Source organism: Punica granatum, chromosome 6, assembly GCF_007655135.1.
Source record: "Punica granatum isolate Tunisia-2019 chromosome 6, ASM765513v2, whole genome shotgun sequence".
In the NCBI taxonomy this organism is placed as follows: domain Eukaryota; kingdom Viridiplantae; phylum Streptophyta; class Magnoliopsida; order Myrtales; family Lythraceae; genus Punica; species Punica granatum.
In genome coordinates, this window is record NC_045132.1 from 7728537 (window position 1) to 7799390 (window position 70854).

The following is a 70854-nucleotide window of genomic DNA, read 5'->3' on the forward strand; positions in this document are numbered from 1 at the left end:
CCGGGTCTAGGGGTACGGGGTACACCTAAAATGCTAAGGCAATGGTCTGTACGGAACCGAAATTTCGAATTCGGGGGTTCTATTACATGTGGGCCTATATCCCACACGCCCTTTCGGTACTCTAGCTTGTCTAGGCTTGCCATTTTAATTTAATTACCGCTTAATTAAGTTCCGCTCATCTTATGCGTTTTGACACCGTAAATTCAAAGAAACATTCTGACCGTTCACTCTCCGACTGGGATTTTACATGAATATATGTATAATATAAAACCTTATCTCAAATAAAAGACAAATTACAATGACTGAATCCCGGTCGGTTCGCGTTCGGCCATTATTTCACTCATGCTCACCGTATGGTTTTGAAAAAGACCAAAAATTAAATTAAATGCGCACTCGGTATATGGGGGCATTGGACCCCGTGATCGACGGTTAGGGGCGTTGGACCCTGTGTGAATCGTGTCCTAAATGATCGGGCTTGATCCGCATAACAAATAATTATAAAAATGTAACAAGCAAGCTCAAATAAACAAACAACGGGGTTTTGTTATCACCGAATTTACGTGAATTAACTGATTATTAACCGAGATATCTTGGCATACAAATCCTACCTTAAAACAAACAAAAGGAGTGATAGACAGGGCATATAGCATTCGACATCATTTTAACGGACCCGAGAGACGTGATGTCCATAATCAAGTCTCGAATGTGTGGGTTGTTTTTAGATTATTCTGTATCGTGACAATATAACTTTTACAGATTAAGAGTATTTTCACCTAAAACCCAAAACCAAACCCTCTATTTGACTATTGCCCATGTTTGATTTAAGCCGAGTTTGAGATTTCGAGCTGTCGAGATAGCCATTAATTGACCGCCCGATGAACTCTAATTTCCGACATGGTCACATTGTATATAATTGCAAAAATAAAATATTCAAATGGGGCACATACATTGTAGGTGGGTGATCCAAGTAGAAAAGGGTCGGATATTTTTAGAAATAAAGTCCAGGGGACTGAATTGAACAATTTTAAAAGAGCAGGGACTGATTTGAAAATTCGGATGAAGTTTCGAGGACCGTTTTGGAAATTCTGAAAAAAATTAGGGACTCTGTAAAAATTACTGAAAATGTCTCAGGACTTGTTTGAAACGAATTTGAAAATCTGGACTGATCTGAAAACAAAAAAATGGCCCCCAGGACTAAACTGAAACAACTGGAAAAGTTCCTTGGGATTCTTGAAAAATTCTGGGAATTCCAGGACTGATTGGAAAATAGTAAAGTGACTGGGACTTGATTGAAAAGAATTTTTTGAAATTCGGGGCAGATCTGAAAAGGGTGAAAAATGGTCCCGGGACTAAACTGAAACAATTTGAAAAGTTCTTTGGAATGTTTAGAAAAATTCTGAAAAATCCAAGGACTAATTGGAAAATAGTAAAATGATCGGGACTTGATTGAAAATAATTTTGAAATTCGGGGTAGATCTTAACAAAATAAAATGCGTCCTCTGGATTGAAATGTAACAAAACAGAAAGTTCGTAAAATCGAGTTCGGGATAAATCCGATCACTCACGTGACCCCAAAACACTCATTTCACATTATATCCATCAAGAAAGCAATAATATTTAGGAAAGGAGCTCTATTCATGCCACTAAGTCGAGAATTTACCTAACTCGAAAAGTTGAGGGGTGATTCTGTAAATATTTAAAAAAAAAGCCGGACAATCGGGTCGGATTGGATCGGGCAAGCCTGCCCGAAGGAGAAATCGCCCGGAAGAGCGCTGGGCCGGACTGGGCGCGTTGGGCCGAATGGACTTGGGCTAGGCCTGAGAAGAAAGAGAAATGGGCGGAGGCCCGTTAGTCGGCGGGCAGTCGGGATCGCCGGGAACAGCGGCGACGACGCTGCGGGCGGCGGTTCTCGCCCCTGGACGCCGCGGTGAGGGCCGGAATGGACGCCGATGACGGTTCTGGACACCGCCGACTCTTCGCCGTGGTCGATCTCGGCCTCACCGGAGTTAAAACCGTTGGGATCGAGGGGAAAACTTGCGGTTTTCCGGCGAAAGTTCTGAGTTCTCCAATTTCAAAATTCCCCGAAACGAGAGCAAATTTTCCGTTTTTTCTTGCTGGGTTCTCTTCCTCCCCCTCCGAATTGCTTTTCTGTCCATTTAATTGCAATCTCTTCCTCGTTTCCGTTAGGATTTCGGCCGATTTTGGAGAAAATCGCGGAAATCTACGATTTGGGGGTTCTGGGCCGGCGGGGCTCGCAGGCAGTTGGTAAGCGCTGCCCGGCCTGCCCGAACGCTTTTTTTTTTCTCTGGGCCGACGGTTCACGGGCAGCCGATCAACGCTGCCCGGCCCTACCCAGTTCGCCTGAATAAATATTTTTTTTTTAAGAAAAGGCGATAAATTGGGAAATGACAATTTTGCCCCCCCCCCTGCGGAGCCGATAGACCGAAATTGGGTGCTGATAGCTTGCCCCACTTTGGTTGCGTGCTCAGATAGAGGATGCAGTCAAACACTATGAGAAGCACCTCATTTGGTCCTGGCGATCGTTTGACCATTCTCCTCGTTTTTGCTAATATGTGGGCCTGTTGCAAAATAGTAAAACCATAAATTAGTAAATGTGGACGCATACTTGAAAAACATTAAATGTGGACAAGAAGTCCAGAAAGCGATATGGACACGAAGTCCGAAAAGCAGTAAAAGTGGACACGAAGTCCGAAATGCAGTAAATGCGGGTACGAAATCTGAAATGTAGTAAATGAGGATATGAAGCCTGAAATGGAGTAGATGTGGACATGAAGTCCTAAAAGCAGTAAAAGAGGACACGAAGTCCGAAACGGAGTAGATGCGGACACGAAGTCCGGAAAGCAGTAAACGATGACACAAAGTCCGAAAGTGGTAGATGAGGACACAAAGTCCAAAATGTAGTGGACACGGACACAAAGTCCGGAATGTAATAAGTGATGACACGAAGTCCAAAAATAGTAAATGCGGACACGAAGTCCGGAAAGCAGTAGATGTGTACACGAGGTCCGGAATGCAATAAATGAGGATACGAAGTCCGAAATGCAGTAGATACGGACACGAAGTCCGGGAAGAAGCAAATGAGGACACGAAGTTCGAAAAATTGTAAATGCGGACATGAAGTCCGGGAAGCAGTATATGCGGACACGAAGTCCGGAAAGCCGTAAATGTGGACACGAGGTCCGAAATGCAAATGCGAACACGAAGTTCGGAAAGTAGTAAATGATGACACGAAGTCCGAAATGCAGTAGATACGGACACGAAGTCCGGGAAGAAGCAAATGAGGACACGAAGTCCGAAAAGTAGTAAATGCGGATACGAAGTTCGGAAAGCAGTATATGCGGACACGAAGTCCGGAAAGCCGTAAATGTGGACACGAGGTCCGAAATGCAGATGCGGACACGAAGTCCGAAAAACAGTAAGTGAGGACACGAAGTCCGAAAAGTAGTAAATGCGGACACGAAGTCTGGAAAACAGTAAAATGCAAGAGTAAGAATCACTTTTATGGGACAGTGTAGGGCGATATGTTTGGTGTTAAGCCGGTATTGTACTGAAATGATGCAGTGATAACCGCGCCCTATTGCTGGTCGTGCGCCTATGGGTTTGTTTAGCGAAGTTTATGTGTGCTCCTTTTCGGGCCCTTCATCTGGATAGGGACTGCGACTTGTCGAACGAGACGGACATAGGCTCGCTCGGGGGGACGCCTCCCAGGACCTGTACACTCAGACTTGTATGCAGGAAAACGATAACCAACGGTCGTTGTCAGTCATGCAGAACTTGCTGAAATTACGATATGTAAAGAAATCTATGTAATGATATTTCGGGAATTTAAATTTAGTGGCCGTTTGAGGGGTGGTCGCATTCCCGAGTATGACATGTATTTGACTTAAAGGAATGGCCTTTGCAAGGCGGGCATGACCCGCAGAGTTTTTATATGAAGGTAAAAGGAAGAATCTTTGGGGATCTTCTAAATCAAGGATACGACGATTCGAACTCATTTCGAGGCATGTCTTGAACCCGAAGAGTCGAAGAGAGCTTGCTTGCGTCGAAAACCGCTAAACCACTACTTGTCATGGCTCCACACGAGGTGTCGCAGCTCTTTCGTGGTCGAACCAACAATTTCCCCTAATTTTTGCCTAGGCCGCAAGACTCGTGACGACCTAGCGGGGTATTTTATTTTCATTTTTCCCTCATAAATGCTCACCTTTTGCTGCGACCGCCCAGGATAGGGTTCGATCGCACCTCTCAGTTCCTTTAACTTTTGCCTAGACCGCCCTTTATGGGTTTTCAGCCTAGCAAGGATATAATTCATGCTCTCCTTTTGCCGCGGCTCCCCTTTGCGGGATTTTAAGCCATGCCCCTTGTTCCCTAACTTTTGCCTAGGTCGCCTCGAGGAGGTTTTCGACCTAGCGGGAAAATTATTCTTTTTCTCTCAGAGGTGCCCTTTATATTGAAGGATTGGATGGAGATGGCATAAATGCTGATAACAAAAAATGCGCTGAAGTGAAACGGGAGCGGAGCTTGAAGAATACAGAAGATGACAAGTGTTGGAAGTGTGAGTTGTAGCTTGCAGGGACATGCAGAGGCTGTAGAATGACGAAACATCCAATCAGGGATAGTACTTCTTAAGGGCATCGACGTTGACTGGGAGCGTATTTTCGGTCCCGTCCGTGTCGCTTAAGATAATTGCCCCTCCGGAGAAGACTTCCTTGACGACAAAGGGCCCGTTGTACTTGTATGCAAACTTGCCCCGAGAATCAGGTGTAATATGTAGGACTTTCCGCAGGACGAGGTCACCGGGTTTGAACTCGCGGTGGCGGACTCTGGCATTGAACGCTCGGGCCATTATCTGTTGGTAGCATTGGCCGTGACAGAGTGCTGTTAGTTGTTTCTCGTCGATGAGATTAAGCTGTTCACAACGTTGCTTCGCCCATTCTGCTTCTTCAAGTTCAGTCTCGGCGAGGACCCTCATGGAAGGAATCTCCACTTCGATTGGGAGGACGGCCTCCATGCCGTAGACCAAAGAAAACGGAGTTGCCTCGGTTGAAGAGCGGATAGATGTTCGGTATGCTAAGAGCGCGAAAGGGAGCATCTCGTGCCAATCTTTGTAAGTCACCGTCATTTTCTCGATGATCTTCTTGATATTTTTGTTTGCAGCCTCCATTGCACCGTTCATTTGGGGACGGTATGGCGTGGAGTTGCGATGGTGCACTTTGAATCGCTCACAGAGCTCGTCAATGACCTTGTTATTCAAATTCTTGGCATTATCGGTGATGATCGTCTCGGGGACTCCGTATCGGGTGATGATGTCACGCTTGAGAAAACGTGCCACGGCATTTGCAGTGACTGAAGCAAGCGTTACAGCCTCGATCCACTTGGTGAAGTAGTCTATCGCCACCAAAATGAATTGGTGTCCGTTGGATGCTTTGGGGTTGATAGGACCGATCACGTCGATACCCCACATTGAAAAGGGCCATGGGGCCGCCATCGGGCGCAACTCGTTAGGCGGTGCTTTGATCTGGTCGGCGTATACCTTGCACAAGTGGCAATGCTTAACGTGTTTGACACAATCGGCTTTCATGGTGGACCAAAAGTAACCCAAACGCATGAGTTTCTTGGCCAGCATAAGCCCGCTCATGTGGGGTCCGCAGCTCCCCTTGTGTATCTCTCCCATGAGACGTTGTGTCTCGACTTCGTCAACACACCGGAATAGTGTGGCGTCGAAAGAACGGCGATAGAGAGTTTCTCCACTCAAGAAATAATGTGTTGCGAGTCGCCGAAGTGTTTTTCGATCACGACGGTTAGCGAATGTAAGGTATTGACCGGTTTGCAAGAAATACTTAATGTCTTCGTACCATGGCTGCTCATCAGTCGCCTCGATTGCGTCGCAGTGAGCAGGGCCTTTGGCGATCTCGATCTCGATCTCGAGTGGTTCAATGAGGTTTTCTTTCGTGATGCTCGCCATGGATGTGAGCGTCGCGAGTGCATCTGCAAATTGGTTCTTGATGCGAGGTGTGTATGTGAATGAGATTTTCTCGAAGTTCTTCGCTAACTCCTCAAGATACTCGTGATATGGCACTAGCTTTTCGTCCTTCGTCTTCCATTGCCCCAAAGTTTGGAAGATTGTAAGCATAGAATTTCCGAACACTTCCAGTTCCTTCACCTTGAAGTCGATCGCCGCTTGCAGGCCAAGGATGCATGCCTCATATTCGACCACGTTATTAGTGCAAGGGAAATCAACCTTTGCTGCAATCGGATAGTAGCATCCGTCGGGGGATATCAGCACTGCACCAATGCCGGACCCAGTGGAATTTACTGTGCCGTCGAAATACATCTTCCATGCGAATTTGTTCTCCTCACTATCCACTTGGAGGATCCCTTCGTCCGGAAAGTCAGAGTTGATCGGTGTATCGTCTTCGATTGGGAACTCCGCTAAGTGATCCGCAATTGCCTACCCCTTAACTGATGTGCGGGGCACATATTCAATGTCGTACTCCGTCAGCTGACATCGCCACTTTGAAATGTTTTTCATGGAAGATGGACTATCGAGCAAGTACTTCAGGGGATCCGCTTTTGGCAATAAGCGGATAGTGTGGTAGAGCGTGTATTGTCGAAGTCTCTGCATAACCCACACTAACGCGCAACATATCTTCTCAATCTCCGGGTAGTTAGACTCCCCTTCGATAAACTTATTGCTCAAATAATAAATGGCGTGTTCTGCGCGCGTGGACTCGTCTTCCTGCCCTAACATGCATCCCAGGGATTGCTGGCGCACTGTCAAGTAAAGGATCAGTGGACGATCTGGTGTCGGCGGAACTAGCAGTGGTGGCTAAGCCAAATATGCCTTGATAGTATCGAAGGCCTTCTGACATTCCTCGTCCCACTCAATTGTCGCATTTTTGCGAAGCAGACGAAAGAGTGGTTGACATTTGTCTGTCAGGTTTGCGATAAATCTTGCAATATAGTTCAGCCGTCCCAAGAAATCTCGTACTTCGCGGGCCGTCGATGGCGGACGTAGCTCCCTGATTGCCTTCACTTTGTCCGAATAAACCTTAATGCCTCGCTCACTGACCACAAATCCTAACAGTTTCCCTGACTTAACACCGAATGTGCACTTCGTCGGGTTGAGTCTGAGCTTGTACTTCTTGAGGCGGTCAAAAAGGCGCTTTAAATTAACCAGGTGGATTTGGCAATCATGTCGTCAACGTAGACATCGATCTCTTTGTGCATCATGTCGTGGAATAGCGTGACCATCGCCCTCTGATATGTTGTCCAGGCATTTTTGAGGACGAAGGGCATGACTCGGTAACAGAAAGTGCCCCACATTGTGATGAACGTCGTCTTGATCTTGTCCTTTTCGGCCATCCGAATCTGGTTGTACCCGGAGAAGCCATCCATGAAGGAGAACAACGTGTGGCGTGTTGTGTTGTCAACTAAGACGTCAATGTGAGGCAGGGGGAAGTTATCTTTGGGGCTAGCTTTGTTGAGGTCTCGGTAGTCGACGCAGACTCTAACTCTTCCATCTTTCTTCTCTACTGACACAATATTCGCTACACACTCAGAATAATTGCAAACCTCCAGGAACCCTGCGTTGATCTGTTTAATAATCTCCTCTCTGATGCGGAGGAGAAGGCCGGCACGTTGCCACCGTAAGTGCTGTCACTTGGGAGGAAACCTCTATGTATCAAGCGATAAGAAGTGCTTGACTATCGATGAATCTAAGCCCGGCATGTCAGTGTAGGACCAAGCAAAGACCTCTTGGTAGTTGGTTAGAAATTCGATTATCCTGGCTCGTTGTGTAGGGTTGAGATCCGTCCCGATCTTTAGGATGTGAGGTTCTTTTTCGGTACCCACATTGATCTCCTCTGTCGGCTCCACGGAAGTGACTTGGCGGTTCTTAAGGCGGCGCAAACTCTCTTCTATCTCGGGCACTCGACCATCCTCGTCGAGTCCTTCCCCGAAGTATATGGGTCGGGACTCTTCAAGGAGTTCCTAGGATGGGCTCGAATCGACGTGTCGAAGACTCAGATTCGAGTGGACCCTGGCGATTTAAATAAATTGTCTTAGAAATTTTAAAGTGCTGCGAAAAAGTGAGAGAAAAAGAAAGTAGACGCGAGAATTCTGAAAAATGCATGTAGGGATTTTATTAATGATGAGGGCGCAATGCCATAACAAGAATCCCTCTTCCGTCGTGTGGCTTATGGCTATGCCGACACGCGGGGAATATCAAAACATAGATGGCCTTACACATCGGCGATTACAGCCGAGTAACGCGGGACTGAGGTCCAGTTGTTGAGTTCCTCATTTTCCTGCGCGAGGCGGATGTAAGCTCCTGGAATAGTCTCCTCGGTGACGGCGCATATGTTTGGCAGGTCAACAGGCTCGCTGTCTGAATCCGAGGAGGAACCATCAAGAGTACCTCCGACGATGTGAGGAGGCCCAGGAAAAAAGTAGGAGAGCGGATGAATTGGGATGCCCCTGTTGATCTTCCCATAGCGTGCGACGAGACAATGAAGGTGCTTGCCCCTGCGAGCCTCAATAATCTCGTGACAGGAAGGGCGAAAACCGAGTCCCCTCCTGTTCTTATATTCTTCAATCTCGATGGAGCGACTGATCCCTTGACCATGTGCTCAGAGTCCGGTGCCGGGGATGTAATTGTGGCGCAGCAAAACCTTTCCAATCATATGGTCAGCGCGGGTCGGACCAATCTCCCCGTAGTCCCGAATGACGGAGATGGTTTCAAATGAATGGAAGGGGAGGTTCTCATCGTCCCCAATGCTGACATAGGGGACAGCCGTCTCCTTGTAAATGGCGTAGTCCTCCTCACCCTTGACCGTGATGAGTTGATCTTCTGCGATGAATTTGATCCTTTGGTGTAGGGACGAAGGAACAACGCTAGCCGCATGGATTCACGGTCTCCCAAGCAACAAGCTGAAAGCATTCAGAATGTCTAGGACTTGGAACGTAACAGCGAATGAGCAGGGACCCACTTCGATTACCAGGTCGATCTCTCCATTTACTTCCCTCCGCGAGCCGTCGAAGGCTCGAACCGTAGTCTTGCTCGGACGGATGCAGTTAAAGTCCACGTTCATCTGCTTCAGCGTGGAAACCGGACAAACATTGAGTGCCGAGCCATTGTCGATCATGACCCGACCGATGATAAAGTTGTTGCACTTGCAAACAATGTGTAGTGTCCGCGAGTGTGCCCACCTTTCTGAGGGAAGTTCATCATCTGAGAATGAAATGTTGTTGGAGAAGATCGAACTGATAGTCTCCTCAATCTGCTCCGGAGCCGTCTCTTTGGGGATATGTGCTGCCATCAAGACCCTTAAAAGGGCTTCTCGGTGGGCCTCCGAGTTTAGGAGGAGAGCGAGTAGCGAAATATGGGTCGGAGACTTGGCCATTTGCTCTACCACCTTATACTCGCTCGCCTTAATTATTTTCATGAAGGTCTCAGCTTCTTCTTCAGTCACCTTCTTCTAGGGAATCGGCATAGCTTCTAGGGCGATTCCCAACGCCACAGCAGGGGCCTTCCCTTTGTTTGCGGCCTCCGGATTTTCGTAGACTCGACCCGAGCGCGTCACGCCCATGACGCTAAATTGACGCTCGAGGTTCCCGACACTCCCTTCGTAGGTCCACGGGACCTTGCTATCTTGATATGGCTCTCGTGCGGGGACTTCTATCATGAATGGGGTGGGCGTGGCATCGAACCCTGCATACCCTACACCGGTTTCTGCATGAACATATTCGATTACGAACGGGGCCGGTGCCTCCTATCCGATCTCGTACTCCCCTATAGCGCAAACACCGATCATGTTAATACTAGGTCCTGAGCTTGACCCGTGATCGGGAAGAGGATTTGATTGCACGTTCGGGGGTTTGACAGCGTTGAACGTGAGTTACTTGTCATCAATCATCTGTTGGATCTTCTCCCGTAGCTTCCAACAATTGTCGGTGGTGTGACCGGGTGCGCCCTGATGGTACTCGCAGCGCCGACTCTGATCCTGGATGGTTGGGTCGAAATCAGGGTTAGGTGCTATCGATCGGATCTTGTTACCCGCGAGGAGTTGCCGGTATATGTGGGAGAGCGGAGTCGGCAGGGGTATGAACTGTTTACGCCGCGTTTGTGTTGCAATGCCCTGTTGGTCCTGCGGGGCCGAAACCCGTTGCACCGGCTGAAGAGTTCTCGAATCTGGGGGCCTACTTTGTTGAATCGAAGGAGGAGCAGGGGCATAATTATGGGCGTATTGTTGCGGGACCGGCTACGGAAAGGAAGCCGGTGGGGCGGAATAGTAAACTTGTTGCGCTGGGAGTTGTTATTGATAATGCATCGAAGGTGGGGCATACGCTTGAGTGGCCGGTGGTGCGGGCGTGTAGCTTATGGAATATTGCTTGGGGGCCTGGCGTCCTGAGTTGACAGCATTGACGGACGTGTCTTTCCCTCTCCTGCTTCCCGCTGTCCTAGCGGCGGCCCTCTTCGAGGACTCTCCTTCCTTTTTCTTGGTCGGACTTTCTATCTTGCCGAGCTTAACACCGATGTTGAGCTTCTTTCCGGAGTCGATAAGGTTGGAGAATGAAGACGTGTGGGCCAACAAGTGCAAGTAGTAGGCCCCTTTAAGAGTGGAGTGGAATAATTGGATTTGCTGTGCCTCACTGATCGGAGGGACATGCTTCGCCGCTCTAGCCCGCCATTTCACTGCATAGACCTCGAAGCCCTAGTCCTCTGTCATCTCCATCGTGCTGAGCTCCAGCAGAGCCGGGGGCGTCTCCGCACAGTACCTGTACTGGTCGATGAATTTGCTTGAGAGGTCCGCCCACGTTGGGATATCCGCAGCTTTCAGTGACATGTACCAATCAAGAGCCGCTCCTGCCAAACTATCCTGGAACGTATGGATGACGAACTCTTCGTAGTCCCAGTACTGCAGCATCTTTTCCCGGTAGTGACGGAGATGGTGACGAGGGTCGGTCGTGCCGTAGTACCTCTGGAATTCAGGCACCTTAATCTTTGGGGGTAGCTGCATACCTGGGAAAAGACTCCAATCACCGTCGCCGGCATCGAGGCGGGAGCCGCTTGATTGTAGGGCTTGGATATTCTCTTCCAACTTCTTTAATCTCTGTTCCTGTTCAGTCCCCGTTTCCGGGAGAAAATTTGTGGGTGGAGCTCTAGGGGCCGCGTGGGTCGGCGTGCCCGGTTCAGAGTAAGCGATATTTATGGGAGGTGGAGCTTGGTAAGAAAGGCCGATATGGGGTTGTAGAGCTTGGTACGGGGGAGGTTCAGCAGTGTGAGCAGGAGCCTGGGCAGTTATAGGCAGGAATATGATCGACGGTGGGATAGCGGAAGTCGGAGCTGGGACCGACGCAGAGACCGAAACTGGGACTAGCGTGGAGATCGGTGGGGGTACGAGTATAGGCGGTTCCAACATTGTCGCTGAAGGGATAAGAGTGACCGCCGGGAGATTAGCCGGGTGCGAGAAAGAAGGTGGTGCTGGAAGATTGTTAACCGGATGGGCCGCCGGCGCGTTCACTATCGTTGAGGCAGACGTATCTCCATTATCATGAATCAAGGTCGGCTGGGCCCATGGGCTTGGATTGACCGCTGGCCCGTACCCAGGAGATGGGGTGAAGCTCGAAGAAGCGCGATTTGGGCCTTTGAGTAGGGCCATGAGCTCGGCCATATTGGTAACCATGGTGGTAGCCAGTTGATTGACCGTGCTCTCGAGTACTGCAATACGTGCACGATCATCAGCTGCAGAAGATGGCTGCCCTCCTGAATATGCCGGGTGTGGGCCCGAAGATGCAGGTGGCGGAAGATGAGTCGGGGAAGCTCCCCGATGTGCTGGTGACAAGCCTGCAGGGGACACGTGTGGTGGTGGTGCATGCATAGTTGGTGCTTGAGAATGAATTGGGGTGAGCGGCGTATCCTCCTCAAAGACAGCTAATTGATTTTCTTCTGCCATTCTTTGCTGGAAACGAGTGGGATATCGATGAGGTGCCGCCAGTTGTTAACACCTGGATTTCATAAGTGCGTGAGTTTAATGCAAGAAAATTATCTTTAAAATAACATGCAAAGCAATGAATAAAAGAATAAATGCATGAGATGCATGAATTTTCAAAAACTAATGCTGTCATTCATATTAACTCCGAATGGTTCAAAGTACAATACAAATTTTGAAAAGATAGTCCTAAGTCGGTCTTCCAACGGGCCCGAGGTGCAAGCGACCGTCACCATGGAAAGCACCGGTTCCAAGTGAGGGCCTGATAGAGGTGTCTATCCTAGGATGTGCGTGGACCTCCACGGGCCCTCTTCCTGGACCTTTCCAAAGTAGCGTTCGCTTGCGCCAACTCCTGATCACGCCTCTGCAGTTGGGCGCGAGCCTGGGCAAGTTCCTTCTGTAGTTGGTGCTGATCGCCAAGCTGCTCATTCTTCTCGGCGATCTCTCAGAGGAGGCGATCCCTTTCAGCCCTGAGATTGGCGAGCTCGGCTTGGATGGTCATGTCCGGTACCGGTGCCCCGAATGGACCCCATCGATAAAAGCGGAGGATATATTCCTCCGTGGCTTGAAAGTCCCATTCATCTTGGGTCGGGTGCTCGGGGAAGTAAGGATGCTCGATGACCGTAGTCTGCCACGCGGTCATAACCCGTTCGATTTCACTTAGGCGAACTATGGACGTTTGGTCCTCCCGCCAAGTGTGTTCGAACTTGGTTCGCGCCGTACCTTTGGGAACCGTCTGTAAGCCACCTAACTGCCTCACTACTCACGCCAGAAAATAGGTGGTGGACCCCGCATGGCTCACGAGTGGTACTCCGTTAAAATCAGAACATTTAAGGGTCATGGGTCCGAGTGGCATCCACCCGGCGCACCATTTAAAACCCTTTGGTGCTATTTCGCGAAAAATTTTGATCTACTTGGAGACCTTGCGTTTCTCCACACGAAACATAGGTAGTAACTGCGAAATGATAGACTCCGGACGTGTGAAAAACATAATCGGACGAACAAGGCCGAAGGGGTTTGCATGGCTTTGGAGCCAAATTTGCAAAAGGATTGGGGACCCTCTCAACCTTCGATCGGTCTTTTTTGTAACGCAATCAAGGGACCGTATGGTCTCGGCCAACAAGGCCACCTCGTACTCGCGGCCTCCAACAACTTGGAGGACAACACTAGCTAAGGCTGCGTCAATGTGACCGGCCGAGCGAGGGAATAATAGAGTCCCAAAAATTAAGAATAAGATCGCATGACAAAAAGTTTTTTGTAAAAGATCCCCTTGAACCTCGCGCGCTCGTATTTCAATAAAACGGAGGAGTTTCGTGGTGACTATCTCTGTGCCACCGGAATATGCAAGTTCAGCTTGTAGCTGAGACCTATGCACCCCGAGTAGACGCGATACCAAAACAAGTCGGGTGGTGTGGAAGTTAGGTTCCACAATGCCGTGAGTGGCTGCAATTCTTCCGACGAGAGTGCGATATTCCTCGATGGTAGGTGTGAGCTCGGTACCTTGGATGTTGAAGAAGGCGTGGACTGGGTCCCAAAACGTCACCGCTGCTCCCAAGAAGTTCCAATCCACTCGGCACATGGCTATCATTGGTATATCCCCAACAAAGGTCATGATGTAATCGCGGTCGACTTGACGTAGATGAGCCCAGATGTGACTGATTTCCTCGAGTGGTGGCGTGACCCTGTCGAGGTGTGGAAAGGAGACCGAGCGCGCCATCTCTTACTAAGATGAAAGGAAAATCGATTTAGGACTAGTTAATACAAATGACGCCTAATTTTGAAATTAGATTATGCATGGGTACAGAAAATAAATGCCCACGGCTTAATGTATACAAAGTACATCTCTCTCAAAAACAGAAAAGGACTCAAATGACGCGCAGGCCGACTTGATGGACTGTTATTGAAGTCGGGTTGGAAGATGGCATGGAGCTCCTGCAGTATGCATGGTTTCGACACTACAAGGACCGTGCTACCTAGGGATGGGGGCCCCCGACTCAAGGGTGTCAATTCCTTGAAATCAAGCGGGATTCTTTTCAAGGCCTAAGCGACAGTCGAACTGCGCGTCGTACCCCTACTTCGAACCCCTATCTAACCTATGCTCCTATTTTCGATTGTGGGACGCGACCCATAGGTACCTAGAGTTATCATGATATGCAATGCGAGTGCATAAATGAAAGTGCGTAAAGTAGATAAACGGGAAATTACGGAAAGCGGTAAATAAACAAGCAAACAAAGCAAGCGAGAACGAGCCCGAACCCTCTAAGTGTCCCTAGTGGAGTCGCCAAGCTGTGCGCACCCGAATTTTAATCTCGTCGGGGCACGCATGCGCGCGCCTATGCAACGCGGCTTGGGAGTATCCACCTTCCTAGGGATGCGCGACGGATGCATGTGAGAAGGAGTCGCCACTTGCCATTTTACGACCCGAAGGTCGAGGGCCGGCAAGTTACCCGGGTCTAGGGGTACGGGGTACACCTAAAATGCTAAGGCAATGGTATGTACGGAACCGAAAATTCCGAATTCGGGGGTTCTATTACGTGTGGGCTTATATCCCACACGCCCTTTCGGTACTCTAGCTTGTCTAGGCTTGCCATGTTAATTTAATTACCGCTTAATTAAGTTCCGCTCATCTTATGCGTTTTGACACAGTAAATTCAAAGAAACACTCTGACCGTCCACTCTCCGATCAGGATTTTACATGAATATATGTATAATATAAAACCTTATCTCAAATAAAAGACAAATTACAATGACTGAATCCCGGTCGGTTCGCGTTCGGCCATTATTTCACTCATGCTCACCGTATGGTTTTGGAAAAGACCGAAAATTAAATTAAATGCGCACTCGGTGTATGGGGGCATTGGACCCCTTAATCGATGGTTAGGGGCGTTGGACCCTGTGTGAATCATGTCCTAAAGGATCGGGCTCAATCCGCATAACAAATAATTATAAAAATGTAACAAGCAAGCTCAAATAAACAAACAACGGGGTTTTGTTATCACCGAATTTACGTGAATTAACTGATTATTAACCGAGGTATCTTGGCATACAAATCCTACCTTAAAAAACAAACAAAAGGAGTGATAGATAGGGCATTTAGCATTCGGCATCATTTTAACGGACCCGACAGACGTGATGTCCATAGTCAAGTCTCGAATGTTTGGGTTGTTTTTAAATTATTCTGTATCGTGACAATATGACTTTTACAGATTAAGAGTATTTTCACCTAAAACCCAAAACCTAACCCTCTATTTGACTATTGCCCATGTTTGATTTAAGCCGAGTTTGAGATTAATTTGGTTTTTTTTTCATGTTTTAACCCGTTCTAAACACAAACCTATACTAGAGTGACGGCAAGACAAGAACCGATAGTCATCCCCATGAATCGAAAAATATGTGTGTATATGAAAAATCAAGATTATGTAGCACGTATCTCAATGCTTTTGAAATTGTGAATTTAAAAAGGGAGTGACTAACAGTTCTTGAACTGTCGACGCGATTACAGATTATTAATCGGTTCGTGCAATTCATTTAAAAGAGTCAAGTGATTTAATTTAGTCAAATTTAACGTCCCGATTATCCCGTATGTAGAATCTTAGGTTAATTAGAAATTTGCAGAATGCTTTAGTCTACGGATTTCGAGCCGTCGAGATAGCCATTAATTGACCGCCCGATAAACTCTAATTTCCGACATGGTCACATTGTATATAATTACAAAAATAAAATATTCAAATGGGGCACATACATTGTCGGTGGGTGATCCAAGTAGAAAAGGGTCGGATATTTTTAGAAAAATGTCCAAGGGACTGAATTGAACGATTTTAAAAGAGCAGGGACTGATTTGAAAATTCGGATGAAGTTTCGGGGACCGATTTGGAAATTTTGAAAAAAAATTAGGGACTTTGTAAAAATTACTGAAAATGTCCCAGGACTTGTTTGAAACGAATTTGAAAATCTGGACTGATCTGAAAACAAAACAAATGGCCCCTAGGACTAAACTGAAACAACTTGAAAAGTTCCTTGGGATTCTTGAAAAATTCTGGGAATTCCAGGACTGATTGGAAAATAGTAAAGTGACTGGGACTTGATAGAAAAGAATCTTTTGAAATTCGGGGCAGATTTGAAAATGGTGAAAAATGGTCCCGGGACTAAACTGAAACAATTTGAAAAGTTCTTTGGAATGTTTAGAAAAATTCTGAAAAATCCAAGGACTGATTGGAAAATAGTAAAATGACCGGGACTTGATTGAAAATAATTTTGAAATTCGGGGAAGATCTTAAAAAAATAAAATGCGGCCTCTGGACTGAAATGTAACAAAATAGAAAGTTCGTAAAATCGAGTTCGGGACAAATCCGATCACCCACGCGACCCCAGAACACTCATTTCACATTATATTCATCAAGCAAGCAATAATATTCAGGAAAGGAACCCTAATCATGCCACTAAGTTGAGAATTTACCAAGCTCGGAAAGTTGAGGGGTGATTTTGTAAATATTAAAAAAATGCTGGACAATCGGGTCGGATCGCATCGGGCTAGCCCGCCGAAGGAGAAACCGCCTGGAAGAGCGCTGGGCCGAACTGGGCGCGTTGGGCCAAATGGACTTGGGCTGGGCCTGCGAAGAAAGAGAAATGGGCGGAGGCCCGTTAGCCGGCGGGCGGTCGGGATCGCCTGGAACGGCGGTGACGGCGCTGTGGGCGGCAATTCTCACCCCTGGACGCCTCGGTGAGGGCCGAAATGGACGCCGATGACGGTTCTGGACACCGTTGACTCTTCGTTGTTGTCGATCTGGGTCTCACCGGAGTTAAAACCGTCGGGATCGGGGGGAAAACTTGCGATTTTCCGGCAAAAGTTCCGAGTTCTCCGATTTCAAAATTCCCCGAAACGAGAGCAAATTTTCCGTTTTTTCTTGCTGGGTTCTCTTCCTCCCCCTCCGAATTGTTTTTCTGTCCATTTAATTGCAATCTCTTCCCCGTTTCCGTTAAGATTTCGGCCGATTTAGGAGAAAATCGTGGAAATCCGCGATTTGGGGGTTCTGGGATCATGGGCAGCCGGCAAGCGCTGCCCGGCCTGCCCGAACGCTTTTTTTTCTCTAGGCTGGCGGTTCAAAGGCAGCCGATCAACGCTGCCTGGCCCTACCCGGTTCGCTTGAATAATTTTCTTTTTTTAAGAAAAGGCGATAAATTGGGAAATGACAATCCCCCCCCCGAGAGCCGATGGACCGAAATTGGGTGCTGACAGTGCTCATGCAACATCATTTAGGCAAATAGTTATGTTAGATGTCTAAGGGCCTGTTTGGTTTCATAGTAACATTCTAAAATAACATTTTGATTTTGAAACTGAGCTAATTTTGACCATTTGTTGAGGACTTGTAGACCCCGCATATTCAACAATCCCTGTGCAACGTTTGACCTCTGCTATCTCTAACTCGGCCCCTACTTCTCCCCTAATTCCTTCATATCCGCTCTGCATCATTCATCAGCCGGCCCCCCTCCTTCCCCTGCCCCTCTTCCTTCTTTGATCGACAGCTTTGCCGACTTCTTTCTCAAGGTGAGCTGTTGTTCAAGCAAATCTTTCCGTACCCGTCAGCTTCGCGTGCATCCGGCCCCCTCCCCCAACTCCTGCATCTCCTCCCCTGTCAGTTCAAGCAGCAAAGGCAAGCGGCAAAATTTGGGCCCCTACCACTGCCATCTCTTCTTAAGAGGGTCGACTGCGATTTCACGGTTCCATACCCAAATCCAAGGTAATTTCTCCGCCACATTTTACTCAAGAATCCTTCTAATTCTATCTGATACTCTGTGATAGGGTTAGGGTTGCATTTCACTTGTTTGCCGTGAGTAGAGGTCGCCCTGTTTTGGTCGATTTTTGCAAGGAATTTTGGACAATAGGGAGATGGAATGGTTGTGCTTGCCCGCTTACTGTGTAGAGGTGCCCTGTGTTGGTCGAATTTTTGCAACAAATTTGGGACAGTAGGGAGATGGAATGGTTGTTCAGTCCTCATTGCTGTCTGAGTTGATTTCGCAAACTGTGTTGGTCGATTTTCCGTGGGCAACAAACGGTAGGGACAATAGGGAGTTGGAATGGTTGTGCTTGCCTGCTTACTTTGTAGAGGTGCCCTGTGTTGCTCGAATTTTTGCAAGAAATTTGGCACAATAGGTAGATGGAATGGTTGTATTTCCGAAATTGCTGGTGCCTTTGTTTGTTGGTTGCTGGCTGCCGCTTCTGTTTGTTACGCCAAGCTGCATATTAGTCTTTACACTGGTGCCTCTAATTGAATGATGTTGTTGCTGCATTGGAACATAATGTGCATGCGGCCTCGCTGTGGCATTCTTTCCTTGCATTTATCTATCAATGTGTGTAGTCCGAAATACATCTTGAATTCCTGGCTTGTATATGTCTTGCCTGTATGAGTGTGTATTTGCCTAGTTAACCTTTACTGTTGTATGTGCATTATTAAGTTATTGGTACTGCTCTGCAACTGAGATGGCTCCCAAGGGTGAGGGCATAGTTGAGTGGACAGACGAGCTTCAGAGTGCTTTCGTTGACATCATGGTTGATAAATTCCAAAGGACGCATACATCAAGTTGGAAATTGAAGGACTGGGAACAGATAAGTAGGGAATTGGAAGAGAAATTTCCAAGTGTGATTCTTGGCGCCGACAAGGTGAAAACAAAAGCACAAAGGCTGAAGACACAGTACACACAGTTCACAGAGCTAATTCAGCACACTGGAGTAGGTTAGGATGGGCCGACTAACACCGTGAAGGCGAGTCTTGATATTTGGGACAAGTTTATCAAGGTACTCTACCGCTTACTCTTTCAAAAATTTGCCAATTTAACGCAAAGTCGTTGTTACTAAGTATTGCATGTGTATAACATGTAGAGGCACAACAACTTCAGGACTTTTCGGTCGAAAGGATGCAAGCATTATGAGGTCTCAAAACTGATGTACAAAGCCTCTACAGCAATAGGGGGCCACGAATTTCTTCAACCGACCCACCTCAGAGCCCCCGATCCTATGCACGCATAGAAGAGGAATTTCTAGCATCACGAAACAGCCGTGACAAAGAGCCTATCGATCTTGCAGAGGGATCCGGCGATAGTGATGAGCCAACTCATGAAGCTGAGGAACCTGTCGTTACAGGGTCGAGGCGGCGAGTGAGAAAGAGAGGTTCGAACAACAAGTCGCAGTTGCAGGAGTTGATCGACTTGTACAAGGAAAGTAAAGTCAAGAAGGACAAAGCGAAAAATTCTAGCCCTCTGGAGTCAAAGAAGAGCAAGTCAGTGACGAGCCCCGAGAAACCAGCACATAACAGCACGCAGAAGCCATGATTGTCCTCAATCAAATGAAGGGAACAATTTTTGTACGCGAGTATCTCGCCGGTACAGCACGTATTACGGAGGATGACTGGTGGCGACAGGCGTTCGTTTGCATGTACAATGAAGCTAGGCGCGAATGGTTGCATAGCCTTGTTCATCCTTGAATGGCCGAACGTTTCTCTTCATATGTGTTTGTTACTTTCGGTTTTTCTATTATGACATTAACCAAACCCTTGTTTTGTATTTGTTATGTTTGAACCTGATTGACTTTGCTAATGCATTGGATATGTGTTTGAATAGTAATTCCCTTCGTCATTTCGTGCTATTTGTTGATAATCTATCATGTTAACGTTTGTCGATACAATTCGTCAACTTCAACGGAAGAGGAGGATGCCAAGGCATGTGAACTCACTGCGATATGATAATTCATCCAGCGACGATGAGGACAGCAGCGTAGATGATTTGCCCGTCCTTTTGGCAATCCACGATGCAATGTCTGAACAAGAAGTCCCTCGTGCACGTCCATGTAGAACTTCGGCACTACGAGGCAGTGAGTACATTAACAAAGTGCTTTCAAATGACACAAGATATTACGAGAATTTCATGATGGACCCTCACGTATTTCATAATTTGTGCGACACGTTAAGAGCAAACTGTGGTATTCGAAATACAAGGAAAGGTATGACCGTCGAGGAGATGCTTGGAACGTTTTTATTAGTAGTTGCACATAGTACTCGATATGTCGTTGTTGCCGAATGCTTTCAGCATTCTAAGGAGACAGTCTCACGGGCATTCAATTTAATACTTCAAGGACTTCATTTGTTAGTGCCAACGTACATAAGACCGAGGAACGTTGAGGAGTAGCCTGAAATTCGGGGGTGCCAACAATGGTACCCATTCTTTAGGGTAATTATCGTACAACTGTCGAAATGAACTTCTATTCTTTTATTACGTGTACTCTAATTCGTATTGATTTTTTATTATTACTACAACATTGCATCGGGGCAATTGATGGGACTCATGTTAAAGCTATTATGCCAGCTTCGGTGAGAGGCGCGTATCGCGATCGAAACGGTGACATAACGCAAAATGTTCTTGCTGTTTGTTCCCATCAAATGATCTTCACTTATGTCATGACCAGATGGGAGGGTCGGCACACGACTCTAGAATTCTTTATGATGCCGCAACGTTACCGACATTCCCTGCACCACAAGGCGGTAAGTTGTTATTTTCCATATACCATGTTCTCTTGTCAAGCTCTTATGTATTTCGATAAACATATGGAACTACAGATATATACATTATTTGTATATGTATGCACGCATAACAATATTATGTAGTTGATGCGGGCTTCCCAAATATTCCCAGTTATTTGGCCCCCTACAAAGGACAACGGTATCACCACAGTAACTTCAATAATGATAATCCTCCAACAACGATGGAAGAGTTGTTTAATCAGCGACACGCATCCGTTCGTAACGTAATAGAACGGTGCTTTGGTGTCTTCAAGAACAGATTTGGAATACTGCGGGAAATGTCAAACTTCAGACCGCGTCGTCAAGGACAAATTGCGCTTGCCTGCTTTATGTTGCACAATTTCATTCGAATCAATAGTTATCACGATAGATTATTTGAGGAGTATGGTGATGCGTGGCAATATTATGATGAATTTCGTAATCTGCCTCAACAAAATGGAATTCGAAATGATATTGACATGAGCAGTAGGGAGATGGATGCAGTACGTGACCGTATTGCAAATTAAATATGGCACGTTGAAAGAGGAGGAGCCTATTAGTATGGATGTGAACGGGTGGAGTTAAGAATTAATTGTAATGGACTTGTATTATAATGGAGTAATATAAATGTTTATGTGTGAGACCCACATTTATTGACTTTTGATGTGTTATTTTGTTTCATAGTGGGTAGAGTTAAGTTAGAATTTTGATTATAAAATAATATTATGAAATCAAACACTATCTAAGTAACTGCTAACATTGCCAAATCAATTTTTTCTCAGGACTGCTTTCTCAAGATAGATTATTTAGACTACCGGTATTTTGCCAAGAGATGCTTGTATCTCTGCGTAATCAAGAAGTACATGAAATTATCACAACTATTTAGTAACGTTGAATGGTCAGCCTTACAAAATGAGGCCCAAAAACCTATATTAGTTGTCTATCCAGGTATATTTTTCTATATATATATATATGTATGTATGTATGTATGTATGTATGTATGTATGTATGTATGCTGCTTTACATTTAAGTTAGCAATTCTCTGGATTGATTGTTTGATGAGGACATGCTAATTGAAGTTGTGATTTATATTTTTTAGGTATGCAGCTGTTAAGCTGGCTGAAGTTCCTGGTTTTTCTGTGAGAATTGTTCCTACAGCTACATTCGTGTTTGACAGTTCCAAGTTGAAACCGAAGTGCAATAATGTCCGGTCTCTTCGTGAAGGTTGGATTTTTCTGAAGAGTCATCTTGTGAGCAGTTTCATATGACATTGTCTATCTATACTTCGACATGGTGGTACATTAACTATGTAGAATATTCTTAATGTCTTTTGTAGAGGCCATTTTTCAAGCAACACCTCGGTACAATAGTAGCATACTTGAAGATATGTTCATGGTGGAGAACGTAGAATTTGTGAATAGAACATTCCGTGAATGGAAGAGCCTGAGAGATGCACTAATTTTGCTTAAGGTACAATCAGAGTTCTGGTGGACTTAATTTTGGTGGAATTTTAGTATGGCTGCTTGACAAAAATAAGTTACTTTCATTTATGCAGGCGTGGCTCGTCAGAGAAGTTCCTTGTACATGCACGATGGTCTAAAATGGATTTCTAATCTCTATAATTTTATCGTACTAGGCCAATCATGAAAAGATTAACAAATCATGATGCGGACTGGTAAAGCATAACCGAAGTATGAAATTTCTTGTCTTTATTTCTCTTATGTTATCAATCATAACAATCAGCAATTACTTTCTTTCGCTATTATTTGCGTAGGATATTTGCTGAAAAAAAAAAGAAAATGAAAAGAAAAAAGTTTAAGAAATTTTCTTTCAAAATTTTAAATAATTCAACCTCAAATAACGTGATAAGAAAGAATAAACAAGAATTCTTTAATAAAAAAGTAATTATGACAATTATTCGAATTATTAATATTAAATCTCTAATTTCATGTAATTTGATTGATACTTTCTCACGATACGTGACGTGATAAGATCACCCAATAACTTCTTTACATTTACAGTCATTTTACCAGTTTCTATTTCGTATTCGTTTTGGTTCCCTAAAATAGTTTCCGATAGAGTTGGGGGGCTCCGTCAACCAATATAGTTAGCGGCGCCAGGCGGCCACAAAGAAAACGTGCTTTCTTCTCTATCGTACCTAACCCTCCTCTGGGTCCAACTAAGCACCGAGTCAGCAAAACCTCGGGCCCCACTTCAAATCATTATCCGAATTCCAACTCTTTTTCTTACCAAAACCAGTGGATTTTCTCACCCAAAAAAAAAAAGAAACATCGAATCCTACGTGAGCCCGGCTTGTAAACCTTAAAACAAACAAATCACGAGAAGCACGTGGGCGTGCTTGCATGCAACGAACAATAAATGGAGCTCCAGCGAACGGACTTTACGTACAGAAATCTTAAATTCAATGACAACAGCTCGTGTTCAGGATTTAAAAACTTTAAAGAAAGAAATAGTCATAGGAAGCACCAAAACATGGTACAATGGGAAGTTGAGTTTTAAATTCGTGGAATTTATACAATTGAAACTCATTGAAAATTGCTTGCGACCGAGGCAGTTGATGGAAAAATTATGTATTAGTCTTAGCTCATGGAGAGCGAAAAAAGAAACAATCATACTGAGCTTACACGATGATGTATTAGCATGACATTGAGTTACGGTGACGCATTTAATATCTTCAACTAAAATTTATAGTATTTCGATTCACGTGTTCAGTACGATCAAAATATTATATACTTGAACTAAAAGTATCTGATAACTATCAACGTACATTGATTTAAGTGATTCGGTGTTTGTACTGCTTAAGTAAAGTTTTCGATTCGAGTCTTTGCGAATACAAAAAATTCATTCTGATAGAGTTTTAGCCCTTAATGAGTTGATTCGACTCGATTAAATTAATCGGGATCAATTAGACTTTCGAAGAAGAGGTTTACATTGAAAAAATATGACTGACTCAATATCATGTTACTGTTCCATTTACGGAATATTCAGCCCCTACAATATTTTGCTATTATGGGGTACATGCGCCTGGGCTCTCGTATCATTTTTTCCACTGCGTCCCCATCTTCTTCCCTGACAGGTCACGTCAAACTCAAACACCCGTCAACCGGGAATCCAAATCGCCATCGTCAAATCTGCTGGGCAAAAACTTCTCTGCTCCGCTCAATCCAACCGGGCTGAGGCCGACTCCCACCTCCCGGCAGCCGGCCTCTCCTCCATCGAAGCTCTCCTTCAACTCTCGTGCCGCAACCCGTCATCGTCCTTTCACAGAGAACGGGGAGAAGGGAATTTTTTATTAGATCGACCGCAAGATCGCCATGAGCAGCAGCGCCGGCGGCAGAGACGATCCCGAGGATGGGAGGGACCTCCGGAAGCCGTTCCTGCAAACCGGGAGCTGGTACAAGATGGGCTCCAGGCAGTCCAGCAGCCTCCTCGGCTCCACCACCCAGATCTTGGACGGCGGCGTCTCTGTCCTTCTCTGCGTCCTTATTGTCTCCCTCTGCCCTATCCAGTTCGGGTTCACCGTAAGCAACTTCCAATCTGATCCTGATATGATATAATCAAAATCATTCTCGATGGCGGCAAATTGAATTGGGAATAGCTCTTTGATATTGGTCGCTTGGTTGATTTTCAGTGTGGATACTCTTCTCCCACGGAGCAGTCGATCATCAGCGATCTCGGCCTCACACTGTCTCAGGTTTAACTTGCCATTCGGTGTCAGCCACTTCCAGTTGACTTTTGGGTTTGATGTCTTATTCGATGTTCATTGATGATGGCAGTACTCCATTTTTGGGTCGCTGGCGAACGTGGGAGCTATGGTTGGCGCCATAACCAGTGGTCAGATGTCAGAGTACATTGGCCGCAAAGGGGTATGTGTGGTTTTGATTGTTTGTGTTTGATTAGTTCCTGCTCTTGTCCTGACAGTATTAATGAATACCCTAACGGTCATCACACAATCTAATCTGTCGTGACGGAATACATGCTTCTGACACTGTCATGTTTGGTATAATCAATGACACGTAGCTGATAAGAATCTTTTGGCATGTCCGTAAATTAGTCGAGTGAGTCTAATGAGAAAGCTGCTCCCAATTATGTTTTCAAGAAATTTGGAAATCCAGAAGCTTGCTCCTCGTTTTGCTATAAATGCAAGTAGCTCACTAAATTTCTGTCGAGTTTATTTTATTTGGTTGAATGGCTAAAGATTGCGAAAAAACTGAATGTAAGTTTTAGATGGGCAGTTCCTTGTTTTACGTTAGGAGAATGAATGACCATTTACCAGTGAGAGACGTATTAGTGTTAATCTTACCCGATAAAGATTGTGTTTAGTTTGACTATCAAGTCAGCGAAGTCACAACATGTTTGGTTATCTCATCTCACATTTATTGCGTTGGCACTTCCCCTTATGAGCAACCCATTTACAAATTGAAGTCTCCATAACTTGTAAAAAGATCTATTTAGATGTTTCTCAGATTGATCTTATTGAAAGCTTTAGAAGTTGATTTTGTTGATTTAATTCTTCTGAATATAGTAAGTCCTATCTCTCAAGTTGGTACAAAAATAATTTCTTTCCTCAGCCGATTACTATTTATTCTTTTCTTTTTTATCAGAAAGTATGTAGCATCTCACTTTTAATAACATGTAATTTTCTGAAGCTTTGCCTATGTTTTTCCTCTCTTTAGTTTTGGCGGCTGACTCTTGGTTTTTCTCTGATCCAGTCTCTGATGATTGCTGCAGTTCCTAATGTCATAGGTTGGCTTGCTATATCATTTGCGAAAGTAAGTGACTGCTGAATATTTCTCTTAGTTCTTTATCATTCCAAAAAAAAAAAAAGGGTTGGTGAAAAGTTTAGTGTTTGGAATACTATCAACCATATCTGTATTGTTTTAGATTCCCAAGAAAAGAAAAAAGCATCCATTTTATATAAATGTTTGTTGTTTTCTGTAGGATACCTCATTCTTGTACATGGGAAGGTTGTTGGAGGGATTTGGTGTTGGAGTAATTTCATATACGGTAGAAATTTTAAAGCTTTCTGCGATTTCAATTGAACCTCTCGAAGAAATAGAGAAAACACAATTTTTGCTGTTATTTGTAGGTTCCTGTTTATATTGCCGAGATAGCGCCTCAAGACAAGAGAGGAAGTCTAGGATCTGTAAATCAGGTCTGTGAGCTAACCGAGTGCTCTTATGATCACTATCACATGATTATAGATAATGGATAAATTAAAATATGAGACCCTTTTCCTTCTTTTTTGCAGCTTTCTATTACAATTGGAATTATGTTAGCATACTTGCTTGGGATGTTTGTCAGTTGGAGAGTGCTTGCAATATTAGGTAAGCAAGTTAAGGAGTTCTGTGCTGAAATAAATCTTTTAGAAGAGCAGTTACAATCCTAGGTGTCCACGGGCTAGTGCTCACCTTAACTGATAAAATGATAGTAACAGACCGCTGTCATATTGTTTTGGTTCATGTGAATTCTCCCTTGACTGCGTCATGCAGCTGAATATCTGCTACCTAAGATTTGCATACCCATCAAACGGCCCTTTGCCATTATCTTTTTTTTTTTTTTTTTAATTTCTGATAATCCTTTGCAGGTGCTCTGCCATGTCTAATTGTGATTCCTGGCCTATTTTTCATACCGGAGTCTCCTCGTTGGCTGGTATGCAAGTGCTATGATTCCTTTTTTATTTTTATTTTTATATAGATATTAAATATTTTGCCTTCATTTTCTGTTCCTTATTGTTGGCTCTCTGTGAATTATGATCATTTTTCTGTTTTCATTTATTTTTCTTGGTTCTCCTTGGACTGAAAAAATTTTGCAGGCCAAAATGGGGATGACAGAGGAGTTTGAAATGTCTTTGCAAGTCCTAAGGGGTTTTGATACAGATATTTCTGTTGAAGCAAATGACATCAAGGTAATAGAAACCAGTGCTCAAGGATTTATTCCATATATTCATTATATATATATATATATCTCATAGTTTTGCTTCTGATGGTTGTATTTTCTTAGAGAGCTGTTGCTTCATCCTGCAAGAAAACCACAGTAAGATTCGCGGATCTCAAGCGAAAACGATATTGGTTTCCTCTAATGGTTGGTATTCATTGGTATTGGTTTTAATTTCTCCTCTTCTGTAGTTTATTTGATTTTTTATACTCTAATCCTCTATGAATTACATGAATGTTGCAGTTGGGTATTGGTCTGCTACTGCTGCAGCAGCTCAGTGGCATCAATGGTGTTTTATTCTATTCAACTACGATATTTGAAAGTGCTGGTCAGATTCTTACTCTTTCACCAAATTCTTTGTGGGTCTTTCTTAGTCTTGAATTGCTTTGTATTTCTTCAACAAAAAGAAGAAAAAAAAAATCACTTTGTATATCATTTATACACAGACACACAGACACACACACACACACACACAGAGGAAAAAGTGATTTTATGGTCGAACATGGAGTGGCTATTTGCAAGATACATCCTATCTATAGAGTTCCTCTTAGATACCAAACTAAATCTATCATTTAAATTTACGGGGGACTTCTTTAGGGATCTCTCAGCATGAGAGATAAAAAAATTTTAAATTTCCTAGTATATGTAATATATAATATATAAAATGGGGCTTGTAAATGCCTAATTTTGATAATTTTAGGTGTTTGCTGGTGATGTTCAACTCTGTTTATTTTTTATGTTGGATAATTTTCATTATTCCGAAGGTCGTTTTTCAATTTAAAAAATGACCTTCGGGACCCACACGGAGCTCACACCTTCGCTATGTTGCCGCTGGTAGAGTTGGAAATTTAGTACATAGTGGACCATTATATTTGCTGAAGAAATCCTAACAAATCTTCGTCTTCATCCCATGTGACCTGCAATAATTATAGGAGTTTCATCAAGTAACTTCGCAACATTTTGTCTCGGTGCTATTCAGGTAAAGTGATTTTTCTTCTCACTCTTCTGCAGATAGTCTGGAGCCTTTACTTGGAAAAGGGTCTTTTACTGTTTATACTGGACCTGTTTCCTCTATTCTTACTTCATTCTCCATAGAAGGGAACTTGTTAACATTGACATAAATTTCTCTAGTGAAGAGAATTTGGTTTTATTCTGATAATTTTTATCGGAAAGAAATTTGAAGGTTTTGCTAATAAGGAAATTTATTTTTGATGGCTCATGTTGATTCAGGATTACTCTAATGATAAAGAATGCCTGTCCACTTTTGCTAGAGATGTAATTTCGAATTAGTGAGCAGCAAAAAATTTGTATAGAAAACAGCGTGATCTCTTATGAGAAGTTGCTATTCTTCAGGTTATTGCCACGGGAGTTAACCTTTGGCTGATGGATAGAGTGGGGCGCAGACTGCTTCTAATAGTATGACGAACTATACTCTCAACTTTTAGATATATATATATGTGTGTGTGTGTGTGTGTGTGTGTGTGTGTGTGTATTATATGTCCTAAAAAAGAGTGAAAGAGGTTTCAGTTTATCATCAATTTAATAGGTGAATTGCTTTTGCAACTTAAGATTTCACTAGGTCCAATTTTCACCTTATAGCGTAATAATTTCCATTCTGCATCCTGAAATTCTATAGTTGGTTAATTCTGCATCTTACGTCTTTAGTTTTCATTTCACCTGATAGAAGAAACCTGTTTTTTCCCCCAAAACCGGAGAAAATTAAAATATTGTCATCAACTTGTCTTTATCCGGATCAATTCATCCTCAAAATAATTCGTTCACACTTGGAGAATGGCGCCAGATAGCTACACTTAGAATATGTAATATATTGGTTTCATCAAGTTTCAGATGGTATCTGGTTTAGACAAACTGCAACCAGAATAATAAATCAGAATTAAATTGAGCACATGTAGATTTCAGGGCTCATTTATCTTGACTTGAAAATTGAAGGTGCATAATTGTGTTGGTATAAAATTTTGGGTGCAGGGCAGATTAAATGTGAAACTTCAAGTATGCAAAACAGAATTTTGGTAATCTAACATGTTTATTCTTTTTTAGGTTTCATCTTCTGCAATGACTGTTAGCCTTGCAGTCGTTGCCATTGCGTTCTATATAGAGGTCAGTATTATTATCGTGATAGCCTTCTGAATTAATTTGAGTTTTTTTTTTTTTTGGCTGGAATTGAATTTATTCCAGAGTTTGTGGATATGACTCTAATATTAACTGAATTTCATCTGATGTTACCAGGGTTCTGTATCAGCAGACTCTAACTTATATGCCGATATGGGGATACTTTCGCTGATTGGGGTTGTGGTGAGTTTTCTTTCCACTTATTCATGTCTTGTTCATGGAGTCCTTTTGTTTCCGGGGGTCGACCTGACACCTTCCAAATTCTCTATTCAGGCTTTTGTTATTTCCTTCTCTCTGGGAATGGGAGCAATTCCCTGGCTTATAATGGCAGAGGTAATTAGCAGAAAGAGATTTACTATCACTATGAAAGTTTACAAGTTCTCTCTTGAGGTAAACTACTGTAGCTGGTGGCTCATTCTCACTCTCAAATGCAAATTTTCAGATTCTTCCGGTGAGTATTAAAGGTCTTGCTGGTAGTGTGGCGGTATTGACGAATTGGCTAACATCCTTTGCCATCACAATGAGTGCGAACTTGCTTTTGGATTGGAGCCCTGGAGGTAAATTCAAAGTCTCATGTTATATATGGAATAATACATTATATGTATGTATCTCGATTATAAATGCCAACCTTTTTCAAACTATCATACCCTTGTCACCCGAAGTGCTCTAAATCCCTTTCCCTGAGAAGAAAAACGCAGCTCTTTGATTTGAGGTTATGAGTGTAAATCGATTATTTTGATGATCTATTGACACCTTAAGCCATTGCCACTTGGCTAGAAGTGGTGCAACAGATGATCCATCCAAAAAATGCAGTGCCAGCTATGACTAAATGTGATGCGACGACACAAATAAAATTAGTAACAGAAGGCACAAGGAACTAGTGAGTCATTGCCGCAGTTTAAATGGCAACCTGAAGAGTCCTTTCGCTGTGAATTCTTCAATTTGGAACGGAACCAATTCTCACCAGGTGTCTCTAACACTGAGCTCCTGAGGAGCTGCCTGATATAGATTGTTCTCACCAGGTGTTCAGATCCCGGAATTTGAGCTAGCTATTCTGGGCTTGTCTGATGTTGTTTCTCACTTGGACAGGTACCTTCACGATGTATGCAGCTGTGGCTGCTTTTACGGTTGCTTTCGTGACACTCTGGGTCCCTGAGACCAAAGGAAGAACTCTGGAAGAGATTCAATCATCATTCAGATGATCCCATATATCAACCCGCCTATTTTTTTGTGACAAAAGTCAATCTGTATCTGCTCTGAGCTTCCATCAGCGACCTTTCTTTTAATCTCAATTTTTTTTAGCATCTTTCTTGTACTTAAAAACGTGTACAGTGAGAGAATCACTACCAATTTTTCGTCTCTCTGCATGTGTGAATGGACTTTCCGAATTGTTACCGAAATCAGATTGTTTTGAAAAGCAAAGTTCTGATTCATTTTGGCATAACAAGCGTTACATCAGAGCGAATGAGATTTTGCTGTCAGTAGTAAGTGCAATGCCCAAGTGATATGGATATGACGACAATGATCCGAATGTATACGACGGATTGGTTGATCTCCACTCTCTGTTTTGTTTGAGGGAGATCGCTAACTGAATCCAATTAGTCGTTAGTTAATATAGTATATGTCATGTTTGGTATTAGGGGTGATTGGTTTCGGGTACCCTGTATTTTTCATAATATCCGGACCTTACCCTGTAAGGGACAGGTTCCAAGATTTTGGAACCGGATCCTACCCTGTTGAATCATGGAACCGGAACCTACCCGGAACCTGTATTATACCACAGGTTCCGGGTACCCTGTTGGAACCTGTAAATTTTTTCTTCTCGCTAAATAAAATTGAAAATATCACATACATAATCAGTAATTATGCCAAATAGAATATCAATAAAATTTAGATTAATCCACAACAATGAAATAATAATATGTCTCATCAATCCATCGACAAAATTGAACATCCATAATACGACCTCATAAAACAAAGTGCCTATGTTCTGATTCATTAGAGAAGATAGTAACTTTACTCTTTCCTCTCTTTTTTTTTTTCAATAAATAACCGGTTCCGGGTACCCTGTCAGCAGGAACCGGAACCGGAACCGATTTTCACAGGTTCTTAATTTTAATACCCGGAACCTACCCTATTTTCAATACGAGCTACCCGGACCCTACCCGTTAGGGTAGGTTCTAACCGGTTCCGGGTATACCCAGTACCCATGCACACCCCTATTTGGTATTAGAGGAATGGAATGAAATTAAATGAAATAAAGATGGATGAGTGGTAGAACGAAATATAATAAAAATGAGAGAATTTGCAACTTTTGTTGATCTTGCAAGTACAATGGAATATAATTAAAAACAAAAAATATATATATATATATATATTTACCAAACATTCTTTTATACTCATATTTAATAAAATGCTCTTGCATATTGATAAAATCATAATTCATGCTATCAATCAATATCACTATCAATATCAAAATAAGTATATGAAACTTAAGTCGTACAATGGAGAAGCTCTACGATGTCATTTTTCTCATATTCTCAGCTCATGGTCGTGTGATCTTTCTGGTTTTCAAGCCTAATAAATGATTATTCTATTTGCTATTTAAGTTAAATAACTTGTACCGTATTATATATGGACTTGCTTCCATAAAAAATTAGATTTAAATATCTATTTATACTATTTTTATTTATAGTTTTTTTTTTCAAAAATTAAAAATTCTGTTCATAATTAAAATTGTTTTTTGAGATATGAAATGATTTTCTAAAAAAAATTTTCTATAGATAGAAAGTAAAAAAATTTTCTATAGATAGAAAGTATGAAAATTTATTTTCTGTACAAGATATTTTTTAGCTGTGCTCTGTCTACAGCTTACTCTGAATCCGCTATTTTCCAATTCCGGTGTGCCCTATGCTATATAATATTTATATTTTTAAAAGTTACAACCCTTTTATTTGTATTGGGTATCCGATTATGTGTTTTCTAAAATATATTTTACTGCAATGTTTCTTGACAGATTAATAATTAAATTATATATATATATATATACATATAAACTTGACTATATTGTAATAATCTAATTAAATTACTATTTCATATGTTAATTTCTCTATAGAAATTAATAAAGTATTATTATTATTGTTAATAATAATAGAAATTATAAAGTATAATAATAATAATAATATTATTATTGTGATTAATAATACTATATAGTATATAATTTTAAAAAATCAAGAAGTATTAAAGAAAAGGTTTCCTATTTCATTCATAAATAAATATCCATAAATTTTTAGAAGTATTGTCTATTTATTAAAATTTGATTAAGTATTTCTTTCATCGAAGTGATTGGGCCATTTTCGCTAAAATTTTTCAAATTCATAAAACTCATTTATGTAATGTGAAAAGAAGAAAGTACAAGCATATACTAAAATTTAAAACATTAAATGTTCTATAATTATTTCTCTTTCATCAAATAACTAAAGGTTTTGAAATTTTTAGAATTTTCTAAAATTATTTCCATAGAAAGACTTATAATAGAAATGATGCATGTGAATTTATAATAAAAATTTTGCATATTAATATAAATTATAAATTCATATCAATTAATATTTTCATACTTAACTTCTCATCATAATTTCTTTACAAAATCCGTAAGGAATTAATTTTTTTGTGGTATATAATATCTAGTAATTTACCCAAATATCTTAAGAAATTGTGATTAATTCATATATTACTACTACATTAGAGAATGAGTAGTGATGTAACTTTTTCAAAATTATCATTTCTCCAATTCGAAATTAGTATGCCAAGTTTTGAGGATAATTTTATTATCTTAAGTTTTTAGGATATATTAAAATTAAAATATTTCACATCAAATATCTTTATGCATATATATCGAAATTATTAAGTATTTTAATTCTTAAACTTTTACTTTTTATTCATTTATTATTAATTTAGTCATGTATAAGCTTAATTAAATATATTTTCTAAGTACTAAAATTATTAAGTATTTTTATTTATACTCTTAATTTGATGCATTTATTTATATAATTTAATCATATTTAATTCTAATTATAAATATTTACAATTATGCCATTGTTTATTACAATTTATTTAATGTAATATATATACATATACACTGCATTTTCTTGTTTGTGCGTTGCACGAGACTTTCACGAGAAATAAATTTTTATTTACATAATTTAAACTTATTTGTTTTACTTAAGTTTCAAAAATTCCATGGGAAAATATTCCGTTTTCTATAGTATATAATATCTACTAACTATATCCAAATATCTTTAGGAATTTTGATCAATTCATATATTACAAATATATTAGAGAAACAGAAGAAAAATAGTGGGTCACATTTTCAAAATTATTATTTTTCATTCCAATAAAAATTAGTAACTATAACTTTTTTTCATTGCACTTGCTTACCTGTTATATAGTTGTCGTGGATAACCTCTTGAGATCTTGATCTCTTTATTATACTCTATGATATTTTTTTTAGTTGATATTTCTAATGAGTAATCCAAAAAACACCTTTGAGGACAAATTTTTATTTTTCAAAAAGTCAAATTTCACTATTTGTTGTGTTATTCTTAATCAAATCTCGTATATTATATTTCATGAATTTGATTAATTTTAGCTAAAAGGAACCAATTATTTTCATGAGAGATTTACTTAATTGAAGCTTTATAAGATTCACAATAGATTAAAACATTATTAAATAAAGTTTAAATTCATATAATTAATTTGTTTTATTTTTCTACGATTATGAATGTTTATTTACTATTGAAATAACAATAACCATTTGAATCAATGTATTCTTCATTTTCATATTTACCACTATTATTTATAATATTATTTAATTTTTATTTAATATATTAATCTATGAATTACAATACATTTACTAGTATACCTCATTTATTATACAACATTGATGGTAAAATTTTATTGTTTGACATTCGCATTGATGGTAAAATTACTATTATGAGACCATTTAATTCAAACAATTAGTAGGTTTATCTTTTATAGCTGATTTATTAATGTTAGGAGGTGGAAATTAATATTTTTACTATCGTACTTAGCAATTTTAATTGTTGATCGTAATTTATTTCTCCCCACATATGAGCATAATATCTCTCCGCTAAGGTATATATATTGACCATAAGACATATAGACAATTAAACCATTAATTTTAGTCAAGTTTATCTATCTATATATATGTAAAGTTAGCTAAATTAAAATGACTCAACTATTTTCATGAGATATCAAACTATTTATTTTAATCAAATCTCATACAATTATTTAAGTTTTGAGAATAATAATAAAATATTGTTTTTTTAGTATATATGGTACTTAATTGTATGTATATTTACAATTATGTCACTCTATTTGTATTTAATTTATGTAAATAATATATATATATATATGAGATAGTATCATTTAATCCTCAATGTTATTTAGAGTGCGTTTAGATTTAGAGTTGAGTTGAGTTGAGTTTTGTTTTAATTGGTTTGTAATGATTGTATTGTTGAATTATGAGAAAAAGTGTGAAAAGTAATAAATAATTGAGAGCAAGTCCTGATTAAGTCCTCCTTGTGTTGTTGAATTATGACCCCGTCCTGCCTCGTTGCGAGCCTTTCCTATTTCCCCTTCCCTTGCCTGGTTCCCCCCCTTTCCCCCCTGCCCCCCGTCTGCTTGTGATGTTGACTTGAAGATCCGTGCGTTGCGTTGCGTTGCGTTGAGTTCCCCAATTTTCAAAACCCCCCCCCCCCCTACACATTTACTTTCTGCCCTTATAATATTTAAAAATTACTTTTCTAACCTTATTTCCTGTGTAATATACAACTATCTATATATATATATAGGTATCTCCTATAATAGATTTACCTTTCTATGCCTATGATATTACAACATTTACCTTTATGATCATATTAATTATCCTATAATCAATTATATATATATATGTGTGTGGTGTGTGTTCTAATATGATTTGAAGATCTCATCTCTTAAGTAGAGATTCAATTTTCATGACCAAAAGTGTCTTTTCCCCCATCAAGAAATGGACCTAGGATTGAGTTTTTTTCAATTAAGTGCCTATAAAGAAAAAACTCTTTTGGTCTTTAATCTTTGACCTTTTTTTGTCATTTTGGTCCTAAAACATTTTCTTTTTTTGCTTCTCTTGTTCTCGACCTTTCACGTTGCTCATATAGTTACATTTTCAGTTAACTTTGCTAACGTGAGCGTTAAAAATTTAAATATATATCAAAATATAACAAATATTTAAGGGAAAAAAAGAATGAGGGCAACCCGGTGGCCACCCACTTCGACCGCGGTCTCCCGATTTCCCTCCTTGCTCCTCTCGTTGGTTCGGTTGTTCGGTTAAGTCGGGTTCCGTTCGGATTGAACCGATTGGAATCCCTCAACCCGACCCCAATCGGGTCTCGTCGTCTTCTTCCCCTCGTTAAACCCTGACATCCCCCAAGTCGCTGCCCCCCTTAAACCCTACTTAGAGCTATTGTTTTGATGACGAATTGAACCCTAGAGCTGTAATTTCAGCTGTTTTGACGGAGAGAAGATTGAAGAAGACGGAAAAAATGGAGCTTGATGCGTTAATGGACCCAATGGACATGAAGGTGAATGAGCTGCTCGAGGAGGTCCAGGTCGACTACTCTCCCTCCTTCACGAAGCTCGTCGACGACACCGTTTCCGCCATCCGAGACGCCCTTGGCAAAATCCCAGATGACTTGCAGGTTCGCTTTCTTCTTCAATATTCTTCTTCCGCTATTCCGCTGTTAATTGCGTGGAGGCCGGCTCCGGTAGGATTTCCCAAATTGAATTTAGATTAATAACTGAAATACAAGAGATGGAGGAAAGAGAAGGAAGAATCAGATGAACTAATATAGTAGTGGAAGCAAAATTCTTTTATCCTAAAACACACCAATTTTTAAGCTTCCCCCCCCCCCCCCCCCCCCCCCCCCCCCCCCCCCCCCCCCCCCCCCTTCTTCTGCTGTATGGTTCCAAGGAAGTGAAAGTATCGATTCTGGATTGCAGGCATCGCAGACAATGATATAGAAAATGAGAAAAAAAAAATTCTTTAGCTGCAATTGCAAATGTATTCTCCAATGATGTCTTGGTATACTAAATAGAACAGCTGACCATTGCCTCACAAACTGCATGTTCCATGTCTGGAATTTAGTGAAACAATAGGACTCCATATAATTTACCTTAGCGGAGCCAAGGAAAGGGTATGTATTGGTTTGATCATGTTTTTAATCTTAGCTGAGCCAAGCACCAGAAGCTCAGTAAACTTTTTCTTTTCTTTTTCTTTTTTTGTATTATATTCCGTTTTTCTGGTAAAATGTGCCAATTCTCATTGATTGCCATTTCTTAATGCGATGTAAATTGGGCAGGTTACTGCAGAGTTGGCTCCGGGCTTTGTGAGGGACATTGGGGCGGACAAAGTTGAGTTCAAGTTTAAGAAACCTCAGTCTTTGCAAATTGGTGGGAGTTATGCCATACAAGGGATTGCAAAGCCTAATGTAAATGTGGACCTTATGTTACGTATGCCAAAGGTATGAAAGCAGTGAATAGTCTCTTGTACTTTCTCTTAGGTCTTGCCATTAATATCATCATAGAGAGCCACGCTTACTTTAGAAGACAATAGTCGTAGATGTGCTCATTCAACATCATTTAGACAAAGAGTTATATTAGATGTATAAGTAACTGCTGACATTGCCAAATCAATTTTTTGTCAGGACTGCTTTCTCAAGACGGATTATTTGGACTACCGGTATTTTGCCAAGAGATGCTTGTATATCTGTGTAATCAAGAAGTACCTGAAATTGTCACAACTATTTAGTAACGTTGAATGGTCTGCCTTACAAAATGAGGCCCGAAAACCTATATTAGTTGTCTATCCAGGTATATTTTTCCATATATGTATACATATTCTGCTTTACATTTAAGTTAGCAATTCTCTGGAATTGACTGTTTGATGAGGACATGCTAATTGAAGTTGTGATTTATATTTTTGGGTATGCAGCCGTTAAGCTGGCTGAAGTTCCTGGTTTTTCTGTGAGAATTATTCCTACAGCTACATCCGTGTTTGACAGTTCCAAGTTGAACCTGAAGCGCAATAACGTCCGGTCTCTTTGTGAAGGTTGGATTTTTCTGAAGAGTCATCTTGTTAACAGTTTCATATGACATTGTCTATCAATACTTCGACATGGTGGTACATTAACTGTATAGAATATTCTTAATGTCTTTGTAGAGGGCATTTTCCAAGCATCACCTCGTTACAATAGTAGCATACTTGAAGATATGTTCATGGAGGAGAATGTAGAATTTGTGAATAGAACTTTTCGTGAATGGAAGAGCTTGAGAGATGCGCTAATTTTGCTTAAGGTACAATCAGAGTTCTGATGGACTTAATTTTGGTGGAATTTTAGTATGGCTGCTTGACAAAAATAAGTTACTTTCATTTATGCAGGCGTGGGCTCGTCAGAGAAGTTCCTTGTACATGCACGATAGTCTAAATGGATTTCTAATCTCTATAATTTTATCATACTTGGCCAATCATGAAAAGATTAACAAATCAATGAAGGCCATGCAGATTTTTCGTGTTACTCTTGTCTTCATTGGTATGCTTGCTCCTACTACTATTTCCAGTTACCTGCATTGTTTGTCCAGCTGGATTTTTCATGGAAAATGGTGATAGAGAGCTGATTGGTGCTGATTAATTTTATTTATCTATAGAACTGTTAGGAAACATTAGTAGTTGTGGCATATACAAGAGGACTATATTCAATATCTAAAAGAGATAAAAGGATTGACGAAGGGGCTGCAGCTCTTACGTCTTCCAATTTTTTGAGTAAATCCGTTGCTTGAACGTGTTGGAGCAACCCATTAAGACCAACAGACCCGTCAAAGTTTCATAGACAATCATGAAGTTTGTGATCTTTTGGATTTTTGTGGAGGAACTGTAAATGAAAAAAGTATGGGACTTGACTCGAACTGGTCGTTTTCTTTTCTTTTTCCTCCCAAACAATGTGATGCTATAGGCAAACAAGTTTTGAAAATTATAGTGGAGTTCAGAAGGAAAACCTACCCTTTTATAATGCAATAAAAATTTCTTAGTGGTCCATGTACAACTTTATGTGATGATGTACCTCTGTTAATCATAATGTGGACTGGTAAAGCATAACTGAAGTATGAAATTTCTTGTCTTTATAGCTCTTATGTTATCAATCATAACAATCAGCAATTACTTTCTTTCGCTATTATTTGCATAGGATATTTGCTGAAAAAAAGAAAAACAAAATGAAAAGGAAAAAGTTTTGGAAAATTTTATTAGTGATTGATCAATTCATCTTGAAACTAGCTATTACACTGACTTTACCCAGTTTCAACTTTCATAGAAAGATAAAATGATTTTGTTATGTTGAAATATTTCCTCTATATTGTTGCTATAGTTATGTTCATTATAAAATTATAAATATAGAACTTTTCTTTCAGGAAATTCTACTAGGCAATTGATGACGTAAAAGCTAATATATTGGGACCATATTTTCGCAAAAAGCGAACTAATATTATCCAAAAATACGATCCTATAAATAAAATTACCTTGAAGCATATAAATTGATTCTGTTATCTTGTTAATTATTTTATTCAATTATGTAAGTAGTTTAATAAAATCCAACTAACTTCTTACATATTTGCGGTGTAGTCAACTAAAAAAAAAACCTGCAGTGAAGCATAGGCATTTGATATTTGTATAATCTAATACCATAGTATTTATTTGACGATGATAACATTCTTTCTGTTTTTCTCTTCACCCTCCCCTTACAGCTACCTCAAAATTGTGGAAACGTGGGCTTTACTTTCAAGCACTTGGGGAGAACGGTATCCCGAAGGAGGTAAGGCATGTCGAAGGAGGACAAGTGCCTCTCTTTCAATTGCGTAGGGCATTTCTTTCCCAGATGAAAACCAGAACTTTACCCATATAGTTTGGGATGATGTTATGACTGTTTGATAATGGCCAACCTGTAGTCCTGTCATACACTCATGCCTTGATTGTTTGCACTTCTTTTGGGGCAAAATTGCAGAAAACTTTCTGCTGAATAAGGGAATTCTTTGACCAAAAGCTCATGCTATGCTATCAAAATTGTGCTATACTGGTGACATATTCTCAGAATTGTTGCTTAGTGTATATACTATTCATTCTGTGTATTGTTGATGCAGGAAAGGACACAAATTGTGGATCTTTTCCCGGTAGTGATTTGCAATGCATCTGCTCCGTTTAATATAGCTTTTCGTGTATCGGAGAATGGATTTCTGGAGGTAATAATATCTCGATAACTGTGACACCAGGTTTATATGCCTGGTAGGAGAGAATTGATTCCTTTCTTATTTTTACAGTACCAACCTTTTGAAAGTAATGGTTTTTCGTGAACATTTCAGCTTCAAGAGGAGACTGCTTTGACTCTTACATGCATGGAGAAGTGCAGAGATGGTGGTTTTGAGGAATATCTTATGATGAAGTTGGATTACCCTGCTAAGTTTGATCTTTGCATAAGGTAAAATATGATATAATGTATTCACCCAAAACATAAATGATATAATATTTTCAACTTTTCCATTGCAATGTAGACACTGTTATATGCAGTGACATGCTTTGCCAACAGGAACTGTTTATTGAGCTTGTTAATCAAGAAATGATTGCAGATTATATGACCGTATGTATCTCAGTTACTACACAGAAAGAATCAGTGTCTCATTTTATTCACATGCTTCTTTTAGAAAATCCCAGACCTTTTCTCATCAAAATTAGTACTTATTGTCGACTTGGGAGAACACATTTCAGGTTGTTGGTTCGTAATCGCACTTGTCATTTGATTGCAAAGGCATTATCTGTCTCCCAATAATGGTTTAGTTACTATTAAAGGTTAGTTCACGGGTAAGAGTTAGTTAAAAAAGAAATATATCTGTTTAAATATAGAGTGTAGACTGCAATCTCATTATATTGGCATGATGACAGAGTGCATATGCTAGGTGGGACTTCCATGGCCCATCTATTTACTAGTAGATGGAATTTATACAAAATGGCTTGGGCATGAATATGTTGTGCACCATTAGTACTCTTCTAAATCACTTGCTCTTTCTTCCTAGACATATCTTTGACATGTTTCTTATGTAGGCTTAATTTGAGGGGACACAAGGAGGTTTATGCATCAGGAGTTTGCTTAGACAGTGAATGTTGGAGAATGTACGAAGAGAAAGTTCATGAGGTTCTACGCCATGGACTGGGGGACAGAGCAAAAATGATTCGTGTTACCTGGAGAAATACCCTGCTGGAATACAGTATAGAAAATGTAATGAATTAATGGTATTATTTAAACGCTCTCTGCAGAAAATTTTCTAAATGCATAGTTTATGAAACTGGCCCAGATTGCTTGATGAACCCTAAGCCAGTCTAATCTGGGAGTGGATCCCTGTGTGGTCTGCGTCTTGGAAAAGTGGGATATAAATGGGAACCCACCATTAGGTTCTTACTGACAAACAATCATCCCCTTAAACTGGATTCTTTGAGCTTGTTTTATATGATTTCCAATACCTCAAATTTAGTGAATTGATACCTAAGTTTTTTATGATGTTTTTGTATAATTTTTGCAACCTGGCTAGACCCTATGAACATACATCTAAACCTGCGAAACCAGGAATCTGAAGCTCCATTTGTCTAGCTATGGAAACTATGGAACCAAACAGTGGCACTATTTTGTTGTATACAATTATTGAAGGGCTCCTTTCCTATGATTCTAGGGTCTATCCACACTTGGTGCGGAGCCATTATTTGTTGGAGTTTCATTGAATTCGGTGGAAAAAGCCTTTAGGGTGGTTGATATTGGTCCACATGCTGAAAACAAAGAGGAGGTAAGTACATGTTCTTTTGATGTCCAACATTAATGTATCTTTGCATGAGTTTGTAGCTGACATTTTATATATCTTTAGGCTCTCAAATTCCGAACATTCTGGGGTGAGAAGGCTGAGTTGCGAAGATTCAAAGATGGGACAATTGCAGAGAGCACAGGTAAGGGAAAAGGATTTTGCGTCTTTGATATTAGCTTCTGAGGCATGGATATAGAAACAAGATTTCGGGTCTGTTTTTTGAGGAAACTGGATAAAGTGAAACCCATAGAACCAGTTGATTCTTATTGGGATGGGTAGGTTTACGCTTTACACCAGTGTTTTTTTTTTTTTGGGGGTGAGTGGGCAGAACTTGCTTTTAATCAGTGTCATTCCTTGAATTAAGTGTAAATTTTAATGACATTATGATACCTTATACATTAATTATTCTTAATATGTTCTTACATGTTTTTAAGTGTGTTGAACCCATTAACACATGGCTTGGTTGGTTTTTCGTGCTATGAAAACTATGCCCATAAATTCTCTTGCATATAATGTGAAATTCCTCCTCTTCTTTTTTTTTTTTTCTCCCTGCTGCTTGGAAGTTCTTTTGTAGATGATCCTGATATATTGCTTTTCCTCTTTTACAGTGTGGGAAAGTGAACCATGGACAAGACATCTCATTGTAAAAAGGATCACTGAATATGTACTTTCTCGGCATCTCTCTCTCTCGAAAGATGATATAATACCATTTATGGATCAACTGGATTTTGCACTGCTTTATGGAGTTCAAGGTAATCTTATCTGAATTTCAACTGGTGTGGTTTGCGTCATATCTTCTTTTTACAAAGTTTATAATACTTGGATGATTTGTTTCAGATCCGATTTCATATTCTGGAACTTTAACGCAAGCATTCGAAATTTTATCCAAGCGCTTGCGTAATATTGAAGATATACCTTTGAAGGTATCCAGTGTGCAGCCTCTAAATTCAGGTATGGACTCCCCACTTGGAAAGGAATTACGTATCAATATTTATAATAACTTTTTCCCCTTATATTTTTGTGTCTGCTAGATTAGTAACTTATATTCATTTTCATGCTTAAAATATTATGAAATTCTGTGTTCCTATCTAAATACTTATTTCTTATTTGCTGCTCTATGGTTGCTTCTTTGTTCCTGGTGCTAGCTGTGGTAGGACTATTCTGTTCTTTATTTGGTTCAGTCATTTATTTTGCAATATGTTGTAATTTGTTATTGCAGAGAGACAGGGTTGCCCCTAATTCCTTGCATTAATCATAAATATGTTGCTCCTGATTCTCTGATGATGCCTTCTATTCGTAATAATATATTTACAATAGTTCTCATATTTTGTTAAGATTTGTACGAGAAATTCTCAAATTAGTGGGAGATTGGATGGGGAAAAAGTCACTTATATGCACTTGTAATTTGCAATTGGATGTAGTGCTCTGAAGTTGATCATCAAAGTCACATTAGTTTTTTCAGCTTACTTATATGTGAGTACTCATTCAAATCTAAATTCTTTTAGATGGTCAAATGATGATCAATAATGTGTACAAATCCCCCAAAATCTGTGTTTTACTAGTTTCGATGCAAATCTTAGATTTCTTTGATGTTTCCTTTGAAATGAAATGCTTTATATGCCATGTAATATCTGTTAGATACCCTTCTTTTTCTTGTAAACATAAAATCTTCATTCCTATGTCAACTCACTGAAGTATAATGTAGCATTCTATAGCTGGTTCATAACTCATTGAAATTTTTTTCATACATGTATTTTTTCCTGCCTTGCACTTTCTGAAGTTTTTCTAGGCTTACTCCTTGCATGTGTTTAGCTACATTACTTTATTTGTGCTTGCAATCCCAGCATTCAGGTTCACTTCTGCCTCTCCTCCCGAACCTCATCCACTGATTATTGAGAACGGCAAGCTTCCAAGGAAGTTAAAGCTTGTTCCCTCCTACATTCAGCCGCTAGAGGTTATGATTCAGGTATCTGTCAAATTTTTTTTATTGATTATCTTTGCATAAATGTTTACAATGAGTCGTAGTTTATTATGTTCTTACTCAATAGTGAACTATTGGTTCGACTAGTTGGAAGGTTCTGGGAACTGGCCAATGGATGACGTAGCAATTGAGAAAACGAAAACTGCTTTTCTTCTTCAAATTGGGGAGAGGTAGGTCAATCTGATTTTTATCTGCGAATTATGTTTGTCATCTTGATTCTTTGTGATTAACTTTTCTGAGGGCAACTGTTTTATTCTGTGTTGTAAAAGAGTTATTATTACCCATCAGCAAAATCATGGGGATTTGAAACAATAAGGGTCTTTCCAGTAATAACCTCAAATTGCCCTTCGTTGGGGGGGGGGCGAAGAAGAAAATAATTTGTTTGGCTAATGTTCTTTATACCAAAAAAATTGGTTTTAGAAAGATGTTTGGAAGCAATTTCTAACTGCACCCTAAATTTCTTACATCCAAAATTGCAGCCTCCAAAATAACTATGGGATGACGTGCATTGCGACGGAAGAAGATGTAGATATTTTAGTGTCTGGATTTGCTTTTCGTCTTAAAATTTTGCATGAAAAGGGGCTGAGCTTGTTGAACCGCGAAGGTCAGTTTTCTCCTTCCATGATATGACTTTATTTTCAATTGTTACGACTATCAAAGTCTAATGATGACGATTTTTGAAAATTGCGAATTGGCAGTAGCAGGTAATCAAGCGAAGAAGATTTCATCTACAGACAAGGCACTTTTCATTCGCGGCCAGCATGCTAGTATGATTAATGGCTTGCTACAACGTCAGCCCATTTACGGGCCTATTGTTAGGTATGATTTAAGAATTTTTTAGATTTTTATATACAGTCCATTATTAGATAGATCTTCTATTGATATTCATATAAGTGGTTTCAACGTTGTTTTCCAAGTAAATCTGATTTGTGGCCTCTTGTCATTTTATTCACGCTGAAGACTTGCAAAAAGATGGTTTGCCTCGCATCTCTTTTCAGCTTGCCTTGTAGAAGAGGCAGTTGAGCTGTTGGTGGCTTATCTCTTTTTGAAGCCATTCCCATTTTCTGCTCCCTGCTCACGGATCACTGGCTTCTTGAGGTTGAGTTTCCTCGTGACTTTTCACCATTTAATATTTCTTGGCCAATTATTAGAGTTACAATGGGAGTATGAAATAAATAGATGTATTTTTTATATATATGTGAAGAACGTTTACTTTGATATCTAAAGTAGTATCTTAGAATTGGAAGTTACTAGATAAATAATGCTCTCCAATAATATAGATTTAGATGTATACGTTGTATAAGCTCATGCCTCAACTTGCATGCCTGCTGACAAATAAATTGTATTTGGTTTCCATAGAGACCAAACTTATGACTGTTATCTAAATTTTTTCCATTGTGAAAGTGATTCTTCTTCAAGCATATATTTCTATTAAATTGATGCGCAATGTTTCGTGTCTTCTTGTTGGAGAATAGGTTCCTAAGACTACTAGCCGACTACAACTGGATGTTCTCTCCATTGATTGTTGACATAAATAATGACTTGACACAAGAAGATGAGAAAGAAATAAATGTGAGTTGTGAAGTTGAGCAACTAATACATGCAGTGAATTCAGTTTGTCGCCAGACTTTATTCGTCTCTCCCCTCTCCGTTGTTATGAACTACCATTCTACTTTCCAGGAGAAATTCTTCCTAAGCAGAAGAGTCTATGAGGAGAATCCACAGGCTGTGGAACCCGCAATGTTTATAGCTACTGTATATGACAAGGCATCAGAAGCTTGGACTGGATCATCTCCTAATTCTGCGGTAAGTCATACCCAACAATATAATGTTAATATTGTTTCCGAACATTGGACAAGAAAACAATTTGTTTAGGCTGATTTATGAGATAGGTGATCTGATGCTGAAGTAATAATGTTGATGTCCATATTGTGACTCTGTTGCTCTTGTTTGGGTGATCATTCTTTTAGCATTGCCTATGCTGTGGTATCATCTCAAAATCATAGTTATCAGCTTGAACTGAATGGCCTGCCATGAATCAGGGGTGGGTGGGCACAGCAAAGTAAAAAAGAGCGGACTCTGAGCTGGGATTAATCGGTTTTTTATTTTTTTGTGTTAGGTTCATAGGGACAGACTAGTCTATTTTTGGGCTTGACATTAGAAAATCAACTCGCATTGGATTTAGGATTCAATGTGGTTTCGTGCACTATTTAAAGTACTCCCAGTCTCAATGGCCGAAACAAGCATAAAGAACCAAACTGGAGAAGACCTTTTCTCTAGGTTGGTATATTGAGGCTAGTATGATTCTTGTCTGGAGTAAAACCAAACCTGACCGAGCAATACACAACCCCATTGCAAATAGGACTGAATGACTGTCCATTTGCATGGGCTATTTAAGAATATTTTCATCCCTCAGATCTAGTGCTTTCGGCCTATTGACTGGCTAAATGATGTGGTGATTGTGAAAAGGATCTAAAGAGGATGGCGGCCTATGCAAGAAGCAGCGCAAACCTGTTGTCAAAGCTTGTATTGCAGGAGCAGCATGATGATTACAGATGGGAGGTGAGCAGGACTCATTTGCTTGGAAATTTGAGTCTTCCATTCTCTCTGTGATGCTATAATGTGAAGATTTACCGTTTGGCTTGCAGTGTCTTTTCAGGACTCCTTTGAACAACTACGATGCTGTGATCCTTCTTCATCGGGATCGGTTACCTTACCCCCAACGCCTGCTCTTTCCATCTGAACTCCACCAAGGTATGTATTTTGCAATTCCAACTAGACCTCTATGTGGAACTCAATAATAAGAATTAATCAAATCTCATAGTAGATGAATGTATAGTGCATGTGAGAATGTAAAGTAATATGTAGAAGAAGTCATTTGATATTTAAATTGATCATATAATTTAGTCATTTAGAAAAGTTATATTCTCATATCAACAAGACATAGATATGCTGAGGGGAATGCTGCAGTTGTTTTAACGCTAAGGGGAAGTCTCCTTTTCCGGGACAGGTAGACACGTTGCTCAGGGGAATGCTAGCAAGGCCTTTCACCCCTTCCTTCAACCATTGGACTTGAAGGGGAGCTTGGAGGAAATCAAGAACCAGGTTATGGTGGACTTTGATCCCCTGAGGTGCTTTCTGCGAGATCTGGAGGTAAGTTCCATTCAAAATATGAATGCGATGTTATATTTCATAAGATATTGATGTGCACTGTTTTCCGGCAAATATCGCAGAGAGACTTCCATGATATGTTCAAGATGTGGTATGATTCTTTGGGAGGCGACGCAATTGGGCTCACTTGGCAGAAAGCTTCTTCAAAGGTAACCTCTGGTTATCAAATTTTCTTTTTCTCCTGATATCAGTCTTACACATATCATCATTTCATTTCAACCAAAATCCTTTGTATCGTTGCTTCTTTCAGAAACGGGGGCGACAAGAGGAGGATGAGGGAATTAAAGCACCAGTCGATCTGCTCAAGACTGTTGGTGAGCTCGGGAAGGGCCTTGTGAGGAGCGTATATTTTCTCAAGGCACCAAGGCTCATGAATTAGAATGTCTTTGATATCTCAAACCTTTTCGAGCCAAATCCGGGCTGACTAACAGCTTTTGTGCTGTATTGGCTGCTCGCATCGTTTCCCTGCTGCACGGTGTTCGAGACGGTCGAGTGAGATGGGAAAATCTAACTTGTACTTTCTGCGGTTTTGTTCTTCCAATTTTGTTTTACGTGTAAATTTACTTCGAGTCAAGTTTTATTTAGCATAAAATGTAACACTGACGAAAGCAAGTGCGATGCAATTTTCCTGTAAGCATTCACTTGCAAGACTTAGCAAAAAGGGGGCTGTGTCATTGTGTTGTGAGCTTGTGGTCTGCTTAGGTGAATTTCAATTAATCCAATGGTTATATGCAATTGTCACGGTTGTGTCGATACTCCACTTAATTGCTACAGGGAACTGAACTCTTGGTGAGATACTGTTATAGCCGATGTACGGATTGTCGATGCTGGTCCTAAACACACCGTCGAAGAGAACATATGTGTATCTTCTATGTAAGAGTCGACTCGGGCATGAGGATGACGTGTTGGTTAAAATCTCAAGTTCTCATCACTGTCTAACCTTTATATAATCACATGTTCTTACTTCATGCTGATTAAGCACTCGCATCTCTTGCGAAGGTAGCCTTTGCAATTAATTAATTAGGCATTACCAATTAATTATCACAAAGGTAATCTTTGCTACTAAGGTGTTCGTCAGACAGATCAATTTCTTTATTTTCGGGTCACTTGATATTAAACAATGAAATTATTAGTATAAAATTGAACCTTCAAAATAATTTATCTATCATATATACTTTCATATCTATCTATGTATAAATATATCAACGTTCATTTTTACCTTTTTTAGTAAAATGATAAATATTAATTAAAATTCAAAGTAAGTACATCTAAATAAATTGCTAATTGTAAAGTAAAAAATGTATGTTTGTTTTTAGATATTCAATGAGGATTCTGTAAACGCGGAGTTTATGATTAACTTGCTAAAAAATTATCAATATGTAACTTTTTGCTGGTATAAATTTACATAAAGTGCAAGTCAAAATTTTAAATTTATAAATTCTTTCTCGATTTCATAATAAAAATAAAACACTGGCTTTTTAAAACTAATTTGGAATTAGTTGAGGAAAAACCTAATATAAGCTAGAATGTTTATTATAGAAGAAATTCCCGGTACATCATGTATATGCCCTTCAAATATGAAAGATTACTAAAAATTGTAGGCATATAGAAAAATTGAATTTAACTTTTAAGAAATAGGTTGGTACTTCAGAAAAATAGTACATGATTTTAATCTAAGAATGATTAAACAAGTATATAAAAATAAAATACTTTCTAAGTTATTTTAGGACTTCTATAAACATCGGGATACTAAAATTTTTAAATATTTAGTACTTTGCTTTAGATGCTTAAAACTTTAAAAGTATATTTAAAGAATATAATAACATTCATTATTAAACGTAGTTGGGTACTGAAATTAAAAAATATGCATTATATCTCGTTTAAACATTAGTACATCTCAAGTACGTTGAAATACTAAAAGTACTAAATACGTTGAAACTTGAACAATTAAAATTTTTAATTATTCAGAAATTGTTTCAGACTTTTAGTACTTTATAAGTACGGTGAAATACTTACTTAAGAATACTAACATGGGTTGGTTCGAAATTCATGCCACGATACATACCCAAAAAAATTATTTACCTTACAATTCAACACAATTTGTTTTAGTATTTAGTTGGTATTTAAAATAATGAAATTTTCAAATATTTAGGACTGAGTTCAGACATATTGCTCTGTTTGGATTCATAGTCGAATTTTAAAATCTTACTTTAACTTAATTCTATCCACAACAAAACAAAATTCTATTCACAACAAAATAAAATAACTCATATAAAGTCAAAGGGTGGGTCCCATTTATACAACTCTTTTTTAAAATCAAAATCACATAACTCATACAAAGTCAAAGAATGGGCCTCATACATAACCATTTATACACTCTTTTTCAAAATCAAAATATAATTTTAAAATATTACTTACAAATCAAACGCAGGTATTTTGCATGTCCATATAAACACTAAGGTTGATAAGTAGAAATATTAAATTAATTTAATTTCAGTACTCCGTTTTTTTTCTTTTGTAATATTTTCCCTAAATTTTAGTACTTCGTTAAGTACTTAATAAAATACTAAAATATTTAAATACTAGTTATTTAGCCTGCGTCTTCGGCAGCCATTTAGAATTATAGTAGATCCAAAGATAGACTAAGAAATTGCATATGCTTTTACCATGTTAGGTTTTTAAATAATTAAAGACATGCATTGGGATTTGATCCTACAACTATATCGTGTTGTATATTTGTCAAATGTATTTGCACTGGTAATTCAAAATTTATCAAGAACTTCAGGAATTACAAACTAATAGAAGAGATAGAAAGGGAATAAAAGTGAAATAATGCCCCTGAGATGTACTCTCTAATAATTAGCAAGAATGCACATGCAATTACGTTAATTGATCCATTAAGATTACAATAAAAAACATCAAAAAAAAATTCTGAAAATTCTTTTAGCCTCGCGACTTTGTGTAGGGAATCTCTTTAGTTTGCAAACAAATTGAGACAATTCACAAAATCCACATTATACAAATATTTCATATTCAGTCATATACTTAATTCAAATACAACAAACTCCTCACATGGTCATTAAGATTAAAGCTTCACTCACAATACTAACTTGAAGTGCAACGTCGCAACCATCATTTCCTCAAGACTGTCTCTAAATTAATCGTATACCAATTTTTTTTTCTTGAAATTGAGGAACAACCTCACGGTCCTTATTTCAAAGCAAACCAATTAATTTCATTCAATAAAAAAATGAAAACCCGACAAATTTTATCAAATCCAATCGACTTAAAAAAGCATATGATAACCAGCTTGACGAGGTGCAAGTTATCACCGTAGAACTCGGTTGTGCTCGTGAGCAGGATATTGGCCTCGACGCACTTCGCCAGCCCTAGCATGTTAAGAGCTGCAAGCGCATTAGACTAGTAACACCAAACAAATTGAGGAACAACCCCACAGTCCCTATTTCAAAGCAAATCAATTAATTTAAGTCCACAAAAAAGGATGAAAACCGGACGGATTTTTATCAAATCCAATCAATTTACAAAACCATATGATGACCAGCTTGACGGGGGGATGGGTCCAAATGGTCCGACGGAGGTCATGGTCAACTTGGACGGGATAACAAAGCAGAACGCGATGGTGATGGCAATGCCGACTATGACGCAGAGTAGGCACTGCTCGGAGAATGTGATGGAACAAGAGGGAAAAAGCTAACGTGACAAGTTATTATTAACGAATGGAGGCCTCTCATTGCTCAAGCCCGATGAGTTAGTATTAATATAATATAAATATATTTTACTTTACATCAGACATTTTAACTTTTAATTACTTTTATTTATGGTAAAGTTTAGTACAACTGCAATATGAATCTATACTACACAAAATAACTGACAAGTATGATTCTGTCATAAATCTCAGCACTAAATGAGTTTATTATCGGAAAAACTCAAGTACCAAATGGTATCTAAAATGCTAAAATTTTCAAATATATCAAGGAAGCGTGGATCTTTCTTTATCTTTCAATTATCAAATTATATATATATATATATATATATATATATATTCTTTTTGTTTGGTCACTTGGGGTGAGTTTTTCTGTGGTTTTTACTGGCAATATTTTCTTTTGGTGTATTTTTTTTTATTTAACAATATTTGATGCAATTTCTTTTAGCAATGTTAATGGGTTAATTTCATCGTACAACACAATATTTTTAAAACTATATAGAACATATTGTATTAATTTCACCAAATTGCACGATATTTTGAAATTTTTCATGGTATAGCACGACAACAATTTTCTGTCAATTTACTAATGGAGAGCTGACATGGTCAATGCTTTTCGCCCATGCTTGCACAGCTAGACTTTTTGTGGGCCTTGAAACTCTTCATAGTATAGCATGATACTTTAAAAATTTTCACAATGTAGCACAGTATTAATTTCACCAAATTGCACATTTTATATCACGGGAAGAAGCCAGTAGATCTCACAAAAAGTCCAGCTGTGCAAAGGTGGGTCCACAATATCGGTTAGGTCATCTTTTCAGGAAGAAACTGACAAAAAATTGATGTCGTGATACATAAAAAAAATTTAAAATATCATAAAATTTGATTAAATTAATGCAATATGTGTCATGCACTGAAAATTTTAAAAATATCGTGTTGTAGGATATCCAATTAAAAAAAAAGAAAAGGAAACCGGCTGCTTCCCTTCTCTCTCTCAGTCCCGGTTGCCATCCTCTGATCTCACTCTCGCCTGGCTGAGAGCGGAAGGATTTTCGTGAGATTCAGTAGGAGAACGAGAAAGGCGTGTCGTTATTCAAACGGAGAACGGATTTTCATCTCCGAAGTTGGGTCCCATTTGACCCCAATTCGGCCCCATTGCAGCTCCTTGAACTGCAGGCTGCAGCAGTTTGCCCCAAGGTGGGAGGGGATCACCTTCGTCCGTGTTTCAGTTCCGGATCATCAACTCTTGAGGAGGAATCCAACTCCGAGACAGTCCAAGGACCTAGGAGACCATTCCGACACCTTTTGATTTGATGGGTACGACCCACTCGCCCTTTTTGCTTTTGAAGCGTGAAATTGTCGTTGGCGCTTCAAATAGTGATCCTTGATTCATTATCATTCGCAAAGAAGAGACTTTGTGCTATTGTTGCTGACTCGCTTGCTTCATAAATGATGATTCGAGCCAGTTCTATGGTTGGTTTGATCGGGATAGCATAGCATCGTATACCCACTGTTATGGTCTCTTTTGTAGACCCTTTAGTTCGGATTCCGCCGTTAAATAGTATTTTCATGTGAATACGATTGTGTTTCCGATTGGATTTTTTTTTTTTTTTTTTTTTTTTTGGGGTCTGATGGGAGGACGCTGTATATTTTCTTTGGACACGGTCAAAGCATCTTGCTTTTCTGTTGTTGCTGCTGCTTTGCATAGATGGTGATTGCATCAATTTACTTCTGTGCCTCACCTGTTTTCCTCTTTCATTGAGCTTGTCCTGTTCGTTTATCTTGCTAGTTGCATATACATCTTAGGAGTTGTGCGGTATTCAGTCAGTTTTTCCTGCCAAAACATTTGGACAAATCATTATTCCAGAATTAAGATAACCGTCCGTTAACAGTCTAATCTGTGGTTATAACCTCTTAGCTTAGGATTTACATTGGCCCCCTTATTATGATTAGACTCATCCTCATCAGATAACTGGTGTAAAGCAATGCGACACTGTCTTAGGCTAACCTTAGTTCTGTACAAGTTTGATATGCACTGTCCAGTAGAGCAGATTTCATATTAGCACCAATGTTTCCATTCTATTACATTCACATCGTTTGCATCCTATGTCATTATAGCCCTGTTTAGGTTAGATCTGCATGAGTTCAGGCTATCAGCTAACACTTTGCATACTCTTTACATTAAATTCACAGATCATTATGTGTTTAGCTTTTAGTTAGGCATCGCCTTTGCATGTATTCATTTCCATTTTGATCATGCATTTCATAACTTGTAATCATGAATTGAATGTTTAGATCTATTTATGTAGGCAAATTAGGATTAGGAATTCACACTACTGAGATAGGGCACATGGGGACTTGGAATTCGTTTTGAATGTGATAGAATCCTAAAATCGGACTTAGGCAGAGCAGGTTGAGTCAATAAATAATCTCGGTGTCTATTTCATGTCTCTTAGTAACAATATGTTTCTCTTAGGACCATATCCTTAAATAAGCTATTTGTTGAAGGACCAGTCTCAAATTCCTTAACAGTTTGGTACCACTTTATGGGACCTTGCAAATTCTGAAACTGACTTCCCCCATGCCTTTTAACACTCCCGACACTTACTGAAGTGAAAGCACGGTTATTTTCCTTTCCACTCAGCAGATTGAATCGAAGAGGCAGCGAACAACTTGGGGGATTTTGGTTTGTGTAAGTCCATTCTTCATGCACTAGGCATTCTTATTCTCTGAGTCTAGATGCTAATTAGGTTATATTCCCTTCATTTCAGCTCAGCCTAGGGTCTGTTGTGTTGGGGAAATGAATTAGATTTTGCTGCAAATTTGTTGTTTAGGCATCCTTATGCATTAGGTTAACAAGTAGATTGGGGCTTATTTCAGTTCAGTTCAGCACAGTTTAAGGTTCGGTTTGCTGCTTGAGTTGTAGTTAGAGGATGGATTGGGGGAAGAGGGGACATAAAGGAGAACATGAAAGCGGAGGAAGAGGAGCTATGATCGTAATGTTGACTTACATAATTGTCTCAGTTTTCTGCTAGTTTCCTCTTATATACTTTTCATTTCTCTTACTTTCCTGTGTTGAACAATCCTGAGCTATAAAGAAGGATATCTATGCGAATCTAGATGGTGATTTTTGTTAGGGGTGCAGAGAATTAAATTTAATTTTATGGTCGAATTTCGGGGCAAAATTTCCAATATTGGGTTGCTTTCTGTTTCAATGATAATGTTTAAACAATCAACCTTTGAACAAGTGAACAAAAAATTAGGGTTTTTTTTTTTATCCCTTGAGATTTCGTTGGTAGTGAATAGCCTGATCATTTAAACTCAGGGAGATAAAGTTGAGAGAACTGGTCATCCCATCGATGAATAGTGGATGCCGCAAATTTTCAGGAAATACCATGAATAGTAGAGATAAAAGGGAGGAGATGATGAACAGTGACCGAATGAGCACAGGCCATGCGTCGTCGGCATTTACCAACTTGTGTGCCAATGCACATGAGCCATCGGGCAAAATATGATTGTGTTAGTGGCATAATCTGGGGCAGCGTCAGCTCAAATTGATAGGACTAATTTGAGCAAAACTATAGCATCAAAGTCTGGTGACCCAAATAAGAAATGAATAAGAACGAAAAAGAAAAAGTAGGTAAAGCATGAGGACTAAAAGAATTTATCCATTATGAATTTATGAAAGTCCTCTCCTGGTTCTGTAACTGAAAAGGAGAATGGTTCTTGCAGCTCAATAGAGAGATCAGAAATTCATCAGAAGATCCTTGGACCCGGTTGTTATTTTCGTTCTTGAGCTCACTTGTTGCAAAGAAGGTGGTGGTAGCAGGATGGGTCTACTCAGCATTATCCGGAAGATCAAAAGAAAAGAAAAAGAAATGCGGATTTTGATGGTGTAAGGCTCTCATCTTGCTAGTCTGTCGCGTCCATGCACTTGTGTCTGTGAGGCCATTAATCTGTCGATTTTCACTTTCATGTGAAACAAATGCAGAGGTCTGGACAATTCGGGGAAGACAACGATAGTGATGAAGATCAATGGGGAGGACACCAGCGTCATTAGCCCGACACTCGGCTTCAACATCAAGACCATCTCCTATCAGAAGTAAATTTAACTCTTCTACTTTCGTGATTTTTTTTTTAACTTACTGATTGGATTTCTGAAATGGACTTCTTGAAATTTCAGTGTCTTGCATTGAAGTTCAGTTAAAATAGAATTTGCAAAGGATTTGGTCAGAAGTTGCTTTGTCGATGAATTTACAGTTCAATTGGGCAGTTTGTTGAACATCTTAGGCGATTTGGTCATTTGGGGAACTTGGAAATGGATCAATTCTGTCGAGGAAAATGTGTTTCCTACTTCGATGAGAAACATATCCGAGGAATTTTCAGAACCTTAACATGGAAAGACAGAGTTAACTCTAGAGATCACTGAGGTTAAACTTATTGCAAGATGTGCCATTCGGATAACTTGTTTTGTAAGATTACTCGTGAAATGCCAATTAGTTGCATAATGTTTTCTTTTTTTCTTCCATGGCATTTTTTTTCTTTACCACTATCTGGGTTTGTAAAGTCTCTGTACGAGCTCATAAATTAGAGATACCATTTATAAACATTCTTGCTGTTCCTGTTGCTAGCAATCTTCATGAGTTTTGTCAATTCTCTGACCTTACTCTGCATGTGTTTGCTCTTTAGTGGGAAGTTTCCGTACTAGTTTATATTAAATTTCTGTTGGATATCAAAAACTTTAGCCAACAGGACTAGAGTGAGTTGAAGCTATTACAGCACAAGTCGAATCCCTATTATCTCGCTACCCTATCCGATATGATCTTCAGGTATACCCTTAACATATGGGATGTGGGAGGTCAAAAAACGATCAGATCATACTGGAGGAACTACTTTGAGCAAACAGATGGCCTTGTCTGGGTAGTTGATAGTTCAGATCTCCGAAGGCTAGATGACTGCAGAATGGAATTGCACAATCTTTTAAAGGAAGAGGTATATTCTGTTCTACTTTCTCTATCATAATACGAATATAGCTTAGTGTTGTATTGTCACTCAGGTAAGAGTTACTGCATTTGTTTAATGGATCATTTATTTCAAGAATGGCATATATAAATGAAATTTCTGAGTGTTAATTGGAACTGTATTGTGGAAATTCTCTTTCAAGCAATATCAAGTTCTTTGCTGGATCTTTTCTAAGTAGAAGAACTGACCTTTGTGTGTGTGTGTGTGTGTGTGTGTATACATACATACATATATATATATATATATATATATATATTTGTTTTTCATGTGGCAGAGGTTATCAGGAGCATCTCTTCTCATATTTGCAAATAAGCAGGACATTAAAGGTGCTCTCACTCCATCAGAAATCACAAAAGTAAGCTATCAGACCAAAGGTCTTCGTCTGTGCCATGCCATCAAATATTTGGTATCCGGAGCACAAAAGATGCTTGAAAAATGCTGAATTGACATACATGCTGATCCTCCTTGTATTTTCTTAAATCTGTGCTATCATTTTTGTGTTTATCTTGTTTGTTGCAGGTGCTGAATTTGGAAGCAATGGACAAGAGCAGGCACTGGAATATTGTGGGATGCAGTGCTTACACAGGAGGGGGTCTTCTCGAGGGATTTGATTGGTTGGTTCAGGACATCGCCTCTCATATCTATATGCTTGATTAGCAACCATTGGGTTCACTTGCTCACCATCTGATCCTGTCAACTTCAATATAGAGTGAAATTCTTTAGTCAAATTTGTAATTTGGATCAAAATTGTGTCAGTTTTAGAGTGATCGTGGTGAACTTCAAGGTGTAATGGCTGATTCTGAGCAAAAAGCATCCTGATGAATTTGTACTTACAACTTCAATTGTTTAAAAAAAAAAAATTAAATGCAGAGTTATCCTCCAGAATTCAGATTCTCAATGGCAATTGCCATTTACAGGGCATACGAATGTGTATATATCCCTGTCAGGTAAAATTATTTTTAACTTTTGCCTTTGGCATACAATCGAGCAACTTCAGATGTTGCAAAATTTTCTTATATTTGTGTGTTGTAAAGAAATGCCGAGATTTGTGATGGCGATGACAGAGGGTGTCAGAGAGATTCCTCAATAAGCTGTTCGGTGAGAGCTTTGGAGAGTCCCATTACAGTATCCGCAGCCCCCAACTGCAATAGAGCCATAAGGCCATAACAAGTGACCAAATCAGAGAACAAAATCAAATGATTGGTAGAATCCTGTGATTGTCTTTTGGCTAGTCGACAGACAAAGCTTTCAAGCCAAGCAATCGAATCAGGAATTATTTTGATACAGTAAAAGGAAGTTGCTCAAAAGCGTAGCTGGTTTATCAGTTCATTCTGCAAATTTGTTTTCTCAAAACTGGAAAGCCACTTTCACGCTCCATTGCAGGTTGGTGCGGGGGCAGAGAGAGAGAGAGAGAGAGAGTACCACTTCCTTAACAAACGGAAAAGTCTGAGGATGCTCAAGCTTCAAGCCTCCTGCTACATTGAGAGTGACTCCCTCATCAATCTGAGGGCAAAGAAACACAGTAATAACAAAGATATTTGAGCACATCTTCCCAAGAGGGAAAAATAAGTTGAGATCTACGAGGAGTAGCTACTATTGATCTGAGCTAACCAGGCTGTTGTACTTTTGTGTAATTTTCACAAAACGAAGATGTTTTCAAGGAAGGATGTCTTTCTCTAGCAGTTTTCACTTACCAGGCTATCAATGACCTGAGCTGGAATCTCATAAAAATATACCTGCAAAAAGCAGGCCATTAATCTGAATGCAAGGGAACTAGATATTGACTTACATTTTCCTAAGAGCAAGGAACAGTAAACAAGAGCATCAACTATCGAGACACAAATAGAAAGAGGAAATTCCTGCTATGAATAAGTTTATTCCATTACACGACTACCACCTGCTATACATGGATCGAATAATACATTATGGTAGAACGAGCTCACGGCTTACAAGCACGGAACTACAATGAAGAATTTGCTAGTATAGGCCCCAATGCATTATATATATTATATTGATGACAAAGTAAAAGACAAGCAAATTTGCAGCTTCCACACGAGATGTCGAAAGTTTACAAAGGTAACCACAAATTCTCCCTGTGAGCTTCATCTGATGCCCTTCATTCCATAGCTTTTATATGTGTGCAGGGTGTCCGAACTTTATCCTCTAACTAGTTTATATAATTATGTCTTGCTCTTTCAGCCGTTTGATCTCGTGCCAGGTTAGTAGCCTTGGCTTCTAAAAGCAACTTCACCTTCATGACTGGATAGTACTTGAAAATGGTTGGTAAAATCAGTGCTATAATTAAGCCACCTTCTCTTCATCACTCTTCAACAATCTTTGTTGGTTAATCATGTCGTGAACGGTGGCCGCAAACATGGCATCACATCTCAAATTTAAGTCCAGTCCTTGTTACTTGTCCAATGTGGTAGGGCCAATCCCGTAAGCAATTGTAAAGAGGCCTGAACTTACCTAAGTCTATGGGCCCATGTAGTTTCCATGGACTTAGAGTAGAATTCGTGAGAGTCACTCGTCAATAAGTGTAATATAGACGTCTATCAGCAGGAAATGTGGAACTGTCATGTCTAGTACTTTCACTTTACATTCTGTCTCGGGTATAACTTAAGGGTTGCATGTAACTTTCAGGTTATAGAAGGTAGTACCTCTGCCAGGTCCCATCCCACTTTTCTCATCCCAGTCTTCAGGTTGGTCACACAAACCGATCCTACTACTGCTGCTTGACCCCCAGAGTAACCTGCAAAATGATAGGGCTGTCACAATCAAACCTTCCTTTCACCTATAGCTCGCACTATACTGAACGAAGTCGCCCAATCAGACCTTGAATAAATTCTCGTGCTTCATCCTTACTAGAAGGTTTCTCTCTTATTGTCCCTTCGTACACCACCACCTCAAGAAAATCAATCAACACAACAATCCAAAATAGCTTTCAGTACTATCAACTCATGATATGAGAAACTATATGTTAATAGATACAATTTTGAGGTGTCGAGGAGACGAAAATCAGTTCAACATTATCATATTATGTAGCATGGTTAAGCAAGAGATCAAATGTGATTGGAATATTTATGCACGCGTTCGAGCACTTGTAATGCATGTTGGGTTTTTATTATTATACAATAAAATATTTCTGATGATCCGATATTCATTGGTAAAGGAAGCTCCAAGCATGAGATGATTCATCAAATGTCTGCAGTAAGCTGCCATACAATCAAAGCAAAACGCAAATTACAATAATGTACTTACTGTATCTGCTGTTATTAGAAGTGTTGCATTAGCATCCTCCTTCGAGTGTGCTGTGTTTTGGAGCCTTGAGATGATAGCATCTGCCTAGAACAAAACCATAGTCCAGCTGCAAATCAATGATTGATCTATCTTCTCCACAAACAGGGACAAAAATTCTGGAAGAGGAAAACGTCCTAATACATTCGAAGTGCAGTTTTCTGATAGTTCTCATCCTTTCCTATCATTCGTCAATACATAGGAAACACAAGATATCAAGGGAAAGCATACTCTTTAAGTACACCAAAAAAGACTATTTCATCGATTAAGTTTGAAACCCGAAGAATTCAATTAGCGGTCAGAAGAATTCAAAAAGGCTCACCAAGAAAAACATCTACAATCACTGAAAACTGATTATTGTCTCCTTGCATGCTTCCATACCCATAATTCCCATAAAACTATCCCACAGTATCCGGAATAAATTCATTTACATTACCAAAACCAAGAACTTCATCTTCAAGAAATGCATTTTCAATGGAAAAATGCATCATATACGATAGAAGCTTAATACCTTGGCCTCCGCTAACGCCACGACGAGTTCTTCGGGATTCTCCTTCCGGATAGCTTTCTCATCAATATCTGCAGTCTGAAGCAGACTAAGGCATTGGAGCTCCGACAACGAATGAGATAATCATAATCCAATCGAACAACACCAATCTCTCTCGTTTCAACAACTAACTAACCATGACAGTGAAGTCGTATCCCATTTCAGCTAAAATTTGACGGCGCGCCATGGATTTTGAACCCAGTATTATCTGCTAAACAGGTACACACACACGCGCACATTTGCTCGGGAAAACCGAAAGAAAAGGAAGGGAGACGAAGGGATTCACGGAAGCCATTGGAGAGGGGGGCGAAAGGAAGAACCTTGAGAGGAGGCCGAGGAATCTCGTCGGAAGCCATGGGATTGGATTGGATGCTCTGTCTGTCTGTCTGTCTGTCTGTGTGGGATGGGACAGAGTCCGCTTGCAATTTGCGATTTGCTCCTCTTTCTTCGACAGACACTGTGGTGAGCGGCCATCCCATCCAATTTTGAAAACGGCACGTGACTCGTTTAATTTGCAGATGAGCCCTTCACAAAAATAGAAATTGCATTTTAGTACATGGGTTGGGTGCGCGGGGGTCGGTAATAGATGGCAAGCAATATTAGCCCTGCTTTGAATGGAAATAGAATTGAGAGGAAATTAGGATATATGTAAGTTCTAATTACATTTTGCAGCTCTTATTATGTTTGATTTGATTGCACAAAGGGAGGAATTAAATTAATAATATTTCAATTTGGGGTTGGATTGACATTCAATACACGACCCGGTTGAATAGGGAAGGCATGATTCCCTTACTAAAAGTTTCAAAAATGGAAAACCGTAAAATAAAATATATGTTTACTTACCTATACTCAGTATATATACGAACTTTCCATTTTGAAGAAAAAATTGGATTTTCCAATTCCCCATACTCAAAGCAATTTGGGAAAGCACTTTTTAAATAGCAAAAATATTAAATTCGCTTAAAAAGTATACCTAAAAATCCTTCTAATTGTAATACTCACATTTAATAAAATACCCTTAAAGTTTTTTTTTGATGACTAAATGCCCTTCAAAATTGATTTAATTACAATTCATGCCATTGTGAGCGATTATGATGATTATTAGGAGGGTATAGTAGAACTCTTTTAATAGTTCTCCAATTCTCTTCTCTTAGTGGAAAATTCACATTCAATTATTATTATTTTTCAATTAAATAAATTATCTTCCCTATAAGTGGAAATTTGCCGTTGTTATTAGACCATAGATATAAGTTTCATACTATTTAATGATCAAATCTCGCATTAATATTAACCGTTTACAATCATATGAATGTTCACTTGTATCGAAAATTTTTTGCAGTATAATTCTGTTTTTTATAGTATATCATAGAGGAACATTAGTTTTGAAATAATAGGAAACTTCCACATAGTTTTGAAATAATTCTCGCATTAGTTTTATAGTATATCACAAAGTTTCGAAAATATTTCAATCAAGAGCAGTCCGTCATCTCCAATTTGATACTGTCAACCTGATGCCAACTTTTCCGTTAATTTGAACAGAAATTGCTGACTAGTACTATCAAAGCCATGTGGCTCATTATAATTAATCGAGTGGGACACACAAATTATTCTCATAAATTTTTTTCTAGAAAATAAGAAAAATTAAAAATAAAAAAAAATAGAGGGTCAAAGAGGAGGGGCAGTGGCTGGTGGTAGGGGCCTTGAACCAGGTCACTACCCCTTGGTTTGGATAGTCGGTTACCCCAAATGGCGTTGGATATCCCAATCGAGGGGTGGGGTGCTAGGATCGAGGCCAACGCTCGCTAGAATTGAGATGCCTCTGCTCGTCCTCTTTGTGCCTTGATTTCTTTTATTTTTTTCTTATTTTTATTAAAAATTTATGCGACTCCCACTTGACCTATCATGATGAACCATGTTCGATAAGTACTAACACGTCATAAGCCACATAAGCATCGGGCTAACGATGTTGGACTGGAGATGATGGACCGCCCTTCATTAAGACATTTTCAAAACCTTGTGCACCAAATTATTGCAATTTTTTCTTTTTGCCCCAAAATGTTACACTTTAGAAACTTTTTGTCCTCCAGAATAATTTACCCCCTACTCGCCCTTGCATTTAGCATGGAATGAGGTTTCATATCTTTGGGTAATAGAGATAGGCAACCAATCATGTTTAACTTGACTTCTATACCATGCATTGCACTGATTTCTTTTAAAGTTTTGCTTCGTAGCTCATTACTTAGGAGTATTTACTTAAAATGGCCAATGGTTTGTCCGTTTTGTCAAATCTATCCTATGCTTTTTTTTGTCAAATCTATCACATTGTTTACTTTTTGCATCAAATTTATTCCAGCGTTATCTTCTCCGTCGACATCTAACGGCCGTACTGACGTGGCGCCTACGTGGCAAGTGTGGCCCACTATCTCTCCATGTGCCACGTCAGCACGGCCGTTAGATGTTGACGAAAAAGATAACGCTGGGATAGATTTGATGCAAAAAGTAAACAATGTGATAGATTTGACAAAAAAAAAACATAGGATAGATTTGACAAAACGGACAAATCATGAACCATTTTAAGTAAAAACCCCCATCACTTATAATAACTTGAAGTCTTTAGCTAATTTAATTTTATTAAGATGGACTAATAAATAATATCACCAAACGAAAGAATATATAATCATAGATTATCAATTTTAAAAATGAATATTGATATATCCTCCTAATAATCAAAATTAAAATCCTCTTAATTCAGAAATTTTACTTATAGTGGCATGTATTGTAATTTCTATAACATTTAAGGGTTATTAATATATGTTACAAAGATTATTAGTATTAGGCATATCTTGTAGGAGGATTTAGCATATTTGTTAAAAAATATATATTGGCATGCATAATTATGAGAAGCAATTTTTTCAAAAAAAAAAGTACATATACTATTAAGAAATAAAAATAACTTAATGAACTTCAAAACTTTCAAATAAAATGTAATATGTTGGTTTTTTACTTTCAATTTTTAAAATGTAATTTACATGATATTCAAGTAAGCGTCGCATGTTGAAGTTGATTTTAACTTTCAATTTTTCAATTCTAATATAATTGTTTGTCGTTTTGAGATATTTTCAATATAGATGCAACTACTTTTAGAAATCTTATTTTATTCATTATATTGTTTTCAATAGGGGTGTGCACGGATATCGGGTAAATCCGGAACTGGTCGAAACCTACTTGTTAGGGTATGGTTGGGGTAGCTCATATTGAAAATAAGGTAGAGTCCGAGTATTAAAATATAAAACCGATGAAAAGCGGTTCTGGTTCTGTTCTTGCATATAGGGTATCCAAAACCGGAATTCAAACCAATATCCGGACTTGGATAATAATTTCCACAATTATATATATATAATTATATTCATATATTCCAATATTTAAAAAATATATTCACTAATTTAAACAAAAAATCTAAATATATGTCGACATTCTATTTTGCGTGATTACTAATTAAGGATGAGATATTTTCAATTTTGTTTAGCGAGACAAAAAAATTTACTGGTTCCAACAGGATACCCAAAACCTGTGGTATAATACAGGTTCAGAGTAGGCTTCGGTTCTATGACTTAACAAGGTAGGGTTTGGTATTGTTAAAAAAAGGGTACTCGGACCTGCACACTCCTATTTTTCAAGTATATTAGGCATGAGCTCGCGCTTCGTCACGGGTTCAAAAAGGGTTTCAAATAATTTGTTAGATATACTAATATCAAGAACTATACTAATTTGTTAAATAATTTGTTTATACTCATTTATCTAATGATGATGATAAAATCTTAAGATGATATGTTTGGAGGGTTTATGGGTCCGTGAAAGTAGCCAAGAGTGAAAAGAGGTTTCACATTGACAACCTAATTTTAAAAAAGACATATGTAAATTTGTATATTGTATTTTTGATATGAAATTTTTACTGATTAATCTATATAAAAGTTATGTGAAAACATATTTAATTTTTTGTGAAATAATTGATCCGATCGTAATGATTGGATCGTTTATCCTGTCGGGTGGACATGATAAGCTGCTACTTTGTTCGGGTCAGATTACCAACAAAGCAATTAAAAAATGTGAAAATTTAAAATGGAAATTTTTAAAAATAAAGTAGTTAGGAGGTTACTCAATGTATTTTTATATAAAATTTCTTTGGACTTTTCTAGACAAAAGTTGAGTGAAGTATTTTTTTGAAAATAATTGATTCGACCATAATGATTGGATCGTTTATTTCAATGGATTGGTAAGATAATTTGCTATATTATTCGGGTTGTATTTAAAATATTAATAAATGGTTTAAAAATAGGACCAAATCATTAATTTGTCTTGACGGGATCAGATTACCTACTTCCTTTTTTGGATCAGATTCTATAATATATAAAGAAAAATGAATATTAAAGATAAAAATTAAAAATTAAAAAAGTGCGAGTAGGGAAGATGTTTGATAAGATCTTAAGATGATGTGCTTGGAATATTCATGGAACTATGAAGAATAAACTCTCAAAAGTGGAAATTTTTTTTGCTATTTGAAACCTAAATAAAAAATGCATATATAGTTGTATATCTAATATTTTCGATGTGAAATTTCTTCTGATTTATCCATACAAAATTTGGGTAAAAAGTACCTTTTTTTAAATAATTAATTTGACTATAATGACAAGATCATTTATCATAAAGGATTGACCGAATAACATTCTACCATGTTTAGGTCGAATTTAAAATACTAAAAAAGGGTTAAAATGTGATTTTTTTAAAAATTAAGCAGTTGCGAGAGTAGTCAAAATATTTTTAATTCCCTATATTCACTAGGTTCATTATCCAACGGGCCCCGGAAGAATACAACAGGGACAACCCAGTCCCTACCATCAACTCCCAAGATCCAAATTCTCTTGATCCGGAGATCTTCATGCAATTGGACAATAATTCACCAGTTGAACCACCAGTCCAAGTCATTGAAGACCAAGTAGGCCCCAGCTCAAGTGTTGATTTACGAGGCCTGTCTAGTTGGCCTTAACCTGTACTGCCTATGCAGCTCGATGATGACGATTAGAGGAATAGTCTTGCTCAGGAAAACTAGCCATGGGAAAAAGCGTGTAAGAAACCACCAGATGACGACACGTAATATTTGTTTTATTAGGCCATTATTAAGTGTCGGCCATTAATGCGTGTATTAAGAGTAGTTGGCCCCAATCATAATGTCAGGGCATAATTGTGTACTAGTTGGCCTCAGTCATAAATGTCGGCCATACCTGGTAGCCATGTAAAAATATCTATCTGTCGTGACATACCGAGCTTTGCCTATATAATAGCAGCTCCCCCATGGTACTGGGGTAATCGAAGGTTGAATACGAGATATCTTTAGCGTATCTCTCTCCAAATGATCTTCTAAACTCCCCTCTCTAAGTAAAGGGTTTAGGGTTCCAAGTAGTTCTTCGATACCAAAAGCTAACTTTAAGTATGCTCTGTGCTTGTCTCGTATGAGGATCCTGCACATCAGAAAGAAAGTCGTTCAGATATGCGATCCGAGATAATTCTAGAGAATTAGTTGTATTAACGGTCTAGGTCTCTTGGGGTCGAAACGGAGTGCGCGCTTAAGCATGTTGCCAAAGGAAGGCGTTGAAGCTCGCTAAGGCTCATGGTTTTGACTCTTGGAATTACTGAAGAACTCTTACCCTAATGCCCAAAGTTTGATCATCATGAGTACCCCTTCTACTACCCTTCAGTCTACTAATGTCACCCTTTCCGTTGAAACTCCATTCCGGAAGTCCTTCAGAAATAAACTAAACGCCCTCTATGAGGTTTCTTACCTCAGCGAGGATGATAAGATCTCCACTACCGATCTCCCCCTTATTAATCCATATACCGCTTTCTCTAAATTGACTACTTTCTCTCCTATAAGAAGTATACGGCACCTCATTGACCGTCCCTTCACCGGGTTAAAGAATATGTACAATCAACGATGTTTGGTGAGCATCCATTCAAGCCTTCGAGGCCGTACAGTTCGTAACCCTCCAGATCCCCTCGGAATTTCCATGCAAGTGGATCTCTCAGGCTATACTCATCTTCACTTCGGTGCAATTCGACTTGCCCTCAACTATCGTGGCAGGAAGGGTTTGCCCGTCATGCGAGCATGGCACCGTTGGATTATAGGTTTCTAGAGTATTAGCATGCATTCATAGCGACGATAAGGACTAACCTTAATGCAGGGATAGTCTTTATCACCTTAGTTTCGAATTTCAACATGGCTATCTCAGATCCAAGGCTATTGATTGCTCTCAAGGTCCAGCTCCAAATCACTAGAGCCCCCTAGGTTTAAGACTCCGTGGTGGCCACCCTCCATTATCATATGGCCTATCGAGTCTGGAACCATGTTGTGGATCTCTCACTCCTAGGGTCAGAAGAGGCCCTGATAATTTCGGTGGACTTTATGAACTCACCCACATGCGTCCATGTCCCCCGACAGATTTCCAAAATCAACCTAGTAAAGCTGCTCCCTGAGAACTAGGTTACCAACTATGACCGTTTGCACCAGAACGCTCAACCAATCTAGTCTACGGAGCCCAAGTTTGGCTGGAAGCCCAACTAAAAGGTCGTGATCACTTTTGACCACCGGCCTGTCTAGAATTTGGAGCCATCTGCCTCACCAATGTTTCAAACGATGATGATAATGTAGCCAGAGGAAGAAGGGCTACGTAACAACCCGAAGGCCCAGCAGAAGATGCCCCCAATTCACTCATTCTTGAGTAACGGGATGCCAATGTATTTCTTCTGATAGCTAGGAGGAAAACATTGTTATTAGGTTGTCTGTGACTGTGGTGGCTGTGATGACTGCCACAGGAAGAGGAAAAAACTTCCTTGCTTTGAGGAGGTTAAGAAGGACACAGACCCCAAATTTGACAAGGATGTAAACCCAGGTTTATTGGTCCCCCAGAAGAAGAAGATGCTACCCCGCTACAAGCCCATCCTCAAATGGGTTAAAAGGGAGAAGTGGAAGAATCCTGAAGAAATTCGAGACTATCTCAAGGACATAGTGTCAACGCCCATTACAGAGAAGCTCGTCGTGGATGGAACATAAAGGCCAGATAGTTGTTCCTCAAGTAGCTCTCACTTGTATGTTCCACCAAACTTCACTAGAATACGATAAAGAGTTCCCCCAGTTGGGGCAATTTACTAACGGCAAAGGAAGGCAGACCCATGCCTTCAAGGCTCCAAATCCAACCAGTCGTGATGAAAGGGGTAAACCCAAAACAATCACTACTGGGGAGGCTGTCCTTAATTGGTAGTTTGAGAATGCGGTTGCCCAGAACTGCGTCCTCTCATCCATTAGAACCAGAGTGGACACTTTTACAACATGAGTCAGCTAGCTTGACAACAAGATTGCCCGGCACCATCAAGAGACCCAATCACTTCTTCGAGTGCTACAAAAGCGAGTCAAAGAGATACAAGAGGCTCCTCATGTTTCTTATTTCGAGATTGATCTGGACAGAAAGGAGGTAGAGATTCGCAAACCGAGAAATTAGATTGCGGCTCTCTCCAGGGCACTAGCACCGTCACTAGCACCATATCCAACCATAAGCCTCTTTATCTTATTAAAGAGACTAGTTAAGGACAACCTTCCAAGCCTTCCATTTTTTCCCTTCTAAAGAAGAACACCAACCTGTTAAGGCTAGTCTTGTGGAACTACGAGAAGACGCTAGATGTGCTAAGGAGGCAGATCAAAGAAGGAAGGAAAGAAAGAATGAGGTGTATGAGACTCATCCTACTGAGGTTATTTCTGCCTCAAAGCCTGAAGAAAAGGAAGAAGAATAAGAGACCCAGGAAGCCTTTATGGTATCCTCATAGGAAAATCATCTAAGATCCTTTCTCAAGGAACATTGTCAAGCTGATCAGATGATTGCAAAAGAAGATTCATTTGAATTAGCACTAGGATAGGAACCTGAGTCCTCGTCAGAGGCCTCAGAAGCTTCGTTATAGGAAACAAAATACTCCTATCCGTCCTTAAAGACGATGGGAAGAGGGCCAGGAGTTGACCCAGACGATGATGCCCAGTCAGAAGTATTAGACACGCAGCAAGTAGCAGCAGCAGCAGTACCCCTATCAAAAAGGAATCTCGTTTTCACCTTAGACGACATCCCTTATTCCAATGGTCGAACAAAGGATTAGAAGCACTATAAGTGAAAAATGTCAAAGGCCAAATCTAGAAAATACTCTAGAAATAAATTGAAGTACTTGAGGAAGAAGAAGAGATTTGAGAAGAAGTACAAATCCTCAAGGTGCTACATCTGCAACAGGCCTGGCCATTTCGCGAAGAATTGTCCAAAAGCCCCGAAGTGAGGAATGAAGTTAGTCCAGCAGTTGGAAACTGCCACTGGCATTTCTCTGAAAAAAAGATGACGTAAAGTTACTCTTTTCTCTAGATGAAAAAGCTGGACCATTATCCATTACGGCTTTGGAAGTTCTTACAGATTCTGACTCTAGTTTTTTAGAGTCCGAGTCTGATTCATGTTACATGGCGGCAAAGGCAACTGAAGAGATCAACCTGGTGAATTCGGTTCCTCATGTTCCAGTATTGGTTTATACTTCAAAATATGCAAAGCTTACCAAGGTTATTGCATTCCTGGATACTGGAGTCGCCTAGACCATTATGAATCCGGAGGTGCTCCCTCAAGAGAGCTGTAAGCCTTTCAATAAGCACTTTAGCACTGCCTCCAATGAGGTGTTCTTTACCCACCTCATCAGCAAGCCGATCAAGATCCAGTTTTTTCCTGGATGTTCTCTTATCACCAAGGTGCTTGGTTCAGCCTTACTTAGGAAGGATGTTATCGGTTGGGATATTATCACCAAGATGGCAAAGCTCAGGATGACATTAGAAGGAGTGAGATTTAAGAAATACTTTCAACTGTACGTGTAGATTCCTCAACTCTTCATGGTGCAACAAGAAGAAATGGCACAAATAGTTGAAGGCCTGAAGCAAAGGTATTGTGCGGACTCACACGAGGAGTTCCTCAAGAATGAGCAGTTTTTGGTAAAATTGTCGTTCAAGAAAAATGAGGACATTAAACCAACAAAAGCTAGTCATTCAGGAATGAGCCTTGAGCACCAACAACTTGCCTCCTCTGAGTGTGCTAAACTGTTCCAACATGATCTCATAGAACCCTTCAATTTGCCATGGGCCTGTGAGGCCTTTTATGTTAACAAGAGGTCAACGCAAGTCCGAGGCAAGCTATGACTGGTTATTAATTACCAGTCCCTCAATCACTTCCTCCAATATAACAATTTCCCACTGCCTAACAATCAAGCCCTGTTTACTAGCCTATCTCAGGCTAAGGTGTGTTCAAAGTTTGCTCTGAAGGTTGGTTTTTAGCAACTCGAAATCCATCCAGAAAACAGAGCCAAAACTAGGTTCTGTATCCCGGACACCCACTATTAGTGGAAAGTCATGCCATTTGGGCTTAAGATAGCTCCATCGCCATTTCAGAGGGTTATGTATCGGGTTTTCAGTCCTATCATGGACCGAGCCCTCGTCTACATTGATGATATCCTTCTGTTCAGCCCTAACAAAGAGGCCCATGTCCACCTGCTCTACAAATTCTTGAATATTGTTTCAAGTTATGGAATTATGCTCTCTGAGAAAAAAATGGTAATTAGCCAAAAGGAAATCAATTTCCTTGGAATACAACTCGTTAATAGCCAGTACTAACCGGAGCCCCATGTGGCCCATAAGCTACTCAAATATCCTAAGGAGTCACTTATTAAGAAACAAATCCAACAGTTTCTTGGTATTGTGAACTATCTTAGGGACTTTTTTCCAAAGATAGCAATGCTCACTCGCCCTCTAGACAATTTTTGAAGGACGCCCCAGTATGGGGTCAATACAAACCAATTCTAAGTGAGACTAGAGAAATACAATAGGATTAATGACCCAGGCATCCCAGGAGCCGGAACCATGCGCCTTAGCGAGCTTTAACGCCTTCCTTTGGCAACATGCTCAAGCACGCACTCTGTTTCGACCCTAGGAGACCTAGATCGTTAATATCACTGATTCTCTAGAATTACCTCGAATTGCATATCTAAGCGACTTTCTATCTGATGTGTAGGATCCTCATACGAGGCAAACACAGAGCATACTTGAAGTTAGCTCATGGTATTGAAGAACTACTTGGAATCCTAGACTCTTTACCCAAAAGAAGGGAGTTTAAAAGATCATTTAGAGAGATAAATGCTGAAGATTTCTCGTATTCAACCTTCGATTGCCCCAATACCATGGGGGAGCTGCCATTATATAGGCAAAGGTCGGTACATCACGACATATAGATATTTTTACATGGCCGACATGAATGGCTAACATTTATGATTGATGCCAACTATTACACAATTATGGCCTGACATTATGACCGGGGCCAACTACCTTTAATACACACATTAATGGCAGACACTTAATAATGGCCTAATAAAACAAATATTACATGTTGTTGTTCGGCAGTTTCCACCACGCTTTTTCCTATGGCAAGTTTTCCTGAGCAAGACTATTCCTCCAATCATCATCATCAGGCTACATAGGCAGTACAGGTTGAGGCTAGCTGGACAGGTCTCGTAAATCAACACTTGAGTTGGAACCTGCTTGGTCTTTAGTGACTTGGACTGGTGGTTCAATTGGTGAATTGGTGTCCAGCTGCATGAGGATCTTCGGATTTGGATCTTGGGAGGGACTGGATTGTCCCCGCTGTATACCTCCAAGGCCCGTTAGATAAGGGGCCTAATGAGCAGGTAGTCTCTCGGATAGTCCCAAGGGACTTGAACTTCAGTTGGTGGCCATATGACTCGTGGGACCACTCTGTTCTTTTCATAGGTTACTCTTTGAAATTCCTTGTACTGGTCTTCAAGGGATGTCTGTAGTGAAGGTTCTCCACACCTCAAAGGAGTACGTTCACTGAAACCTTGCAGGTTCTCCCTGTGCTCCGGGTATCCTTTCGCGTCTAGGAACCATAGTCCACATTTGTTTGAACAGGACAATTGTATGTTTGTTCAATTGAGGCAGTGGTGGCACTCGCTTGGCTTCTTGGGTGAACACAGCTTCTCATTTTGGAATAGGTCGAAACCATTCTAGGAACTGGATGAAATGAGTATCTGGGTTCTTGTCTTCAATTGGATAGCTGAACATTTCTCTAACTGAGGTGTTGCTCCTGAGAAATCTAAGGATTTGTTCCAGGTCAAACTGGATTCCTATGGTATAGCTGTGGCATAAGTACTAGAACAATAATTTCATGTCCTCAGGGTATGGCCAAGTCTGAGAGTGTCTGAACGGGTAGATGAACGAATAGTGAGGATGCATTCACGAAAGGTTTGAGGGTGAGTTCTCCATGGTATCAGAATATCCTCTGCTGGTATTCCTAGATGAGGCAAATCCTAGCTGTGTGATTTCGGGGGGAATATCACCCCTAAGTCTTCCGGGGAATCCTAATCTCCAGTGTGCTCCTGCGGCATAGTTTTGGGCCCGCGGTGTGGTAAACATACAGATGACAAGAATAACTTGTAGTGACTACCCTATTTGCGCTTGTTCCTTCCTTGATAAGAAGTCCGCTAGACTGCTGTACTTCCCCTTGATATGCTTGATCTCAAAGTCAAATTTAGAGAACCATTCAGCTTATCTAAGGAGTTAAGGATGAGGTAGTTACTTCTGCTTAAACTGGATCATCTTGGGTAAACTGGATATGTCCATTTCTACATTGAACTTATATTCAATGAGATGGAAGTCGAACTTCTTGATCCCGTTCATAACCGTCAGAATTTCCTTGAAAGTGGAATGATAGTGATGCTCTGACGGTTTGAACCTGTCACTCCTGTATCTATAGATATGGCGCTTGTCGTGGATCTCTGCTATTAGGATGACACCCAGTATTTGTCACTTGCATCAGTTTGGAGTATCCATTTACCCATAGAAGGAATCTGGAGTGGAGGCAGGAATTGTAACTGCGCTTTGGTTCAGCTAGTTAATTGGTGTCCAACTGCATGAGGATCTTCGGATCAAGGCAATTTGGATCTTGGGAGTCGATGGCAGGGACTAGATTGTCCCCGTTGTATTCCTCTAGGGCCCGTTGGATAATGGGCCTAGTGAGCATGTAGTCTCCCGGATAGTCCCAAGGGACTTGAACTTCAGTTGGTGGGCATATGACTCATGTGACCGCTCTGTTCCTTTCACAGATCACCCTTTGAAATTCCTTGTATTGGTCTTCAAGGTCGAGGATGTCTATAGTGAAGGTCCTCCATACCTCAGAGGAGTACATCTGCTGAAACCCCGCAGGTTCTCCCTGTCCTCGGGGTATCCTTCCACGCCTAAGAACCTTACTCTACATTTGTTTGAACATGACAATTGTATGTCTGCTCAATTAAGGTAGTGGTAACACTCGCATGGCTTCTTGGATGAACACAACTTCCCATTCTAGAATAGATTGCACCTTCTTCTTCTAGGGGACCGATAAGCT

The 70854-nt window shown here is 39.7% G+C and overlaps 4 protein-coding genes across 9 annotated transcripts; 3 read left to right on the forward strand and 1 right to left on the reverse strand.

Annotated features, from left to right (window-relative positions):
- Nucleotides 1-23634: 23634 nt before the first annotated feature.
- LOC116209922 (sugar transporter ERD6-like 6) lies at nt 23635-30070 on the forward strand. Its single transcript, XM_031543679.1, has 18 exons — nt 23635-24102; nt 24213-24275; nt 24358-24447; nt 25294-25353; nt 25523-25588; nt 25671-25736; nt 25833-25908; nt 26169-26233; nt 26397-26489; nt 26585-26665; nt 26762-26846; nt 27451-27497; nt 27872-27934; nt 28577-28636; nt 28766-28831; nt 28922-28981; nt 29091-29205; nt 29738-30070. Exons 1-18 carry the CDS (start codon nt 23896-23898, stop codon nt 29848-29850), a joined length of 1476 nt encoding a protein of 491 aa, XP_031399539.1. The 5' UTR covers nt 23635-23895; the 3' UTR covers nt 29851-30070.
- A 4899-nt stretch (nt 30071-34969) lies between these two features.
- On the forward strand, nt 34970-46503 carry LOC116209915 (nucleolar protein 6). 2 transcript variants are annotated; one of them, XM_031543671.1, is made up of 26 exons: nt 34970-35406; nt 36067-36228; nt 36412-36577; nt 36699-36815; nt 36927-37060; nt 37146-37296; nt 38504-38571; nt 38897-38995; nt 39116-39231; nt 39852-40026; nt 40475-40585; nt 40664-40742; nt 41209-41352; nt 41438-41551; nt 42445-42566; nt 42669-42751; nt 43061-43185; nt 43280-43400; nt 43542-43679; nt 44057-44153; nt 44262-44387; nt 45051-45143; nt 45230-45335; nt 45592-45734; nt 45815-45901; nt 46003-46503. In XM_031543671.1, the coding sequence occupies exons 1-26, from the start codon at nt 35251-35253 to the stop codon at nt 46129-46131; spliced, it is 3162 nt and encodes a 1053-aa protein (XP_031399531.1). In that variant the 5' UTR covers nt 34970-35250; the 3' UTR covers nt 46132-46503. The 2 variants fall into 2 exon arrangements, with proteins under 2 accessions (XP_031399531.1, XP_031399532.1); XM_031543672.1 differs by having other exon boundaries at nt 35251-35406; nt 43286-43400.
- Nucleotides 46504-50413: 3910 nt separating this feature from the next.
- Nucleotides 50414-55367, forward strand: LOC116209939 (ADP-ribosylation factor-like protein 2). Of its 3 annotated transcripts, none has more exons than XM_031543704.1 (7): nt 50431-50793; nt 52121-52168; nt 53209-53371; nt 53468-53578; nt 54306-54468; nt 54773-54853; nt 55018-55367. In XM_031543704.1, exons 3-7 carry the CDS (start codon nt 53307-53309, stop codon nt 55153-55155), a joined length of 558 nt encoding a protein of 185 aa, XP_031399564.1. In that variant the 5' UTR covers nt 50431-50793; nt 52121-52168; nt 53209-53306; the 3' UTR covers nt 55156-55367. The 3 variants fall into 3 exon arrangements, with proteins under 3 accessions (XP_031399563.1, XP_031399564.1, XP_031399565.1); XM_031543705.1 differs by having other exon boundaries at nt 52124-52168; XM_031543703.1 differs by lacking the exon at nt 52121-52168 and having other exon boundaries at nt 50414-50793.
- LOC116209932 (7-methyl-GTP pyrophosphatase) lies at nt 54844-58807 on the reverse strand. Of its 3 annotated transcripts, XM_031543693.1 has the most exons (9): nt 58663-58797; nt 58479-58553; nt 58307-58381; nt 57760-57843; nt 57334-57403; nt 57159-57250; nt 56193-56234; nt 55921-56001; nt 54844-55640 (listed from the first exon to the last, which is right to left on the reverse strand). In XM_031543693.1, the coding sequence occupies exons 1-9, from the start codon at nt 58696-58698 to the stop codon at nt 55569-55571; spliced, it is 627 nt and encodes a 208-aa protein (XP_031399553.1). In that variant the 5' UTR covers nt 58699-58797; the 3' UTR covers nt 54844-55568. The 3 variants fall into 3 exon arrangements, with proteins under 3 accessions (XP_031399553.1, XP_031399552.1, XP_031399551.1); XM_031543692.1 differs by lacking the exon at nt 54844-55640 and having other exon boundaries at nt 55678-56001; nt 58479-58550; nt 58663-58807; XM_031543691.1 differs by lacking the exon at nt 54844-55640 and having other exon boundaries at nt 55678-56001; nt 58663-58799.
- Nucleotides 58808-70854: the final 12047 nt, after the last annotated feature.

What these genes read in the sequence shown, in the direction of transcription:
- LOC116209915 (XM_031543671.1), top strand. Translation starts at nt 35,251, where the DNA reads ATGGAGCTTGATGCGTTAATGGACCCAATGGACATGAAGGTGAATGAG. An exon ending in TGGAATACAGTATAGAAAAT is followed by an intron (nt 40,027 to 40,474) that starts GTAATGAATTAA and finishes CTATGATTCTAG; the next exon opens with GGTCTATCCACACTTGGTGC. An exon ending in TCCATCTGAACTCCACCAAG is followed by an intron (nt 45,336 to 45,591) that starts GTATGTATTTTG and finishes TTTCCGGGACAG; the next exon opens with GTAGACACGTTGCTCAGGGG.
- LOC116209932 (XM_031543691.1), bottom strand. Translation starts at nt 58,698, where the DNA reads ATGGCTTCCGACGAGATTCCTCGGCCTCCTCTCAAG. An exon ending in TTCCTCGGCCTCCTCTCAAG is followed by an intron (nt 58,554 to 58,662) that starts GTTCTTCCTTTC and finishes GTACCTGTTTAG; the next exon opens with CAGATAATACTGGGTTCAAA. An exon ending in TGGGATGGGACCTGGCAGAG is followed by an intron (nt 56,235 to 57,158) that starts GTACTACCTTCT and finishes TGCTTTTTGCAG; the next exon opens with GTATATTTTTATGAGATTCC.
- LOC116209922 (XM_031543679.1), top strand. Translation starts at nt 23,896, where the DNA reads ATGAGCAGCAGCGCCGGCGGCAGAGACGATCCCGAGGATGGGAGGGAC. An exon ending in CTATCCAGTTCGGGTTCACC is followed by an intron (nt 24,103 to 24,212) that starts GTAAGCAACTTC and finishes GTTGATTTTCAG; the next exon opens with TGTGGATACTCTTCTCCCAC. An exon ending in TCGGCCTCACACTGTCTCAG is followed by an intron (nt 24,276 to 24,357) that starts GTTTAACTTGCC and finishes TGATGATGGCAG; the next exon opens with TACTCCATTTTTGGGTCGCT.
- LOC116209939 (XM_031543703.1), top strand. Translation starts at nt 53,307, where the DNA reads ATGGGTCTACTCAGCATTATCCGGAAGATCAAAAGAAAAGAAAAAGAA. An exon ending in GAAATGCGGATTTTGATGGT is followed by an intron (nt 53,372 to 53,467) that starts GTAAGGCTCTCA and finishes AAACAAATGCAG; the next exon opens with AGGTCTGGACAATTCGGGGA. An exon ending in AAGACCATCTCCTATCAGAA is followed by an intron (nt 53,579 to 54,305) that starts GTAAATTTAACT and finishes TATGATCTTCAG; the next exon opens with GTATACCCTTAACATATGGG.